The following is a 60,948-nucleotide window of genomic DNA, read 5'->3' as shown; positions in this document are numbered from 1 at the left end:
TTTATCTTGCATCGTTGTGCACATTATGCATGGTTTGAGAAAAAATTCTGTGGTATTTTATTTCCCATCACACTTTCACTCACTAGTTCCTGGTTTGTAATTACACCCAGTTCTTGCTTTGAGACTTACAAGACTGCAGTGCATGTACTTCACACGAAAAGCAGTCAAGATAAAGATAGAAAATGCTCTGAGCATATGATTGTGCTTTTCATATGATTAAAGAAAACTGCTCATGTGAACTTAAGTGATACCTAACACTGGACAAGATTTTTGCAGCAACATTACAAAGATGTTACATTAGTGGCAGTAAAGGCAGTGCCATGTGGAGTGCAGGGTCAGCGGGGTTAGAAACACACTGCCAATCTTGGCTGGGGACCCAAAAGGTGCGCTGGATCAGAGAGGAACAGAGTGCTGCATCAGCCCCCTTGCTGGATCAGGGAGGAACGGAGTGCTGCACCGGCCCCCATTGAGACACCGTTGGAATTAGCCATTTTCATTTAGGTAGAAAAACAGGAGTACAATTTATGGAGAGAAAAAAAAAATAAAGAACAACTTCCAGTAACTAAACATATCATAAAACAAAAACAAGCAAAGGAAATGCCGGTGATGCCCAGCGATTTTCCCATGACATGTTCTAACCTTCTTTCCATATTCTTTTGCTTATGAAAGATTCGCTTTTGCACACTAGATATCTATAGCAAATGTTATATGATGAGTTTCTAAGACCTGGCTCCCATATGATTGTGTGTATGTCAGTGTACTCGCACAGGTTGAGTAAGGGAATAAGGAATGGATAAAAGGAGAACCCATGGTGCTGGAACAAAGCATTCAGCATATCAATTGCTTGTCTAGTCCGCTTATGCTTTAACCAGTCTTCCTGGACTGCAGGGGAAAAAGGCAGCAAGAGCTTTTCTTTTTTTGAATATTTTTTTTTTTTTAACTGCAACCTCCACCGACTTTGCAATTTTGGGACATTATCACATTAATTTATTTCAGCATGTTTTGTTTTAAACAATTTCCACTGATCATATTTTCATCTACCTCATGCAAGTTCCCACAGTACCTAGCACTGGATGAGTACAGTAAACTGGGAGAAAAAAAATATATACATAGGAGCAATTATGTGTTGATCACTATGTAGAGTGGAAATGCATGGATAATGATACAAGAGAAAAGATACTGGCAATATTAAATCAGTTTGCTGAAAGTGACTTTGGCGCAAGTAGAGCTGCTAAGGTTCCTTAGGTTTAAAATCATTGGAGATAATGTATGTACAGAAATCTATGGGAAGATGGTAGACTAACTACAGTAACCATTTAAAAGAGAGTGGTTAGTTGCACTTGAATGGAGCAACAGCTGAACTGATCATTCGTAAGATAACAGAAACAGACCGTAGACACGTATGTCCTGAGCATACTATAGTATAAATACAAGGCATGGAGGCACACAGAAGCTTTTCAATACCTCCAGAGTCATCTTGGGCCATCAGTGAATCAGTCTGAGATCTCTCCAGGGGTTCAGGTAATCTGATCAATTGCCTATCTTTGTTAATACTAGTGGCACATATTGCATCTAAACAATGATATTCAATGTATAACATAGTGGGGTATTTGGAACTAATAAATGACAAACATTGTTAATGTGAAATATGGTCTGGTCCCATTCCTCCATATAGGAGTAACAGTTAACTCCACTGCCTCCTTGATTTTGTTATTTCAGCAAGTCATGCCACTCATTTGTTATCCCTGCTCGTGTTTTTCAAATCCTCATTCTTAGTTACACTCACTGCTGTTTATGGGCTAGCTTCTCCCTACAGCCAAAAAAGTTAAAATGTGTTCAAGGTCCTGCTTTTGTGAATATGAGGAGTTGAAAACTGAATGTACCCCTCAAGGCACCACTGCAAGTATAGCTCCACAATATAAATATGATTGTACAAGTAGCAGTAATCATTCGAAAGAAAGGAAGGGGGGAGAAATCAACAAAAAAACAGAAGGGAGACCGCATCAAAACAAGAACAACAACTCAGGTAAGACAACCATTAAATGTATTTATCTAAATGCTAGAAGTATCAGAAACAAAATTCTAGAACTTGAAGCTACTGCACTAACAGGTAACTATGATGTGATAGGTGTTACAGAAACGTGGTTATCTGAGAGTGATGGGGACGAATATAATATTTGTGGGTATACACTGTATAGGAAAGACAGACAGGACAGAAGAGGAGGAGGGGTAGCGCTATACATAAGAAACAGTCTTGAAGCCCAGGTGTTAAACCTGGACAAAGAAAATAAAACCGAATCAATATGGGTCAGAATAACAGACAAAAATTCAAAAGGCATAATAATAGGAGCATGCTATAGACCGCCAGATTCAGACGGTGAGCACAATAATCTGTTATACAATGACATTAGAAATGCATGTACCAAAGCAGAAGCCATGCTAATGGGGGATTTCAACTTCCCCCAAATAAAATGGGAAAACCCGGTGGGTAGCGCGAAGGATGAAATAGAAATGGTGGAAATGACAAATGACTGCTTCCTAACACAATTTGTGAAGGCACCCACTAGAGGGGAGGCATGCCTTGATTTAGTCTTTTCAAATAACGAAGATAGAATAACTAAAACAGAGGTGAGAGAACCACTGGCAAACTCAGACCACAACATGGTCTCATTTGAAGTGTTTTTTAAATCCCCAAAAGTAAAGACTAAAGCTAAGGTTTACAATTTTAGAAAAGCAAACTATGAAGGTATGAAACAGAGACTAACAGAAGTAGATTGGAGTAAAATAGAGAAAACACCCACAGAAGAAGGATGGTTGTTCTTCAAAAATGTAGTACTAGAGGCGCAAAACAATTATATCCCTAAAGTAGACAAATCTAAATGTAAAACTAAATTGCCAAAATGGTTTAATAGATCAATTAAAAAAAATATTCAGCGAAAAAAGGCACTTTACAGAGCATTAAAAAAGGACCAAAAAGAAAGTACGCAGAAAGAGTACACAGAACTGCAAACGCAAGTCAAAAAGGAAGTTAGAAAGGCCAAGAGAGAAATAGAAATAAACATTGCTAAGGGAGCTAAAACCAATTCCAAAATGTTTTTCCAATATTACAACAGCAAGAGAACATTCAAAGAGGAGATTAAATGTTTAAGAGATACAAATGGCAAAATCGTAGAGGAAGAAAAAAAAAATAGCAAATATGTTAAATGATTACTTTTCACAAGTTTTTACAAAGGAAGATACTGACAACATGCCCCACATGTCATCCAGTTCCTATCCAGTTTTAAATAACTTTAGCATAACTGAGGCAGAAGTGTTAAAGGGACTAGGAGCTCTTAAAATAAACAAATCCCCTGGGCCAGATGAGATCCTCCCAGTAGTACTCAAAGAAATGAAAGAAGTAATTTACAAACCGCTAACCAAGATCATGCAGCAGTCTCTTGACACAGGGGTGGTACCGACAGACTGGAAAATTGCAAACGTAATACCGATCCACAAAAAGGGAAACAAAACTGAACCAGGTAACTACAGACCAGTAAGCCTGACTTCTATTATATGCAAACTTATGGAAACTATAATAAGATCCAAAATGGAAAATTACCTATATGGTAACAGGGTACTGGGAGACAGTCAACATGGTTTTAGGAAAGGGAGATCGTGTCTAACTAACTTGCTTGATTTTTTTGAGGATGCAACATCGATAATGGATAATTGCAAAGCATATGACATGGTTTATTTAGATTTCCAGAAAGCTTTTGACAAAGTCCTGCACAAAAGATTAATTCTCAAACTGAACGCAGTTGGGATTCAAGGAAACACATGTACATGGATTAGGGAGTGGTTAACATGTAGAAAACAGAAAGTACTGATTAGAGGAAAAACCTCAGAATGGAGTGTGGTAACCAGTGGTGTACCACAGGGATCAGTATTAGGTCCTCTGCTATTCCTAATCTACATTAATGATTTAGATTCTGGTATAGTAAGCAAACTTGTTAAATTTGCAGACGACACAAAAGTAGGAGGAGTGGCAAACACTGTTGCAGCAGCAAAGGTCATTCAAAATGATCTAGACAAGATTCAGAACTGGGCAGACACATGGCAAATGACATTTAATAGAGAAAAGTGTAAGGTACTGCACGCAGGAAATAAAAATGTACATTATAAATATCATATGGGAGATATTGAAATTGGAGAAGGAATCTATGAAAAAGACCTAGGAGTTTTTGTTGACTCAGAAATGTCTTCATCTAGACAATGTGGGGAAGCTATAAAAAAGGCTAACAAGATGCTCAGATACATTGTGAAAAGTGTTGAATTTAAATCAAGGGAAGTAATGTTAAAACTGTACAATGCACTAGTAAGACCTCATCTTGAATATTGTGTTCAGTTCTGGTCACCTCGCTATAAAAAAGATATTGCTGCTCTAGAAAGAGTGCAAAGAAGAGCGACCAGAATTATTCCGGGCTTAAAAGGCATGTCATATGCAGACAGGCTAAAAGAATTGAATCTGTTCAGTCTTGAACAAAGAAGACTACGTGGCGACCTAATTCAAGCATTCAAAATTCTAAAAGGTATTGACAGTGTCGACCCAAGGGACTTTTTCAGCCTGAAAAAAGAAACAAGGACCAGGGGTCACAAATGGAGTTTAGAAAAAGGGGCATTCAGAACAGAAAATAGGAGACACTTTTTTACACAGAGAATTGTGAGGGTCTGGAATCAACTCCCCAGTAATGTTGTTGAAGCTGACACCCTGGGATCCTTCAAGAAGCTGCTTGATGAGATTTTGGGATCAATAAGCTACTAACAACCAAACGAGCAAGATGGGCCGAATGGCCTCCTCTCGTTTGTAAACTTTATGTTCTTATGTAATTCAAGCATGCATTTACATTAACTAGCATGAATACAACTGATTTAAATAACTAATTTTCAAATACAAAATAAACACATTTGACATGGATGAAAATTTTCTAAACAGAATTGTCAGAATATTTCATAGGTGTTTTGCTTTTGTTAAATGAAGTGTAAAATTTGCTTTTGTTTTTGAAGTGTAAATATAAAATATATATATATCTATATTATATATTATATATATATATATATATATAGATATATATTATATATATATATACACACACACACACACACACACACACACACACACACACATATATATATATATATATTATATATATATATATATATATATATATATATATACACACACACACACACATACACACACACATACATACATATACACACACAATTTCAGAATGTATTTGTATGTGGGTACAAAACAGGAAGACAGGTTTTCTTGTTTTGAACGGTTTATTTGCCCATTGGAACGCAGTAGTACTTTGACAGGCACTAACAAGCATCAAAGAGGAGAGGGTGGATTTACATTTAAACTGCAATTACAACACTACAGTGACACGCAAATGTCACAGGCACACTTTCTTTTAAAAAGGTACTGTGCAAGATTTAAAGCAATGTGGAGAGCTAAGCATTAAACTGCAAAAATTAGGTAATAAAACCTTCAAAACATTAAAAAGCCATAATACAAGAACAAAATGAAAAGCCATGCAAGTTTGGTTTAGGTCATAAAAGGGTGCCAACACACTATGCTTTGTAACATCTATTGCAAGACATACATATATAATTATATATATATGATCTATTAATCTTTAATTTTTTATTTTTTATTTTTTTAATATAAACACACTACCAACACAAAGCTTAAATTGCAACAATCCATGCCTTCATCCCAGACCTGGACTACACAATAAGACAGGATTGTAGACACATTCAACTGTGTCTGGAAAAAACAAAAATTAGACCTTGAAACTGAACCCATTTTTAACCCAAATGTTAAAATTACGTTCAGCTACATACACTTTGCAATGTGCAAAGAAGATGACCACCTGACTTAACTAAAAGATTAAAAAAAAAAAAAAAAAAAAAAAAAAAAAAAAAAAAACAAACTGAAGTAGTATTAGTGGTGTCTTCAAAAATTAAGTATTTTTCCTAAACATAAAAATTAAAACAGTTCTTCACCACTCATTTAGGTGGGTTCAACCACCACCAACAGCTCATGTTGCACTGGTGTGTTTATAGGGCTTATTTGTATCTCAATATTTTAAGTGGTAAAACTCAACTCTACACAATATAAAAGTTATTTGCAAACATGAGCCACCATCAAAAGGACATGGTGTGCAGACAATGGGAATGCAAAACACATTATTAGTGGGCTAGGGTGAAGAACCCAAACTAAATGTGTTCATCTGAACTGGGTGCAGGCCTGCAAAAGGGCTCGTTTTCATTCTGCAATACCCAGTTCTGTCTGTTTTAGTTGGGCGAGTCACATTCATGTATGCTGTGTTACTACAATAAAAGACAGCACAAAATTTAAAACAAAACAAAAAAACACGAACACTTAAAAGCAAAATAAATTCTCTGTAGACGCTGTAGTTTAAATGTGTTGGGTTCAGCGAGAAAGAAGACTCAATGCTACTCCTAATAGTTGTCGTAATCTTTTTTGTCTTTCTTTCCCTCCCCTTCAAATCCGTCCACGCCATCGCTGTTGTCCCGCCTCCTCTTCCGGGTGTTGCGGACGCTGAAACGCGGGTTCATCTGCGGCAAGGGGTCCATTCCCAGGACTTTGTGAATCTGCCGGAACGCAAGCAATCTCAGAGCAAACTGGAGGAGGGAGAGAAGGACAAGGCACATTTTACAGAAAATCCTGATCACACACTGTGCAGCTTTGATTACATCCATACTAAAACTGAAGGGGACTTTATACAGTGCTAGGATTTACTAGCCTCATTTACAATACTTGTGTAACTGGATTAAATCACAGGTCATACAAGAGCAGTATTTGCAAAGTTGTTGTAAATGACAGATGCGAGGCCCCTCAGCAGTTATCCACAGAATGTCTTTCCAAGGCCCTGATCATGTGTCTATGAAAGAATATAAAAGCCAAACCTGTGCACTGGAGGTAATGTCCTCCCGCTGCTGCTCGGACACTGATGTTAGTGTATCAGTGGGATTCTTCTCACAGGGGTCTACCAGGCCTGGACCACCTACACAGAAAGAATTAGCAAGATTAAGCAAATCAACAGCTTAACCCGTTGCAGACCAGGTCCGACATTACAATTTTCCCTTTTTCAGTCTGATGTCGGACAAGTGAACAGGAGAGGATTTATCAATATGCGAAAAATACAGCGAACAAGAGGTGGGGCTTGGCTGAAGATACAGTACTGATGTTGTTTTGCCATGCAGTGCCTTTTAAACCTGTTTTACTGCGAAAAAAAATTAACAGTGCGTGTAAAATAAACAGCGCGTGTGAAAATAAATTGGACCGGGTGTGCCTGATAAGTGCAGAATAAATGGACTGCAAAGGGTTAAATCAACTGCCACAGGAATACATGGTTAAACAGCTGTCACTGTTGAAGGTTACAAGGTGTCAGCACTGTAAAATCAATTCATTACATTAGGTACTACTCCACTCAATAAGCTATCTGTAGGCACTTGTTTCTCTGGTGCAACATTACCATAGCTGTATCAGTGCTATACACATGCACAGTCTGTCTCGACTAGCAGGGAACGCAACAACCATTGTACTGAAGCTAACGAGCAATGACAATGTATTCTGAAACGCTAGCAAGCAAGTGTAATGGTTTTCAAGAATAACAGCTACAAGACGGAAATCAGAGGTGGTTTTCAAATTGTGTATTCTATTTACTGACCATTTCAAACTGACATCTATTTTAGCCACACGGAAGTCAGACTTTCAAAAATAAAATTAACAGCAAAGACATTGACAGGACTGAATAGTCATCCAATTGATTTACCTTCCTCTGCAAAGAGAGCTCTTTAAATATGAAATTATAATGCATGATAAACTACAAGATCTTGTTCAGCAAAATACTTTCTATTACAAGGCAACATTTACAAACGGGCTAATAAAATCAAAGGCTTCTGATGAAAATGACTTTGTTTTTCAGACACTACATAACACATTCAATCTTCTGTAACTTGAGAGCTGTATATGATAATTGTACTACAATGACCTCCTTTGAAGAGAAGTCAATATGAAATATATTGCTAAACTGCAAAGCATCTTTAAGACCAGAGAATTGATCATCTTGTACAATCTTACCTGGAAGCAGTATCCCAGAAGAAATACATTCAAAAACTCTTCTCAACGCATCTCCTGGGCTCAGGGGTCCAGCAGCACTGCTTATAGCTTTCTCCACAAGCAGCTCCATAGCCTAGCAAAACACACAACAAAACAATGAAGCTCTTGGTTAAAAAAATGAAAATTAGAAAACTCTTGGGTGCACCCAAATTCCACTCAGATTAGTTTTGTTTGCAGGTTTACCAGGAGTACAACGCTGATCTTTATAGAAGTGGGACTAACCAACCAATTTAACAGCAGCAACATGTTTTACAACAATCAGATCTTTTATTTTTATTTTTTTTCTACTGATATTATCCACACTGCTCATTTTCACAAATGTCCTGCAGTTTGGTATTTAGTATCCTGCTTTTCTTGTTTACCCAGTTATGAGGATTTACTTGTGTTAAATATCTTTTACATTTTCTTTAAACAAACAAAGTTTCATTAAAATTACACATAGCTCCCAAATGATAGGCTGCAATGGCTCACCCTACAAGGTGGTGTTCATATTGGGAACAATGCTAACTCTGCTGCTATAGCCCCAAGCAAAAAGCAGCTCATCTTAGGATTCTGTAGTAATGCCAAAATAGAGCTAGAAATAACACAATGCTTATTTTTCACTTACCCAGCTTGGGAATGCAGCCCAGGTTGGGACACGCTGACAAAGGTCCCGTAGAATGCGAATAATAATCACGCACGACTGCAGTCCATTGGCTCTAGCCTTGAGTGCAATAAATTCACAAGCAGTTAGTAAAAGCAGCTTCAACTATTCTTAAGAGGCTTAACACTACTGTTCACAATGGAAGCTTGTAAACTATATGAAATCTCATGGTTCAACAAGAGCAGCTGCCATTCACAGCAGTATTTTACCTCGCAGTTAGTAACAGAGTTCAAAGTTTGCAAGATGCACAAGAAAACTCCCTGTCACCTTACAAACCTTGACCTCCAGTAGTGATTGCATACTTAACATACAGTATAATTTCTGTTAAATAGAAGAAAAGCACAGGGACTGAAAAGGTGAAGGAAATCTGCTTTACTTTCGCTGTGCATTCCCCGAGAGCACAATGTCACAGTAAACCAATCAGATTGTCCTCTCTTGTCATTCCCTATTCAAAGAATCAATACAGGATTACAAAAGCTCAAAAGAAAGCTTTTACAGGGGGTGTCATATACATTAAGCCAAGTTACTCTGCAGCCTTATGGAGCAAGGTTTTAAAACTACACAATACTGAGAGAATAAGAAATACCATGAAAAATGTTCTTGAAGCAATACAAGGATGCCTTATGTTACAGACTTAAATGACTTAAATCGATCAGTTATCAAAAGTACTACAAAATTAAATTAAAAAAAGTAAACTGAAGTAACATGTTTTCTTGTCATAAGAACTTACTTCAGGCATCCTTGGATGTGTGTTCATTAAAAATAAAAATGTAAAATATTTAAAATGTTTCATTTATGTATTGATTTTAAAACCACAAGGAAAAAAAAAATAAGATAATGTAGTTTGCATCTAAAACGTAGGATCTCATAAGGCTACAATAAGAAAGTAAAATGTTCCGAACCTGGAACCACTTAGCGTGGCGGAGAGCAGCCAGAGCGTCAAGGCATTTTTGCCTGTCCAAGACGTCCGCTGGGTCTTTCACCATACCCGAGGGTACATCTAAAAATGGATCGAATTGTCAAAGTGTGGTGAGGAACGGGTGTTTGACCAGGAGAGCAAGACACTTTGAAACACAAAACACAATGCCACACATACCAAATGGATAAATCCATAAACTACACTAGCAATTTCCAATTTCGACACCACAAAACAATGTGGAAACTTTCGATAGCCTGTTCAACTAATGCTAAAGTAATTGAGATTGAAAGGAAGACTGCTGGGTCACACCTCACTAGAGTAAGACGGCAGAAAAGGAAAAAAAATCCATGTTGAAAATGAACATTAACCCCTTGAAGATTAAGGTATGTAGCAGGGCAAGAGCTGCCTTCTACAGAAGCTCTAAAATGCATACTTAAATACAGATCTCCACACAAGAGGTTAATGAAGACATTCAGACATGTGCTGTGTTCACACTGAAAAGTTGAACATGTACTTTGTAATCAGAGACCTACCAGGCAGACTATTTACATTGAAACTCTAGCAGTTACCAGAAAAGAATTAGTTTTTGTTCCTCTCTCCTTTAGGTCATCATACAGCCCCTCAACATAAAGTAAAAGGACCATGCTGGGCAATCCAAAAAGATCAAGTGAGTCCAGCTAGAACTTGAACACTGAACAGCATGAAGGAGATCTAGATTTTGCCCGTGCTGATAAACTGAACGCTAGTGCAGTGTGACCTTCCGTGTTCCTAGTAGTGCATGTTAGGTGTGGCAATGTGCTCAGGGAAAAACCTTGGTCAAAAATCCTTCCGAAGTCATGGCAGCAGCAGCCCCTGATGGAATATAGTTCTTGCAGATGATTAAAGGCGGCTTTGGACTGGATTCGTAAGCTATGGATATATACAGCCGTCTTGCTGGAAAAAAAATAAATAAATATGCTCCCAGCAAGGGTTAGAACATTACTGCATGCATTCCACTTTTTTTGTTTTCAAACCCAGAACACATTTCAACAGTCTCCTCTACCCCAGATCCTGCTAAGGATTCCTCTCACAAAGCCTTCAATGTTTCAATTACTCCCCCAAGGCCATCCATTAGGCAGAAAAATCACATCAATTTGCACAGCTCCACTCTGTTCCAGTAACAATGTAAAATCACCAAGTCGGAGGTAATGGATCTTCATTAGAAAGGTTCGTCTAAGCATTAACAGTATTGTGTGTTTAACAAAGTGACCAATCTTAATTGTAAAAAAAGTTTCAAGAGCATATTGATTCTCAGGGGAGCACTAAGCCAGGGGGACCTCAGAATGGTGATGTTTTTTATACATATATACACTTATCCAGACAAAAGTAATATTTGTTTCCTGTGGGGGAAGGTGTTATTGATGAATGCATTTATACAACAGTTATGTCTTTCCACCCATTCCCTGGGAATATTCGGGCTATAATGTGATCATTTACCATCAAAACAGACAGAGGCTGTGATCTGACTAGATTTCATTAATCAATTGTCACATGAACAGAACACTGCTTCTAGAATGCATTACTTTAAACTAACTCAATGCAAATATTTCTAATTAAAAAGACATGCAAATCCCACTGGTACACAGGAAACAAAAGTTAATCTTACCTAGGAAATCTCAGTTCAATTTACCAGAATGCAAACACGGATCATGCTTGTCAGGAATTTTCAGAAACCTATATAAAAGCACCATTAGAGGACAGCCCAGAGCTTCGACTGTCACAAGAGAAGCAATAATGAATGTATTCAAATCAGCACATTGCTGAATGGGCTAAAACTAAGAGAGTAAAACAGGCTTAAGGTATGTCAGCACATCCGCCATGCAAGAGCGCCTACTGGGTCTGTGCATAAAATAAAGACATCAGTAAAAAATGAGGCTATGCACTTCAAATGGCACAGGAGAACTATGCTTTTAGTTTGGATGTATTGTGTAACTGGAATTCAGTAGCCTTCCTCTAAGGCCTTGTTCTTTACTTGGGGCACAGTAAGGTCTCAGGTGCCTCTATGCAGAATGGATCTCTTGATGTACACACAGTTTTTGCCTTCAAATTAAATTTATTAAAAAACGAAGATTTGCAATGAACAGCCCTCAAGGCACCCGAGACAAACTAGCGCTCCGTGGTAAACAAGGACACACACAGCAGGCTGGCTGGCGTCGCTGTGTAGGATAATGAGTATTCAGTCTGCTTAAAAAAAGTAGTGGCTGTACAGCTTGTACAAGCCAAGACCTTTTGAAGGCAGTATTAGACATATTATTCAAACTACTTTAAATGTTTTGGTGAAAAAAAAAAAAAAATTGAAGTCAGCTGGAGCGCAAAGATACTTGCAAATACAGAACCATTCCAAGCTACTGAAAGCCTATGAATTCCTAGAATTGTCATTACTGCTCCTGCTGTGCCAGCAACAGTGCTCAAAACAATCAAGACTGTATTTTCTGAGAAGTTCATGTCAGAGCACAACGTATAAAATAGGATTTCTTTCCAACCTCCGTCACGTGCGTTCTCCTCTCTGATGATTGGTGACGTCAGGGTGATGATCACCTGCATTCTAGGCTCGACACAGGAAGTCAGGATGATGGCTGCCTCTTCATTAGAACCCTTGACCTCATATTTCTCTGGTGTGACCAGCTGTTTAAAAAAAAAAAAAACACGTAATTGGTCAGTCTCAAATGACAACATGCTTATGGTCATCCCTGGATACCACATGTTGTTCACATGGAGCTCTATTAAAGGCTAGCTCCAATTCATCTTCCTGAACACCAATGTTTCAGAAGACTCCATACCGCAAGCTGTTTAGGGAGGTTCTCCACAATGCGGGTCAGAAGATTGCTGTTGGGTTTCTCCGAGCACAAGAGGACCAGGTTGACGTTCTTGTCTCCCTTTAGCAGCAGTCCTTTAGCCAGCACTCCCACACGCATCACGCCCTTCAGAGCCCTGTGTACAACAAACCGCTCTGGTAACCAAACAGAAGCCAGCGAAGAGCACTGCAAAACACTAATACAACAGGTTTGTGCTTCCGTTCTTCACAATCACGCTCCCAAAAACTACAGCACCTTTCATCACAAGGATCCCAAAGCACTTCATACACAAAGATTTAAAATGTTTTGATTGAAAACCAAGATAAAAAGCTAATTTATAAAAATAGAACAATTAAAGCTTTGGCCTGGAACAGAATCACTATGAATTGAATCGATGGTAGTTTGAAAGTAACTGTATTACTTCATATGTTACCGAGTTTTCATTAATTTGTACACAGCAGGTCAAGAATGACAGGCTTATACTTGTGCTGCGTGTAACAGGACATTGTATCTTTAGTACCTTAGAATACTCTAGTTCAGCGTATGACGCGTCTTTCAACATTAATAGCCCAGAAAACACTCTAGATATTACAATACCTTTGTCCTAAAATCCTTAGTTCAATTTGCACAATGCAGCCAAATTGTTCAAAAAATATATTTTTAGAAGCTTAAATTATGTATCAGATCAGGAAAATCAAATTGCTTCAAAAATATCCAATATCTGAATTCCTGAAAATATGGATAAAAAAAAAAAAAAAAAAAAAAAAAAAGTGTGTGGGTGTGTAGGGGTCATACAGAAGGTCAAAGCTCAGCATGCAGGATTGAGCAACTTCATTAGTCCGTTTGTTTACGACATCTTGCCATGCTAAGCATTTAAGGAGTTTTCCTATTCTGTGACACTTTGCAAGCTGCTATAGAAAATAAATAAAAACTATTGCTTTTGTTGAGTTATTTAACCACCCAGCTGCTTATCCTGAGATTTCCACATGGAGTGCAAACACGTCAAAATTTGTCACGCCCATTAGAATAGCATGCAGGCGCTTATATGTGCATCTGCAAAGTTAAAACACATCTTTAACATGCTTCAGTTAACAAGTAAGTTGACAGTAGAGTCAAGTTGTCTGCAGTTTTGATTTTCACTGGCAGATGGCAGTAGTCCCTAAGAAATGTGCTCGACAGACCGGGTCATCTGTATACACAGCTGTGAGTGAAAAACATATGCCTGTGTATCTACGGAGAATAAAACAAAGTTGTAAGGAAGCCTCGTCAGGATTGGTACTGGTCAAAACTACCTCTATTTATTGTACCCACACTTCCCAGATAACCATGCATACAAGAGCGCTATACACCCGTGTCAGAAACTTGGGAAGGCACTGTATGTGACGCGATTGAAAATTTGAGACAAGTTTTCTGATACATGTGCTAGATAAAGATGTCAGCATTGATGAGGGTTTGAAGAGTCTGCTTTGAAATCTACCACACAAATTATTTCTAAAAAGTGATATGCTTGCACAGGTATTATAATGCTAATATTGTAAAAAATGTTATTTATATAGTTATATAATGCTGTCATTGGGGGAAAAAAATTACATTGTAATCTATATAATGCTACAATTGTAAACATAGTTATTTAAGTTCTATTGAAATACTGTATTTGTTTTTCAAATAAAAAATAATAAACCTGGGTATTTAAAAACTACAGCAAAAGTTGTTTTGAAAACTGTCCAAATTGCATTTGAGGGCTAATAATGAAATCTGCAAAAAAAACAACACACATGACAATTAAAATGGAAATTGCCAAAATAAAAAAGGGGCAGCTGGGTGGTTAAGAATAAAAACATGCTGGGATATCAGCTGAGCACTTGTCAGCGGACAGTAGAAGACAAGAGAAAAGGAGATCTGGAGGAGGAGGAGGAGGAGGTAGTAAGTTTGGAGACACTGCACCAAACTTTTAAAAATAAATCTGGGCGACTCCAATACTTGGTACCAATAGGCAATGCAACATTTGTTCAAGTTTATCTTATGAAAAGCTATTTCATTGAGATAAAACTTTGGTACATTACACACAAACTTGTGAATAATTTTCACTTCAAGTATACTTAAAATCTTGACAAACAGTGCATATCATGAAAATTTTGTACATTAAATTAAGAAACTCCTTTGTTATTTATGTTTTCAAAGCGTTTTTACTGAAAATGAAAGCAGCAGTTGGTATTTGTGTTTGTTTCTTGCATGTTGGAGCTACAGATCTTAAATGCAGGTTTCACACGTCAGTTACATTAATAAAAAAACAAATTGTAATTTACTTAGAATGCAGTGGTTATTTAAATTATGTTACTGTATTGTTAATCTCTCATTAAATAGAAGTTAATTCTATCCAAAACATTATAATTAAGTACTCTGTGAATGTCAGACTGTTACGTCTGTACTGCAGTTTGTGTTAAACATTCTGTACTTTTCATTAATACTGCAATCCAGTATTTAACAATTAAAGTTTTGTCCAACACTGTTACATTGCCTTGGATAAAGGCAGCAGCTAAATAATAAGAAGGTACCCATTAAAGTATGCAACATGTAATAATATGCAACTAAACTGCAGAATACCAACTTATGAATAGCTTTAGTATCAAATAAATGAAATAGAAAGGATAATCTCTGAAAGACAGTATTTAAAACTATTGTTGATTACATATGGATGTTTACTGCATTCTTCCATAGTACAGCTATCTGTACTCAACTGCTGTAGAATGCAGACTTTGCTTACATTCCAGTTTGTATATAGGTTCCAAAAGGTAATTTTTAGTGGGATGGTCCCACAGTTTAACGTGTGCGATTTTAAGCAGTAGGGGTATATTTAAGTTGAATTAACGAGAATATTTTGTATCCGAGTATTCATTGACTCTAAGCAAATACCAGTTATTTTTCCAGCCAGTCTTGTATTGCAGGGGCTTTTTATCCTAAAGTAAATGTTTATTTTTGTTGATCTTGTCTTGCTGTGAGCAGTGCTGAAGTAAAGCTCCTTTACTGCACAAAGAGTACTCTGTCAACAATTACAAGCAGACCACTACTAGTCTATGCTTAAACCCTGCAAAAACATATCAATGCGCCTTGATGGCACTGGTGCTCCCTACTACCTTGCAAATGCCACATTCAGAACTAATTGAAAACCCTGCTGAACTGTGAGGATTTTAGGACAAATGTACTGCAATACCCAGAAAGCTCATTAACTAATATAGCTATTAACCTCACACACTGAACCTGGCTCAAGTATAAGTGGGTACCCAAGGGCACTAAATATACAATGGCCTATTGTTACAGCACCCCCCACTGGTGAAAGGTATATGCTTGTCAGTCTTAGCCAACTGTGTACTAATTAACAAACCTATGAATTAACACATTTAGTTTCAAACTAGCATCAATGCAGAGATTCCTTTTGGGTGTCAATCTCCACAGCTTAATGACAGTCTTCATTTAACCTTTGCAGTTATTTTAAATACAAAATCATATCCATACACTTAAAGTGGAAACCTCAGGAGCTGCCCTAGCAGTATCTTGTAGATGTTATCTGGTGGATTAAAATCAGTTTGCATCTCCTTTCTACCACCTCATTAGGTGCAAATATTTCAACAGAAACAGAGTTTGACAACAAATCAATTAGAGGCACAATTAGTGCGGAATACTGTACTTCTGCAGTATTTCCAAGACTTCCCTTTAAAATTAACCCTTTGCAGTCCTATGTCGGTCGGACCAGGTCCGACATTACAATTTTCCCTTTCCAGTCCAATGTCGGACCCCGTGCGATATCTTCAAAAAGACGTAAAAGCACAGGTCTAGTCATTTTTTCTCCAGAAAAAGCTGAGAAAACCTTTCAATGGCCGAACAAAACCAAATAAATAAATAAATAAATAAATAAATAAAAAACAGGGTGCATCTCATAGCCCCATTCACTACAGAGATAACACGGACATAAAAGGCTCCAGTGCTCAAAGAATCTGGCATTTGCAGAGCTTTTTGGAGATGTTACAGTAACAAAATAATGACTGATCACATTATTGATGAGTTTGGTGATAAAACGAGTGATCAGGAGAGGATTGATCAGTATGCATGTCTAAAGAGGTATCTGAAATACACAAAACAAGGAATGGGGCTTGGCTGTAGTTACAGTACCGAGTGTCCTTTTGAGACTCAATGCCTTCTAAACAGGTTTTACTCTGAAAAAAAGAATTTTAAAAACAGCATGTGTAAAATAAACAACGCGTGTGAAAACAGATTGGACCCGACACACCAGACCAGTGCTGAATAAGGACTGCAAAGAGTTAAAGGTTGTAAAAACAACATCGTTCTCCTTTCAACACTAACAAGTGATATATACTGAAAGATTAAATGAGATTATATATCTGTGAAAAAAATTGCACAACTGTTATACATAATGCTGGTAAAAAATCTGAACAGTGGTAATTATAATTGAAAAGGCATTGTTCTTAAATAAACTAATGAACCGTTGGGCTGAAGATGAACAGCATACAATAAAGCTTTTACTGTGGGCTGTACAATTAATCATACTTTACCAAAATGTAATTATAGGTACCAGTATAACTACATAGTTATATACAGACAAAATTAAAACTGATTAACACAAAGACTTTTGTTTTACCGGTGGTAAACGGGCAAGATACTCCTTAACAATGAAGTTACACTCACACACACTGATATTACAGGTATAGAAACTGAACACATACTTTGCTCCTGTGTACCTGTCTCTCTGAGCATCCTTCTTTTCATCTTCCTTGGTCTTATTATCCTGGTCTGTAATAATATCCGACACCAGTTTGAGAGCACGCTCAGTGATGGACACTATTTTCTGGATAGCCTGCAGTTCCTCTTCCACTGGGTAAATAGCGGCATGTTTGGTCATTACATAACGGTCATCCGAAGAGTCTGGGCGCCGAGGGGGCTGAAAACAATACAAAGTTTAATCTGGGGCTCTTTTATATATACAGTGGCTCTCAAGTATTTACTCCCCTTGGATTTTTCCACATTGTGTTACAACATGGAACCAAAATGGATTTAACTAGGAGTTTTTGCAACTGAACAACACAAGAAGTCCATAATGTCAAAATGAAACAAGCAAAATCTACAAATTGTTATAAATTACAAATATAAAACAGAAAATAACTGATTGCATAAGTATTCACCCCCTTTGCTATGACACACCTAAATAAGCTCAGGTGCAACCAATTGTCTTTAGACGTCACATAATTAGTTGAATGGAGTCCACCTGTGTGCAATAAAGGTGTTTCACATTATTTCAGGTTAAATACACCTGTCTCTGGGAGGTCCCACAGTTGGTTAGTACATTTCCTAAAAAAAACTACATCATGAAGACTAAGGAACATTCAAAGGAAATCAGAAATAAGGTTCTTCAAAAGCACCAATCAGGGGTAGGATGTAAGAACATTTCCAAAGAATTGAATATCCCCAGGAGCACAGTAAAGTCCATAATTAAGAAATGGAGAGAATATGGCACAACTGTGAATCTATCTAGAACAGGCCGCCTCAAAAACCGAGTATCCGGGCTAGAAGTGGCCTATGGAAACTTTAAAGGAGTTAGTCTTCCACAGCTGAGCTGGGAGACACTGCACATACCGCAACAATAGCCAGGGTGCTTCACAAAACTGGCCTTTATGGAAGAGCGGCAAAAAGAAAGCCATTGTTGAAATGGCTAGAGTTTGTCAGAAGGCATGTGGGAAACCCCAAGACCAAGTGGAAGAAGATTCTATGGTCTGATGAGACCAAAATAGAGCTTTTCGGACTCAACGCTAAGCTGTTTGGCGCAAGCCTAACACCGCACATCATTCTGAGAACACCATCCCTACTGTGAGGCATGGTGGTGGCAGCACCATGTTATGGGGATGCTTCTCTGCATCAGGGCCTAGAAAGTTTGTGAAGATAGAGGGCAAAATGGATGCAGTAAAGTACAGAGAAATCCTGGAGGAAAACCTTCTGAAGTCTGCAAGAGACCTGGGACTTGGGAGAAGATTCATCTTGCAGCAGGACAATGACCCCAAACAGTCAAAGCCACACTGGAGTGGCTTAAAAACAAAAAAGGTCAATGTCCTGGAGTGGCCCAGTCAAAGCCATGACCTCAACCCAACTGAGAATATGTGGGGAGAGTTTAACATTGCTGTTCAAAAAGGTCCCCATCCAACTTGATGGAGCTTGAGCAATTTTGCAAAGAAGAATGTGCAAAGCTGGTAGAGACTTCTCCAAATAGACTCATGGCTGTAATTGCTGCCAAAGGTGCCTCTACCAAATATTGACTCAAGGGGGTGAATACTTATGCAATCAATTATTTTCTGTTTTGTATTTGTAATTAATTTAGAACAATTTGTAGATTTTATTTTTCACTTTGACATTATGGACTTTTTTTGTGCTGATCAGTGGCAAAAACTCCTAATTAAACCAATTTTGATTCCATGTTGTAACACAATAACATGTGGAAAAGTCCAAGGGGGCTGAATACTTTTGAGAGCCACTGTAGTGTTCCCTCTATTAATGTAAATGGAAAAGACTTAAAGTACAAAAATAGTGAGTCTGCAAAGGGCTCTTCTACAGTGAAGTACAGTAAATGTACTCCAGTGTCCAGGAGTACCTGGGAACGAACTGAACTACTGAGGTAGCACTACATAGCTGAAACACTCGTATGGACTGGATTAGTGTTAGATGAGGGTAGCACTACATATTTGAAACCCTTATATGGCTTGAGTTACTGTTAAATGAGGGTAATGTGCTGAACCTACCACTGGTCCCTGTGGCTGAGGAATGGGCATGCCTGGTCGGACTCCCAGCAGGCCTGGGGGAGCTGGGGGTCCCTGTGGATATCCCCCATCTGGCATCCTGCGACGTTCATCCCAGTGGTGCTGCTCCTCTTCCATCCGGCGCCAGTACATGTCCTCCTCGTATCGCCTGTAACCAACACAGCATTCCCCGAAGCAATCCTCTTTTATAAACACCTTTCACATTTAAAAACACTCCCACCTCAAAACACCATCTATCAAACTTGAATACAGACTACTGATTTGTGTGCACTAATAAAAAACAGGATATCCTGCTTGCAAACTCTAAATTGGCCATCAACTGTGTGACTATTGAGCAAAAAAAGACACTACAGCTACCTATTGGTATCTCAATGTTACACACTTTCTCGCCCCAGCTTAAGTAATATTATCTCTACACAATACGGCAAGCCATTTGTTAATTAGGCAGAAGCTCAAGTTTCCCAATCCCCTAGCTTGGTGTTACAAGGGGACGTGACTGCATAACGTGTTCCTGTTTAAAAGTGCTCTTTGTCCTTCATTGTACCTCATTTCCATTCTCCAGCGCTCCTCTTCCTCACGTCTCCTCCAATATTCCTCCTTCTGCATTTGCTTCCTCATCTTCTCCTCCTGGATCTTCCTGGCTCGGATGCTGGGCTTCACTTCTACTTGCAATTCTGGATTTACTTTTTTCTGTTTTGTATAAAGAGAGAGTGACAAACATGCTGATCTTTAAGACATCATCATTCAAACAATACAATCATAAAGATTTGTTTTTAAATCACCGGTATCCTGAAGCTCATGATACATGAGCAATAAGCCCCCGCCCCCCCCCCACCCCCCACACACACTGACCTTGTACTGTAGTCTGTGCCTTCTTCCCTTCAGATGCATCTCCTTTGCATTTGGATCATTGAAGCTACATTCACACAGCTTACAATGGAATCTGATCACTTTGCCCTCATCATTTCGAACCTAACATTAAACAAAATTGAGGTTACACAGAACAGCTTTTAAATTCACCATCATGTCGGTCAACCAACACTTCAGTCATATACAGCCTTCCAAGATCAATAACTCATACCTCTTCCAGTCACATACAATCATCCTTCCAACATCAAAAACTTGTACCTCTTCCACATAGTCATGTCCAACAGGCTGCACATCACTTTGTAAAGCAGCAAGTGTAGACTGTGTTGAAACTGGCTCAGGTACAACATCAACCTTCATCTCCTGCGTTTGGGTGGCATGCATCACAGGCTGCACTGACTTTGCACCATCATTTTTCATCTCTTCCATTTTAGCACCAGTAGTCTGTAATCTGTTACCTCCTTTATGAAAGGAATGAATGAAATCATTAGTTCTTAAACATTACATTTGTTACAGATTCATTGATGTAGCAACTGAATGACACTACATTATAAAATGGTGCCCCTTTCTAATTGACAAAACACATTATTCCAACAGACTTTTCACAAGCACACAAACGAACACATTAGCCAGAATACATTATCCCTTGCCCCCCACCTCCAATAAATGTATAACGCGGTATAATTGGCAGACAAGAGCATAACACCATGAATACTGTAAAAAAACTCACTAAATAGAATTCTCCTTATACAGCTACCTCTAGTAGAGACACCAGTTACTGCTAAAATATTTATTAATGTAAATGGACAGCAAAATGAACAATTAATAAAAGTCTCACACACCATGGGATCTCAGGTTCTGGTACAAGTGTACCAGATTTGACCTAGAAATTCAATATTTTCTCTGGACACAAAGGAACTGGCATAAGGCCCAACATGCCGACAGAAAAGAATCATTTATTCAGACTTGCCACCCTCAGACACAGCAGATTTACTTGAGCACCCTTCAGCGAGTAGTGACTGGATCTCTGGCAACAACTAACTGGCTTACAGAACACTTACTCTGGGTAAAAATCGGGTTATCACTGGCAAGTCTGAATCTAACATTCACGTTCATTTGTGTAGAGAGAAAAGAAGCTAAGCCATGCATGATTCTCCAGCACAACATCACGGGGGTAAAAAAAAAAAAAAAAAAAAATTAAATCCAAAAAGACGTCAATTGTTTAGGCAGTCATTTGACTACCTTATGCAATGCTTTATTGAAACAGTCTTAAAAACGCCACTGCATGACCTTCCATAACATGGCCAACTGTTGTACTGCACGATGTATCCATCAGATCTATTTTCTATCTAAGGTAAAACAAATTGGCACATTGAGAACCTACCCACAAAATTGATCTTCGGGGCAGCTATTTTCTTCACAGTGGCAGCACTGACTGTGGAAGCAGCAGCAGCGGCAGCAGCAGCAGTGGTTTTGTTCGGTACACTACTGCTCACTATATTGACAGGTTTCAAGTATGACGAGGTGCTAGAGGAGGCAGCAGAAGCAGTGCTGATGGTTCCGCTGGCCGTGGCTGGACCTGCTGGCTTACTGGAAGCTGCAGTGGTGGAAGTCTGGGTTACCATACTGGGTTCAGTCGAAGGAATGGGCTTGCCAAGCTTGGTGTGTAACTTAACCACCTATTTAAAAAAATAAAGAAGTCAGAACAGAAAGAAGTATTAATTATGTACAACATGTGGCGCTCCTTTTTGGTACTACAAGATGAACACATTTCTAAAAATTAATGCTACTAGCTTTGTAATCCAAATGCTGCTTGAGTATAATCCCCAGACACGGCACATTAATGAAATATTAGAAAGCCTTTCATTTTATTTACCGTGCACTGAAATGGTCTAACAGCATTGGAAGATGCAACAGTAATTAGAGATGAGCCAACTCACAACTGCAGTGCAGCACATGATGTCAGCCCTAGAGCAAGGAAAGCTAGGGCGGAGACCAGAACATACAATTAGCCGACTGGGCACGCTTACCTTCTGGTGTTTTGCTCCCCGGATGTGAGCTGCATACGCATCGGCCCCAGTGCAGGAGACATCACAGAGCTCACAGCGTAGCTGGTTCTGGGTTCCACGCGCAGAGCTGCTACTGGTAGTGCTGGTGCTGGTGCTGCTGCTGCTGCTCTGGGACGCTTTTAAAGCGGCTTCTTTCTTCTTGTGCTTCTGCCCCTCTAGGTGTTCTTTATAAGTCTAGGGAGAAATTTAAGTTAAGCAAAAATTATTTAACTAAATAAACAAATACAATTAGAATAAAATGCAGGGGGATAAAGTTTTTTTTTTATGCAGTTTTAAAAGGGTTGTAAAAAAACACAATTATTCTTGTATTAGTGAAAAAGTAAAAATTGTGGCTTCATCTTGGTCGCACTAACTTCCTTAATGCAAGTCATGTCCCAAGTGTAAAACTACCAATAGTGACAGTATACATTAAATAACATTTTGACATGCCAAGCAACGTACATGTTGGTGCCCACAAACAAACCTGTACAACAAGTGTTTAAAATAAAAAGGAGAGGCACCTTCATAATATTACCACAAGAGTTAATTTCTTACAATAGCCACGATCAAACGTCACCCACATAGCAACAAGTGCTTTAAGTGGATGCTTTATTATACCAGACTTCCAATCAAAACATTGAAGGTTTTTTTATACTGCCTTTAAAGTTCACAGAACACACCTGCGGCCCTGCACAGCTGATCTTGCAGACATCACAGTAATGTATCTGGGGTGGTTTCGGGGGTTGTTTTGGTTTGAGTTGTTTGTTCTGGAACGGAGTCTTCTTGGTGAATGTGCTTCCTGTCCAGGCTGCTGAAGCTGCTACAGCTGCTGCCACTTGTTTTTGTTGCTGCTGCTGTTGCTGTTGTTGCTGCTGCTGGTAGTAAGAGGATGCAGCCGAGTATACCGCAGCTTCATACCCAGAGTAAGATGTGCCTGGGTAGAAGGAAAAAAAAGAATCAACTTAGTTTGATACAAGATCCAGTTATTTGGATTGCAAGATAAAACTGATCTCCATAATACTGAGCAAAATATCACCCAATGTCATCGATTCTTTGGCACTCGGACGTTACACCCAGCCATGGTTAATTAGTTAAAACGGATATGATAAAAATCAATACAATTCTGTAGAAACCTCCAGCTTACCAGAGTAAGTAACAGCTGTTGTGCTGTAGGTTGGGCTCTGGGAGTAGGAGGGCACTGCTGCAGCTGCCACTTGCTGCACAGTTGAAGATACAGGGTATATTGAAAAGGTGGTGGTCGCAGGACTTGGAGTGGCTGGTTTTATTGCGGTCACTTGTCGCGTTTGCTGGGCTTGGGTGTACTGTGTTGCACCTTGGCTGTATCCTGTTTTGGGTGCTAAGAAGAACACGCAGCATAAACAAACAATCATCAATTTAAAATACAAAGTGAAATAAATCCAGTCACCTAAATTGATCAGGTTAGTAATTTGTTGTTTAGCAATATTACTAGAATGAAAACACAATTGAACTAAACTATGAACATTTTAATTGCTGGAGAGAAAAAAAGTCATTCAATGAGAACTGTTGTTCGCATGCATTACGGATTAATCTACATTTCACATAGCAAATAAATAATTTAACAATTCAACATGTATTCATACACATCTATAAACCTTGCCAAAGATTTTAACTGAATGTATTTCAGCAGCTTCAAAATAGAAAAGGTTCTGTAATTCCATTGACTTGGTATGCAAGTTTGTTTCTAGCTTTAAGACATGTCAACACTTAATTTTAAATACAGTAGGAGTATTTACTGTCTAACAGAACAGCAATCATCCTATGTATTCCAAGAAAATGATACCACTATGGGTCTGAACTAGTCTTAACAGGACATGGGCCCATCTGTCATGTACACTACCGGTCAAAAGTTTTAGATCACCTCCATTTTTCCAGTTTTTAATGAAATTTACGCAGTCTCAATGTACTCCGAAATTAAAGCATAGAACAAATAAACAATTGGAGTTAAAAAAAAGAAATCATGGAATCGTTTTGTTTAACAAAATTTAATCTAAATTTGACTCAAAGTAGCCACTTTTTGCAGATGTAACAGCCGAACACAATCGTGGCATTCTTTCTACAATGGAAATCAAATATTGTTCGGAACGTTCTTCCCAACACTGTTGCAAAAGTTCCCACAAATGTGTTGCACTTGTAGGTTGCTTTGCTTTCACCCTTCTGTCCAGTTCATCCCAAACCAGCTCGATGGGGTTTAAGTCTGGAGACTGTGCTGGCCATTCCATGATTTGAAGCCTACCGTCTTGTTCTTTTCTTCTACAGTAGTTCTGACATAACCTGGAGGTATGTTTTGGGTCATTATCTTGCTGTAGGATGGACCCCTGACCAACTAGGTGTATACCACAGGGTACTGCATGGCGCTGCAAAATGCTGTGGTAACCGTTTTGGTTCAGGGTGGCACTCATTCTGTGCAAGTCGCCAACTCTGGATCCAGCAAAAGAGCCCCAGACCATCACGCTTCCTCCTCCATGTTTGACAGTTGGTGTCACACACCGAGGTATCATCCTTTCTCCTACTCGACGGCGTATCAAACCCTGCGTGATGAACCAATTTTGATTGATCGGTCCATAAGACCTCCTTCCAGTCTTCAGTAGTCCACTGGTGGTGCTTTTTGGCTCAGGCAAGCCGCTTTTTCTTATTTTGCCATCTTAGCAATGGCTTTCTTACTCCCACTCGGCCTGTCAAACCTGCAGCTCAAAGTCTTCTCTTCACAGTTGAAACTGGGACTTGCTTACTTCGACCAGTGTTAAGCTGTGCTTGAAGCGGTTGTCCTGTGAGCTGCCTATCACGCAACTGGAAAAATAGGGGGTGTTCTAAAACTTTTGACCGGTAGTGTACATACAAGCAATGAATGGAAACTATAACCTGTACATAATGTGTCTGGGTTGGTAAATTACAAAGTAATTTGGGATATGTGTCACACAAAACAGGCAGAATCATTTAAATGTTTAATATAAAATAAAAAAAAATAAAAAAACGAAGCTCTTTACCAAACTTCGAAACTAAAACAGTACTCTGAAGGAAAAAATAAACAAACAATCTAATAGGCATGGCATTACTGTTTCTATTGAAGTGCCACATGCTGCAATAAACACAAGATTAAATTAAAATAACACAATCAAATTAGCACAGTCATTCTAGCCAGGACTTATGGGATACATCTATACAGATTTAAAAAGGAAAAGAAAGTTGTATTGACCTTGGAGACTTTTCTTCCATGACGAATCCCAGGCTGTGTTAAGCGTACCTGTCTGATAGTAGGAATCTGATACAGTAGGCTGTGGCTGGGCAGCTGCTGCAGCCACAGCCGCTGTGGCAGCAGGCTGCTGGTAGTACTGCTTACTGTCATAGGCTACAGCCGGAGCTGTAGACCTCACATAGGAATAGGAATCCTGAAATCACACATGCAAGCAGAGCGGATTAGGATGAATGAAGTGAAGCTGAGGAAGTGCTGCAGAGCGAGCCAAGGTTAGGGTTACACATGACCACCAACAATACATGTCTTAGAGGGTGGATTTTTTTTTTTTTTTCCCCAAATCAGTGATCCTACCCTGATTTACTACTACTGGTTTAAAAAATAGACAACCCCCCCCCCCCCCCCCCCCCCCCCCACCCCCCCCCCCCCCCCCCCCCCCCCCCCCGCCCCCCCCCCCCCCAAAAAAAAAAAGTATACTTTGTTCAAACAGTCATAAATTAAGGCCTCAAACATTTGAAAAGCAGCAAGAATACACTTAAAGGGTCATTCAAATAAAAAATGCCTTTTATGAGAGAGGTCAGCACTAAAATGTTTACTCAGCATCACAGCGTCTCAGCGTCACCTGATAATTTTGCGATGTGGCCGGAGGTGGTGGTGGTGGCATTTCCTGCTGTCTCTGTGCATAGCCATAGTCCGCAGCAGCGTGTGCTGGCTGGTACCCTCCGTAGGCTGCAGCAGTGGCAGCCACGGCTGGTCTGGCCACAGCAACAGTGGCGGCAGCTGGGGCGTAGGCTGCCGTCACAGTGTGTGCGGCAACCGGCGCCGGATGCACAGTATAGCTGGCCACTGTTGTTGGGTGGGAATAGGCTACCCCAGCTGCTGGCTGCTGGCTGGAAAGAAAAGTAGTGAACTCAGAAAACAACAACTGCAGATTGAACTAGCCGGATTAGTGCAAGTGTTATGGCCAAACTTGAGAATTCTACTTTCATACCAAGCTGGTGTAATCAGGACAAGAGCTTGTGTGTGTGTTTTATTTTAAATAAGATAATACTGTCGAGTGTGCTCAGTCAATACCCACGATCGAACTTGCTTAGAGAATCCTAAAATACCGTTGTGCAACAAACAATATTATTTGTTCATTTAACTAAGGAGACTTAGAGACTTAGGTGTCTGAACTATGCATCAGCTACAAACGTCTCACTGAAAAAGTGCATAAGGAGGTTAAGGGACTTCCTCAGGGTCACACAATGAGTCTGTGACTGGGCTGGGGACCTCCTAGTTCAAGCCCTTTTCTTTAACCACTAGACTACGAGATTTGGCAGATCTCATATTAGTCTGACAGATAAAAATGATGGGTACCATTACATTGTACCTGTAGAGTTGTTATAACCCTAAGCAAATGAAATTCAGAACACAAGCAAATCATTTCAGATTTTCTGTAAAGATGCCAACTTAAAAGCACCAGAGCACTTGAATTCCAAATCATGTATTATTGATAAATATATGGGGTACAACACATTATACTTGCGTGAAGGCTTAAAACAGTGGTGCAGTTGGAATACATTTCTATTGTAGCACATGTTGGCATTGGCCGCACTAACAAGCCACAGAACTGTATTCTTACAGTCTGAGTAATTCTGCAGCCACTCATTTCACCCATTCAGTTACAATTCTATTTACTCCGTGCAGTTCTGATAGGAGGGAGATTTCACTAAAAGTATGCCTATGACACACACACACGTAATGGTTTCCTAAAGCAACAGTAATGACAACAATGTATGAATTGCTTCCCTGGGGCATTTAAGGACGCATTGGCACCTTGCTGAAGCAAGAAATCTCTTATCTGGATGCAACCACACTTATTTTAGGAAGCTGGTTGTTTAACAAGAGCGACTTCAATCTTGTTTAGTGAGCACCGGCTAGCCATTCCTAGATAATGGCTCAGAATTTATGCAACACATAGAAGCTCCCCATTTCCAACCCTGGGGTATTGATCAAGCATGGTAATGCTTTATCAATATACCTGCCTCCCTCTCATTATCTTTCCTAATGAGAAGCACAAGTTTTCTTACAGGTTTTACACAAAACAAGCTCCGATTCTTTATTCATTGCTGCAGAGTAATGAGGTGTGACATGCAGTACTCTCACTTGCCTTTTAAAACGTAAATAAAACAATTTTAACTGGGACAAGGGAGGACACTAAAATGATTAACCCAAGAACTGTGGCCATGCTTGAGAAACAATGACCAGACATACCATTAAATCACTTAAGAGCTACTGTTTTTTTTTTTAACTTGTACTCCAGATTTGAATTGGTTTCCTAAAATCTGGATTCAATTCAGGTTATGAAAGTCCACATTCTGTACACGTCAACTTGCCCTTCAAATAGTGCATATAAATCAATTTTCTAAAAGCTCCTTGAGGTTCATGTTGCTTGACACCATGTTTACATCCTTAGAATTGTAGCCCCAGTTGTTTTGTACTGCATTATATTTATCAGATTTCATTTCCCCAGGATGAACAAGGATCTACTGGTACATTTTATTAACAAAACAAAAACAGTGTTATCTAGACATGGGAGACAATAAGAGATGATCACAAAAACATACAAGCAGGCTTAACTGCAATGCATTTATTAAAAAAATAAATAAATAAATAAACACGCACGCATGTAAAAACATGATTGCACAGTAAACGCTTCACTCCCTGGGACTAAAAAAACTGCAGTACAGTTAAACCGGGTGCTTTCTTCATCAACAAAAAAAGACGTGCAAGACCTTATGGCTTTTTTTTGTTTGTTTGTTTGTTTGTTTTTTTAAACACTAGGCCCATCCTTTTTAGACGTCTGTTTTCAGTCCCTTTGTTGTGGCATATCTGACCTTTCTCACTGTACTTGAATGTACTTATCAGATAATGCAAAACAGCAACAGCATCAAAACCATACAAATAACTAAAAATCAGCGAGTTATAAAAATAAAAAATAAAAAAAATATATCGTCATGGAAGTCCTTGCTAAAATCGGCGTATTGGTGTTTTAAAATATAACGATTCAATTTAACAGTTAATAAAATAATAAATAACATAAGCGCCGGACCACCACCGTAAATACACATTTATGTTTACTGCACAATAAGGGATAGACCAAATGTCTTTTTTAAATCTACATAATAAAAGTGACATTATAACAATTATCTGCGATTATAACCCCAGTTTGACCGTTACATACTGTATAAATAACACATTCGTGCTTGCGATTGTACTGTATGTACAATGCATCTTACTGCATACTCATTCCCCCGCCCCCATCCATCATACTCCTCAATCGGACAATGCTAAACAACCCGCAGCAGTCACGGTTGACTCCGGTGCTGTTTGAACAGGCTCCCTGGACTCAAATCCACACAGAAGCCATAATGGCGCAGTGAATGTAAATATTCTCACCTGTATTGCGCAGCAGCACCATGGGTGAAGCCAAAGTAGTTGCCGGTAGCCATTTTGGCATCTTCACCTAGCCGGCTGGGCACTGCGGAGAGACAGAGAGACATGGAGACTGAGTGTTTGTCTGTAACCGTGAAAACCCCCCACATAAAACGGAGAGCAAAATAAACACACAAATACGCAAGCAATGTCCCGTCAACCGCCACATCCTTCCAGATGATTGCACTAACTCTTATATTTCGCGTTTTTCTGCATTTATTGTGTTTTACCCACCATAGGTGAAGGAGACAACTGGGCATATGGGTATCATTGGGTTCCTTTTCTGTGACGAACTCTGACTCTTCACCCTTTCTCATTTATACGCGAAGGTCGAACCAGGAAATGGCGAACACCGAATACGCGCAGCGACGAAAAGCGGTCTGGGAAATGTAGTTTTATTTTAAAAAGATAACCCTGCATCAGATTATGTTTCAAGGTCGCAGTTACACAGTACGGTGTAGTTATCTAATGATATTATCTATCCATCCATATATGCATCTATCTATATGGATGAACGTGAATATAATAAAAAAAAAAAACTGGCAGAAAAAAGACTATAATAATAATAATAATAATAATAATAATAATAATAACAATATCTTAATTTATACTAGAGCTTTCATAGGGTGGACCACTCTCACTGGTGCTGTGTTCGCGAAATGTGTCATCCAACACTTGACACGTAAAATACGTCTTAGTGAATGTTATCCTTTTAACTAAATTATCCGAGTAGGCGTGAAAATATATTATTATTATTATTATTATATTATTTATTATTATTATTATTATTATTATTATTAACAACAACAACACCAGAAATAAGACAGTTTTAGCCATCCCTGGTTAATTAACCACTCCTGAACATGTTGCTTGTACTTGGTGGTTAATGAAGTTAATTAAACTCAGAGTAAAATCTGGAATGGACCAGATTGCTATGCAATGGTAGCCTTTTTCCATCCCTGAATAATAATAATAATAATAATAATAATAATAATAATAATAATAATAATAATAATAATAATAATAACAACAAACTAAAACATACATCCCCCTTCATGGCTGTAAATTCTAAATTAGAGCAATCAGTATGATGTAACAATTGATGAGCATGTCATATACAGCATGATTTTCAAAAGGAGCAAATTATGAACTACAAAGTGATTTCTAAAAGCTGATTTTGGTCACTAAGTATATGGCTTTCAAAGGGTTTAGATGAAATGAGTCGTTTATTCATTTGTTGACGCTTAAAAATATATAAATCAAGTGATGCGGTTACATTAATTAGGCTTTAAAAATAATTTTGCGACCTAGTGCTTATTTTGCCCCTTTTGAAAATCATGCTGATAGTGTAACAACGATAATATAATAGGGGATGCAAAATGTTGGTCCATAGCAATAGAATACAGACCAGCAACAGCCTCCATGTGCCCAGTAATGTGTGCTAAAGAATACACTTTGCAAACTTCATGAGAATAGGAAAAGCAGTTCTCTAAACTCAAAGGGTTTTATGTGTGTGTGTGCGTCTGTGTGTGTGTGTGTGTGTGTGTGTGTTGTGAGTGTGTGTGTGTGTGTGTGTGTGTGTGTGTGTGTGTGTGTGTGTTGTGTGTGTGTGTGTGTGTGTGTGTGTGTGTGTGTTATTTGAACTGTTCAGTTTAAGGAGTACTGGTGTCTGCCTAACTATCGTATGGTCCTTACAGAAATGTCCCTGTAAAAAGCACAGCAGAGTGTAATAAAGCACAGTGAAAGAATGGTAAAGCAAAAGCATTGTAAAGTACTGAGAGGTATGGTAAAACCCGGCGAACTAGGGGAAGCTATGGTAAATGCATAGTATAACCATTGGATAAACGTGTGGTAAAAGTACCATGCAGAATACTGCGGCACAGTTTTACTCGCAATTAGCCCACTGTGGTAACATTGGGTCTGTCTATGGAGATCTACTTCACACATGTGTGCTGTGGTCTAAGTGCTGTTAAACTACTTGGTTTCTGCAATACACTCTCCTGGGTACTTGCTCTGCCAGGCTAATCTGTTCTCTTGCAGTAAAAGAACCTGGGTGACTGGAACCAAACATATTACCCCTGCTGCCTCAGAGGGTGTTACACATACTGTATGGCATTGGCTGCAAAGCATGTCAGTCTTTAGGGGAAGCAGCTGGTTGGTTTAGGACAGGAAAGGTGTTGAAGGGGTGGGGACAATTTCACTTCCACTTGGGTTGAGTCTAGTTCTCATAAGAGGAAAGGAGTTAGGAGAGTTACAAGGGTGTGGTTTCCATTGAGGGACTGCTGTGCTGCTACCAGCAGTATCTGTTCTGTGAACATATAACCCACTCTGAGACAACAGTGACTGTCTCTGCTCGACCTCGGGCTTTTAATGATAAGCTGAGGAATTTAAAAAGATTCCAACATCTGAGAAAATGTAACCAATCACAGCGGTCCCTTAGTTGAAACCACACCCTCGTCACTCGTCTAGGTCCTTTCCTGTGATTGGAACTAGCCTCGACCCTTACACCAGGTGACATGACCCAGGGAGTGCACACACATCTTTAACTGAGTATGGTACCACATATCATGCATTCAAATGAAAATAGTAAGCAGGGAAGAGTTTGGGAACAATGGTCCCCAGCAGGAGATTCATAACCCATGGTGACAGGTTATAGTGTAGGCAGGTGTAGGCAATGAATGGAGCCTGCACATATACCTCGTGTCATGCCTTAGAGCTCTGCATATAGCTGAAGAACCGCTTGTCCAAATAGGATAAAACTTGGCAGGTCATTCCTTAGCACAAGCTATTACGTGTGTGATACTCTTGGGGTTTATAATCTCGCTGTCTGACTGTCTGTCTACCAGTATGGAAAACTGTATAGCCAATTGTGATGGAACTATCTTAGGACATTCTTTAGAACACAGTATTTAGAGTCTCACAACAGGTGCAATAGCACTCTCAGGATGAGTTCTCCCCCATCACCCCCCCCTCCCCCCCCACTTGGATGTACGTTTATAACAGTGGTGCACAACTCAGGTCATGGAGGGCCGGTGTCCCGTCTGCTTTTTGAATAACCATACCCTATATTAGTTAATTGGACCAATTAAACTTCTAATAAGGTCCAATAAAGTACTTTAGGGTGCAGTTGGAATAAAAACCTGCAGGGACACCGACCCTCCAGGACCGAGTTGTGCACCACTGGTTTATAATGAGAGCCGTCAGCAACATGAACATGTTTAGCACTATGGCCTTTGTTTATGTAGAAATATAAGTTTATGGATATACATAAACTGCTGTTACATGTGCAATAGCTAAATCATTTCCTTTTCAAATGTAATAGTAACTGGAGAAACGGTTCTATAGTTAAGGTATATTTAAACATGTAGAGTGATTAACACAGTACGATGGACAGACTGAGCCTCCATATAAACCCCGATTGTGATATATTTATTAATTTGTGATATCATTAGCAAGTTTCCTGAAACCAGTTCCAAGACTTAAAGTGGCTTCGCTGGTCCCTCAGTTTAACAGCCCTATTTGAACAGAACTCCAATTCCCACAAGCCAATACGATGACCGCATGACGGTGCAGTCCAATAGCTGCAAAGTAGGTTAGCAACTGCGGATTGACTACATATAGCTGCAACTTCCCGCCTGACATTAAGATTTGTACCAGCAATATTCAAACTAGCTAGTACTGCTGTAGGTAAGTAGTCCGTTTTGTTCTGTGCGATACCAACCCAACAGTATTCACTTCAGTACACCGGCTAGATAAATAAACGGGGCTTCCCCTCGGTTAGGAGTACAGGAGTCATACAATGAAAGACAAGCACAGGCCCGAAGTCGTAAAGAAAGGATGCGCTTGCTTGAACACTGACTGTAGGGTTTTAGTACTGTACCAATACTGCATGGTTCGTTACGCATCCAGACGTAAATATGATCGATTACTAATACTGCAGAAGTAATTAAACGAAAAACTGACGTGCAGGGTGTTGATGATTTTATCTTGGCGTTTTATTCGTTAGCTTTCTTTAATGATATTAAGATTCCGTGCAAAACAAAGGATGTAGGGGCTTGCAAAAAACTAAGCGAGATAAAAAGTGAAATGCTCCATTTAAAAGACCAGCGTGTTGTCATTGGATTAATTCATAAACTCTGTTTAATTAAAGGATAATTCAACTTAATGCAAAAATCAATTGGAAGGTTTACTATTCTTTGAAAAAAGGCCGTGAGAAAAAAAAAAACAATTCTAATTCTGTAATAAAGAATACAAATTGGCAAATAAAAATATAATTAAAAAAAATAACAATTATAATAATTTCAGATAAACATTACCCTTGAAAAAAATATTTATTGTCTCAAGTGTGACTCCTTTGAGTTAGCAGTTATAAAAAAAAAAAAAAATATTGATGATGCCTTGTGTAACTCTTGTGATTTAGCAGTTATTATAACCACAGCAAATCTAAACAGTTTAAATACAGCATCCAAGACACAAGGTGGCCGTTAGTACATCATTTGATTTTCATATGGCTATGTTCTTATTGTTGGGGTATTATGAAATATCCATGACTTGCATTAACCAGGCCTGCACATCACTGTCTGAAAGTCATGTGTTAGTGTTCCACATTGCAGAATTCATTCCTTATCAGGTACCTTATACAATGACTACATCACTGGGTTCAGTGAAAACAAATGTACAAGCCATGATTATAATCTCATCACCTCCTGAGAGAGTGACCATGGAAGCACCTGCTGATTTAATTTCAATGGGGTCCTTTACAAAGCTTTAAAGCCGTGGGAACACAAAGCCACTCGGGAGCAGTGGCCTGAAACCTCATAGCGGGAGACTGGAAGACCTAGTTTGAGGCAACTGCGCTGTGTCAAACCCCAGTTCTCTACTGGTGTGCCATGTAGTGGCTTGCAATGTAGTCCCCTGAAACCAAATTCCAAGCCACAAAGTGGCATAGTGTTCCCTCACCTCAAGTAAATCCATTCAGTAGACAGTCGCTTCCGACGACAGTTCTCTTCCGGTGGCCATTTTCTGTGTTGACGACCAGGGGTGGGGAGAAGTGCTGTGGTTGTGCTATTGACTGTCTTAATAACCTAGGCCAGTGCTTTTAATTGTTTCCTTTTACATACAGAATGCCAAAATCAAAGGAAGTTCTGTCCAGTTCCTCTTCTGACTCTGATTCAGACAGTGAAGTGGATAAGAAGGTATGGTCCTTTACACAGAAAACTTTCTTTATTTTTCATGCTTTCCTTTTATTCTGGTGTTTTGAATCATTCTAAGTGGATTGTGTTATACAATGTCTAATACCGTATTCATACTATTACTGTTGCGCTTTGGATCCATATGATGAAAGGTGTTGAGTTGAAAAGGTCATAGCCGTATGACATTTCCTAAGAAACAGGAAGTCCTAAAAAGCAGTCAGCAGCTAGGATTCCACAGGCACAGGTAATGCTAGGTGGATTCTGATACAGAGAAAAAGCATTTTAATCAATTACTGGAGCAACAGAACTCAGAACCTCTCCATAATTGTAAGCACTATGACAAGAAAAAGGCAAACACAGTCAAATGACATTTTAAGCTATTTACACTTCAGTTGTTTATTTTTAATTAAAAAAAAAAAAAAGTGATTGTCAGGAAATGTTCTTATTGGTCAAGGCATTCATCTTTTAGTTAAGCAATAACAAACACTTGGGTGTACATTATTGAAGATTTGAGGATTTCAATATATATTGTATGACAAAGCCATAGACATTTTTACTGTCCTCAGATCACAGGTCATTTCAGACCCAAATTTTTGTTCTTGGTTTTTTTGTCATTTGTAATTTACCTGTACATAAAAGTAAAGGTAAAATATATTGCATTGGTGTTAGCTGAAGACACAGCAGAGCACAGAGTTCTATTACCACAGCTATACTCAATTTACTACACAGCTATGGTTGCATGTTTTGCATCACCTTGAATTTTAGGATTGAGCCACAATTAAGCGCTTGAGTTGCTACAGTGTACATCCTCCCATATTTCACGCAGTTTTAACCATATTTCACACTTCAAAAGTTGGGTTTAATCTGTCGAAATATGTGAATGGTGTATCGGTTACGTCATTTAAACAGTGGATGAGTGACGTCTAAACTAGCCTGTACGATTTCTCTGTGTTTGTCAGTCTGGAATCCAGCAAATCAAATCATCAAATGAAAGTCTGTATTATATTTTGGATCCTGGTCGTGATGGATACAACATTTAGGGGATCCAAGGAGCTGTTTTGTTAAACTCTGTTATAATCTCGGACCAGGGACAAATATAGTTGTATTTGATATTTTATTTGTAAACGCTAACTATTTCAAATAGTTGAAATATTTAAATATATATATGCTTGAATAAATCAATTTTGTTTTTAAATATTCACGTGCTAATTGCAAAGTCAAATACTGTTTGAAATATTTAAATATTTTTGCAGAATACAAGTACTATTTGAAAATATTAATATAGGTAAGTTTTTTTGAAAAAAAAAAAATCTTCAGCTGTTCCCAAGTAGTTAATGAATAATCAATAGGTAAAACCTAATTATTGCCCTAAATGTATAATTATGTACCAAGTCTTGCAATTACCACATGGTGGGTGAGGAGGATAATTAACGAGGAAAATGCTAAACATGTTCAATTCAGTAACTTCAAAACAGGCCATTAAACTAGTGTTTAAAGATGTGTAATTTGTTTTCAAATATTTACCCACTGAAATAAAATATTCAAATATTTCAATTAATTGATCAAATTAAATTTAATTGAAGTAGCGCAGTTTCCAAAATATAACTGAGTGGTTAACAAGGACAAGGCTTAACCTGCTTAGAATGCAGGATAATTAGATAATTAGGCTGCTGTATGCTGCAGTTACGTATTGATGAAGAGTTTAAAGTATATCAACTACTTTATTTACATATTTTCAAATAAGAATTGCTTTCTGTAATCTGTATTTAATTTTTTTCAATTATTTACAATTTGTATTTACTTATTTTTAAATAAGTTACTTTTCACAAACCATATTTATAACTATATTTATCCCAGTTACGTGTGTGTGTGTGTGTGTGTGTGTGTATATATATGTGTGTGTGTGTGTGTGTGTGTGTGTGTGTGTGTGTGTGTGTGTGTATATATATATATATGTATGTGTATGTCTCATAATTTAAATGTGTTGTTTAACATAATGTAATCAAGGAAACTACAAAATATGTTTCAAAATTCTACTGGAAGCCATAATAGTAGTACAGTATTTTGTGTTAGAATTACTGGCTAATTGGCAGTTTTTCATTAAGTATATGGAAAACTACAAAGCAGTACGTAATTCGATAGGTTAAAGTAACATTATTTAGCAGGTTTCGTTTTGACTATAAATCAAAATGTGTTAATTCTATAGGGTGATGCGAAACATTTAGCCAGAGCTGTACTTGGTTCATGATTTACACAAACCGTCTCAGTCAGTGCCAAGATTTCTCCCTATTGTGATTGAATACAGTATCTTGGATTTTCTTATAAACCTTTTTTCACTCTGATTGTTTTTCAGCTATACGTAATTCATGTGTTTTCAGTGCGTAAAACCCCCTGTGCGCAGCTTATCTGGAGTGCTGACTGTATCTGTGTGTATTATTTCCATAGGCAAAGAGGAAGAAGCCGTCTGCCCCTGAGAAGCCATCAAAGAAGCAGAAGAGTGGTGAGAGTTCCAGAGCTGGGGGAGGAGCTTCCTCCAAGAGCAGCAATGATAAGGATGACAACATGTTTCAGGTACCACTTCAACCCCCTACCAGCGTCCCATTCTCTGGTATTGTCCAGGGAGTAGAACCTGTGTGAACAGTCTCCTGCTCTTGCCAGTCCGTAAACCCCTGGACACATTGCCTTTTTGTTGTTAACCCCAACAGTATTGGTGGTTTCTGCTGTTGTGGCTCTCATTGCAGTCCTGCAACTGCTGATATAGCAACTCCATGACCATTGCACCCAGAGAAAACATCAGTGGCAAATTCCACAGCCAGTGTTGCATGATTCAGGAGCCACTCTGCAGCCTGCAGAAGTCAGAAGCTTTGCAGTGCAAGAGCAAGAATGTGCAAGAGAAGTATTCTGAATATTAATTAGTACTGACCCACAATTTGCAGCAAAGGAAAACAGGAGTGATTGTTTAATAGTTTCAGTAACCTTCTACATTGACATTTGCATGTGTATATTTGTTCAATAAAGCAGTTTCACAGTAGTAGTCAATTGCTCCCTGCATAATAAATGCCATAAAACTATGTCAACATTTTTTTTTGTGAACACATGAAAATTAATATTTAGTATTGCTTTTTTCTTCTTCTTTTTTTAAGAAGCTACAAGGAGTATCCTATGATTTGCTGTGTTAGTTATATGGTGGTGGTGGTGGTGGGGGGGGGGCTTTATGGCCTGTTATAATATCAGTGTTAAAACATTGATTGTAACTGTTAATCCATTGTTTTTTTTTTCTTTTTAATAAAGACAATGATCATAATCCATTGTATTCTGCAGTACACCAGTTTGATTGATTTCTGAAAACATTTGTGTAACCTTGTGTGCTCCTTCACATCATGTTTAAACAGTGCAGCTATTTGTACTTGTGGGTTGTGCACAGTGTGTAATACAGTGTCATTTTCTGCACAGTATCTTGCAGGGAGAGGGAGAGGGAGATGCCAGAATGTTATTAATCAATGTCCTTCACACAGATTGGGAAGATGAGGTATGTCAGTGTCCGGGAATTTAAAGGCAAAGTCCTGATAGACATCAGAGAATACTGGATGGACCAAGAAGGCGAGATGAAACCTGGAAGAAAAGGTAAGAACCTGAAGTTTTAAGTATTGTTTACATGTTATTTTCTGGGGAAGTTTCTAATTGACACAGTTGCTTTCATCGCAGTGTATAGCTTTCTTTTGCTTAGTCAGCAGTAAGCATCCTGTATAACATGCTGTTGTGCTTTACTGAACAAAATATTGAAGCTGTATTGAGAAACATTATTTTGTGTTAAGGCGTTCTCTATGAAGAAAGCAGTTGCAGATCAGAGGTGTTCTCTATGAAGAAAGCAGTTGCAAGTCAGTCAGAGGTGCTCTCTGTGAAGAAAGCAGTTGCAGGTCAGAGGTGTTTTCTATGAAGAAAGCAGTTGCAGATCAGAGGTGTTCTCTATGAAGAAAGCAGATGCAGGTCAGAGATGTTCTCTATGAAGAAAGCAGTTGCAGATCAGAGGTGTTCTCTATGAAGAAAGCAGTTGCAAGTCAGTCAGAGGTGCTCTCTGTGAAGAAAGCAGTTGCAGGTCAGAGATGTTCTCTATGAAGAAAGCAGTTGCAGATCAGAGGTGTTCTCTATGAAGAAAGCCGTTGCAGGTCAGTCAGAGGTGCTGTCTGAAGAAAGCAGTTGCAGGTCAGTCAGAGGCGTTCTCTATGAAGAAAGCAGTTGCAGGTCAGTCAGAGGTGCTCTCTGTGAAGAAAGCAGTTGCAGATCAGAGGTGTTCTCTATGAAGAAAGCAGTTGCAGGTCAGTCAGAGGTGCTCTCTACGAAGAAAGCAGTTGCAGATCAGAGGTGTTCTCTATGAAGAAAGCAGTTGCAGGTCAGTCAGAGGTGTTCTCTATGAAGAAAGCAGATGCAGGTCAGAGGTGTTCTCTATGAAGAAAGCAGTTGCAGATCAGAGGTGTTCTCTATGAAGAAAGCAGTTGCAAGTCAGTCAGAGGTGTTCTCTGAAGAAAGCAGTTGCAGGTCAGTCACGTTCTCTACTTGCTACAGGCTGACTGAGTAGAAGTCTTCATGCCTAACTAATCCCAAAACTACTTATCTTTTACATGTATAAACATATCACATCCAGATTCCACCCTGCTCAAAACCCAGCAAAACACTGAAAAATTGAGCACTCTAAACATTAATTTGCATAAATGGTTTTGGCCTCTTCTTCCCTTTTCATGAGAAAATGTGTTATTGTTATTTCAGGAATTTCTTTAAACCCAGAGCAGTGGAACCAGCTCAAAGATCAGATCTCTGAAATCGATGATGCAGTGAAGAAAATCTAGTGGATGCTGTTGAAGTTGAGCTTGCTTTTCTTTTTGTAGTTATTACTAACCAGAAACTTTTACACTGGCATATGTTTTCTAAATGACAATTTAAAAAAAATTAGACTTTTTTTAAAACTAAATTGTGTATAATTGCAGTTTAGTATTCTTTGAATCTTCCCATGCATGTGCATCCAAACGTGTGAAAAGCAAGACAGGTGGTAGTTTTGACTTTTTTTTTTTTTTTTTTTTTACTGCTTGTATTTAGGGGGTGGGCACAGTGATTCTTAATGTACAATAAAAGCTGTTTAAAGCTTGAATTCATGTCTCATTTTTTTATTGGAAGGCTTCCATGTCAAACTTAGCCAAAGGCATGGTTGGGACATTCTTAAAGAATAACCCACATTTTGCTACAACAGTTTAATTAACATACCTGTAATTTTTCTTTTCATTGTTAACATACTTACAACTTTTTACACTTATAACTTAAAAGTCTGTTTCAAAGATCTGTTGAAAGTGTCTGCTCTAGTGCACTGGGGTTTGAGATCTGTCCTTTAATCAGTGGTTCTCAATCCTGGTCCTGTGGACCCCCTGTGTCTGCTGGTTTCCATTCCAGCTGAGCTCTGTTAGTTAACTAGACCCTAAATTGAACTGGTAATTTGCTTAATTAGACCTTTTTCAGTTCTTAAACGGTGACAGTTCAAGTTACTTTTAAAATGTTATAGGAAAGTACTTTGAGGATAAGTAGGGGCTCCGTTCGTCCATCCATGTGTGCTTGAGTGTGTCACACACTAATGGATGGTAATTAAAGGTGTTAGATTCAGTTTCATTTAATACACATTTAAACCTTTACAAATATATAGTTTAAATGTTAAAATAAAAACATTTTGAAAAGACGCTGTTAAGGGGTGGGTGGGGGGGAGGGGGGAGGGAGTATGTGTCCCCCTTAATGTGTGGTCTCGACAGCAGGAGAAAACATTAAGTCAGCCATCTTGGGGGAAGTGTGTTACCTGCAAGGGCTCTGAACATTTAAAAATAAATAGCTTTCTATAAATTACCCCATATACAGTGGCTGTCAAAAGTATTCACCCCCCCTTGGACTTAATTAGGAGTTTTTGCCACTGATCAACACAAAAAAAGTCCATAATGTCAAAGTGAAAAATAAAATCTACAAATTGTTCTAAATTAATTACAAATACAAAACAGAAAATATTTGCTTGCATAAGTATTCACCCCCTTTGCTATGACACACCTAAATAAGCTCTGGTGCAACCAGTTGTCTTTAGAAGTCACATAATTAGTTGAATGGAGTCCATCTGTGTGCTATTAAGGTGTTTGACATGATTTCAGGTTAGTTAGTACGTTTCCTAACAAAAACTACATCATGAAGACGAAGGAACGTTAAAAGCAAATCCGGAATAAGATTCTTCAAAAGCACCAACCGGGTAGGATGTAAGAACATTTCCAAGGCATTGAATATCCCCAGAGCGCAGTAAAGTCCATTATTAAGAGATGAAGAGAATATAGCACAACTGTGAATCTGTTTAGAACAGGCCGTCCTCAAGAACCGAGTATCCGGGCGAGAAGGGCACTAGTCAGGGAGGCCACCAAGAGGCCGATGGCAACTAAAGGAGTTACAGTCTTCATCGTCTGAGCTGGGAGACACTGCATACGGCAACAATAGCTCGGGTGCTTCACAAAACTGGCCTTTATGGGAGAGTAGCAAAAAGAAAGACATTGTTTAAAAAAACTCACATCAAATCTTGGCTAGAGTTTGCCAGAAGGCATGTGGGAGACTCTGAGACCAAGTGGAAGAAGATTCTATGGTCAGTTGAGACCAAAATAGAGCTTTTTGGCCTCAATGCTAAGCGCTATGTTTGGCGCAAGCCTAACACCGCACATCATCCTGAGAACACCATCCCTATCGTGAAGCATGGTGGTGGCAACATCATGCTATGGGGATGCTTCTCTGCGTCAGGGCCTGGAAAGCTTGTGAAGATAAAGAGCAAAATGGATGCAGCAAAATACAAAGAAATCCTGGAGGAAAACCTGCTGAAGTCTGCAAGAGACCTGGGACTTGGGAGAAAATTCATCTTCCAGCAGGACAATGGCCCTAAACGTACAGCCAAAGCCACACTGGAGTGGCTTAAAAACAAAAAGGTCAATATCCTGGAGTGGCCCAGTCAAACCCCGTTCCTCAATCCAATTGAGAATATGTGGAAAGAGTTGAAAATTGCTGTCCACCAAAGGTCCCCATCCAACTTGACAGAGCTTGAGGAATTTTGCAAAGAAGAATGGGCAAAAATTGCAGTGTCCACATGTGCAAAGCTGGTAGAGACTTATCCAAATATACTCATGGCTGTAATTGCTGCCAAAGGTGCCTCTACCAAATATTGACTCAAGGGTGTGAATACTTATGCAATCAATTATTTTCTGTTTTGTATTTATAATTAATTTAGAACAATTTGTAGATTTTATTTTTCACTTTGACATTATGGTCTTTTTTGTGTTGATCAGTGGCAAAAACTCCTAATTAAATCCATTTTGATTCCATGTTGTAACACAATAAAACATGGAAAAGTCCAAGGGGGGTGAATACTTTTGAGAGCCACTGTATGTCTATAAACAGGTATTTTACATTGGCTGTTCTACTGTCCTTAAATGCAATTGATACCAGTTGATCCATTTGTCTATCTCAATCACAACCAAGAAAAAAGTTAATAGTAAAATTGGTTTTAGTTAAGTTTTTTTCCCTGTGAAACCACCAAATAGGCTTTTAAATCGTAAATCTTACTTTTTCATTTAAATGCCGAACCGACTCATCTTTATTAATGTAAATACAGTTACTCGTCATAACGACTGTAATAGTGAGTCCAGCAAAATGCTTTATTTTTCATTATAGTGTTAATAAAGATTAGTCGCTCATTAACATGTTGCAGTACTGTTTCAGTACTTGTTTATAACCATGCTGTGATAGTCTTTCACATTGTTTATAACCACATGCTGTGATAGTCTTTCACATTGTTTATAATCAGATGCTGTGATACAGTATTTTTCACATTGTTTATAATCAGATGCTGTGATACAGTATTTTTCACATTGTGTATAACCATATTCTGTGATAGTCTTTCACATTGTGTATAACCATACTGTGATAGTCTTTCACATTGTTTATAACCATACTGTAATAGTCTTTCACATTGTTTATAACCACATGCTGTGATAGTCTTTCACATTGTTTATAACCACATGCTGTGATAGTCTTTCACATTGTTTATAACCACATGCTGTGATAGGCTTTCACATTGTTTATAACCACATGCTGTGATAGTCTTTCACATTGTTTATAACCATACTGTAATAGTCTTTCACATTGTTTATAACCACATGCTGTGATAGTCTTTCACATTGTTTATAACCACATGCTGTGATAGTCTTTCACATTGTTTATAACCACATGCTGTGATAGGCTTTCACATTGTTTATAACCACATGCTGTGATAAACAGTCTTTTTCATGTCTGCATTTTACTTTGTTTACAAACCATATGCCTCTCATGATGTGCTGCAGGGGATGCTTTGTTTTTTGTTCACACCTCACATTTCTGGTCTGTATTATTACAGTAGTAAGCTCTACTGTTCAGACACAAATGTCATTATCCTTCCGGATTGAATCATAACCATGGTGCCTGTCCTTTTAATTCCCAGGAAAGCTTTAAGATAAGCTTATAATGGTTTTAAAAACCAGGCACAGTATCAGTTGGTTTCTAATTGTTCATTACCCACAGAGAAATACACTGGTAAATGTAATGAATGTATTTGGAAGGGTGGGAATACAGTAAGCAAAACTACAGTAAAACCTACTTTTTCAATCACCTGGACTGAAGGTTTCTGTTTTTTAAACAAAGCCTCCCATTTTAACCATCTACAATGTTCAGCCCCTTCGGCATCTGATCAATTTAGGTAGTTGATTAAATAATATTGAAATATGTTAACAATAATGCCCTCCTTCTTGCCACCAGATGGCTCTAGCTGTACAGTGTATGCTGCTCTCGCTGTGTGTTCAGGGCTGTAAAATTGGCTGGACCTTATTTGAACTGCACAAGACTAGGTAAACAGTTTCATTAAAAAGAAAAAAAAAAACTGAAGCATTCTATAGATATTTTTTCATTATATATATATATATATATATATATATATATATATATATATATATATATATATATATATATATATATATATATTTTATTGTTTTATAGTTTGTATTGTTACCTTTCAGTTTACGTAATGGTAAGTCAAATGCATGTATGCATGTACATAGACATGGGTTGGGGCAGAACAGTGGAAAATGTATATATAATGTGTGTTTATATATATATTAAAAACACATATATATATAAGCAACGTGCTTATAGAAAGTTTACACCCCCTTTCAAAGTTTTCACCTTTTCTATAAGCACGTTGCTATAAGCAACGAATATTTTCAAATGTACACCCCCTTTCAAAGTTTTCACTTTTGGAAAACCTTATAGACGGGAATCTGAAAAAAATTTTTTTAAAGTTTAAAAAGTTTTTTTTTTTTTTTTTTTCATTTGTCTACACATCCTACCCCACAACTTCCAAGTGGAAATAACGTTCTAGAAATTTGTAGAAAATTAATTAAAAATAAAAACTGAAATAGTGTGGTTGCATAAGTGTCCACCCCCTTGTAATAGCAATCCTAAATTAGCTCAGGTGTAACTAATCATGTTCAAAATCACACACCAAGTTAAGTGGCCTCCATCTGTGTTAAATTATAGTGATTCACATGATTTCAGGATAAATTCAGCAGTTCCTGTAGGTTCCCTCTGCTGGGTAGTGCATTTCAAAGCAAAGACTCAACCATGAGCACCAAGGTGCTTTCAAAAGAACTCTGGGACAAAGTTGTTGAAAGGCACAGATCAGAGGATGGGTATAAAAAAATGTCAAAGGACTTGAATATCCCTTGGAGCATGGTGAAGATGATTATTAAGAAGTGGAAGGTGTATGGCACCAGCAAGACTCTGCCTAGATCAGGCCGTCCCTCCAAACTGGATGGCCGTGCAAGAAGGAAACTGATCAGAGAGGCTACCAAAAGGCCATTGTCAACTTTGCAAGAGCTACGTAGGCTTTTACGGCCAAGACTGGTCAAAGTGCATGTGACAACAATATCCCAAGCACTCCACAAATCTGGCCTGTATGGTAGGGTGGCAAGAAGGAAGCCATTACTCAAGAAAGGCCACCTTGAATCCAGTTTGAAGTATGCAAAAACACACTCAGGAGATTATGTAGCCATGTGGCAAAAAGTTTTGTGGTCTGACAAAACTAAAATGGAACTTTTTGGCCTAAATGCAAAGCTTTATGTTTGGCGCAAACCCAACAGCACATCGCCCAAAGAACACCTTCCCTACTGTGAAGCATGGTGGTGGCAGCATCATGTTATGGGGGTGTTTCTCATCACCAGGGACTGGGGCACTTGTCAGGATAGAATGGAAAATTAATGTAAAGTACAGAGAAGTCCTTGAGGAAAACTGGCTGCCCTCTGCAAGAAAGCCGAAACTGGGACAGAAGTTCACCATTCAACATGATAATGAACCAAGGCACACAGCCAAAACTACACTGCAGTGACGAAGGAAGAACAAGGAAAATGTCCTTGAGTGGCCCAGTCAGAGCCCTGACCTAAATCCAATTGATAATTTGTGGCATGACTTGAAGATTGCTGTCCATCAACACTCCCCAAGGAACTTGACAGAGCTTGAACACAAATATTGCCAAATCTAGATGTGGAAAGTTGGTAGAGACCTATCCCAACAGACGCACAGCTGTAATTGCTGCCAAACGTGCTTCCACCAAGTATTAACTCAGGGGGGTGGAGACTTATCCAGTTATGATCTTTCAGTTTTATATTTTTAATATATACATTTTTTCTCAGTACAAACTTTTTTTCCCCTTAACAGTGTGGAGTATGGTGTGTAGATAAGTGGAAAAAAAATCCTCATTCAAATGCATGAAACTGAGGCACTGACACAACAAAGTGTGAAAAAAGTTCAAGAGGGTGTAGTCTTTCTATAGGCACTGTATAAAATACCATATTTCTTCTAACTTAATGCCCACGCAGTCCAAAATTCACTGAGCACATTGCCGTATTTAAACCTGATGTTATATTTGTAATATCCTTGCCCTATCCAAAGACATACTCCAGCTGTCCATGCCCATCTGTGCTAGTAATAGAGAATTTGTATAATATCCCTATCTTCTCTGTGAATGCTGAATCCATACACAATCATACAGTCTTTTGTCCTGTTTACAAGGTAGGATTCACACGTAGCATCCTTAGTTTGTGTTACTAATTTCTTCCAACACATAGCTGATTTATCTGTAGTCATGGGTGCACTGAAGCAGTTCAGTGGTGGTGTCTGCACAACATTCTGTTGCATCATGTCCCATACTTTCTAAACATATATTATTGTAATATGGCATTTGAAACCAGCTTTTTAAATGAGTGTTTATATATCTATCTATCTATCTATCTATCTATATATATATATAGATAGATATAGATATAGTACCGGTACCCTGGCTGACTAAAAAAAATCTATAAAGCAAGAAAGAGGAGAAAATCCTACAATGAATGCAAGTATATGTAGTGTTGTGCCACCACCGCTGTGTAAGTGGTGAGCGGTGTGCAGCTATTCAGCAACCAGCAAGGGAAAGCAGATGTGGTATGTGTCTGTTAATCTGCTTCCCTCAGCCCAGTGGATGCATTATCTAGCGTTTCAACCTGCACAATCACCTGGTTTGCAGAAGCGTTGCACTCTCATTCAGGTCTTGGTGGTTTAATCCCAAAGACAGTTTATTATGACAAGCAACAGTGGTCTAAATCAGAGAAACTTTCAACACTGGACCATGCATCAGATCTTCATGAACCCTAGTAGAAAGTCAGTGGGTTTGGAACATGTATTGTGCAGTGTTCAGTACTGCAATGCTTTAGCAGATTATATTGGTCTGTGCCACACTGGAATGTGAACATTTGAACATTGGACAAATCTTAAAATGACCATTAGAGGTCAGTGTAAGGAAAGAATCCTTGAGAGGATTACAAATCATCACACTCCGAGATCATACAAGGGACTTAGAGCAGTGCTAGCAAATTCATTAAAACCTATTTCCTTACGCCTTATTTCTTTAAACCCATTATTAATTATCCACTTTTTTAATACAAGGAGAATCTTTTAGTTCTTCAATAGTTTTTTTTTTTTTCGGTTACAATAATTCAGGATATGCAACTACTTTGTAATGCAACGCTATGGTACCTTTACTGCAGATCACATGGTCTGATTGCAGATCGATGACTGGAGAGAGTTTAAACACAACCCTTGATTAACAATTAGGTGCCAGGAAGCATCAACAACTTCTCTGCATATTCCTAATAGAAGTATAAAACACAAGCAAAAAGCCAACAGAAAAAGGGGGATCAGTGATAATGCTGCAAATGCTGAAGTGTTGTGTTTAGCACTCCTAGAAGCATAAACTGGAAGATTGGGGTAGAAATTCACTGAGGAAGAACATTGTAGCACTGCAGCACATATCGGGAGGTTGAATGTGATCTACTGATTCAGCGAGTGTGGGCTTTTTGGGCTCAGCAGTGGAGCTGCTGACTTTGAATTCGTAACTGTGGACTATTCCTGGCCCCAGGTGGTACAATCTCCAGGTCACCTGAACCAACTCCATGTGTTTTTGTGTACTGTTGCAGGATATGCTGCCACTTTGTCACTCTGTAATAATTTCATAACCGTTCTAAAAGAGCAGCATTGGCAATTACAGAGGGTCCTTCATGTATCCACCCCTATCATTAACAGAACCCCAATGTCTGCCTTTTTAATTGTGAGGTGCTACTCTGTGAAGGAGTCTGCCTGCTTGTTCAAATAATGGTTATCATAGAGTAATTATGGACAGCCAATGTGTGCAAATTGAAATGTGAAATGTACAGTGTCAGGCTTGAATGATGTGGAAGGGCTCATCACTCTTTAATGTCTGGGTATTAAAGCGATGAATTTACTGAATAATACTGAACAGATATGGAAAGCAAGAGGTTAATGCATTTTACTGCTGAAAAGCTGTTTCAAACATTTTTATTAGTGGGGAAATGATATTGGGCTTGACTTCCGCATACATTGCCATAGCAACACACCGGACCTGCGTTTGCAGCGATTTGTTTTTAACATCAGTTGTCAGTGATGGGTATTATACTTTGTTACACATTTGATTTTAACTTGGTAAGTAAGTACTTGTAGGTTGGGAAGTCCAGATATCTCCTCTACACAGAGCTGGGAATCGGCACAATGCAGGCACAGTCTTTACAATGTACTGATGTTTAGAAAACAGAAACTTTCCCTGGCCGCTGTACTGGAAAACTCTACCTTTATTTATCTTTTATAAATGCCTGTGGTTACTCCCACCACATTCACACTGTTATGGTAAGTGCTTGTTTTATCTAATAAAATGGTCAGTGCATTCACAGACCAGTACTGATGGTTAAACTAGATTAAAGTGATTGGTGCAAGGTCTAGTAGTTTAACAGTCTAGTAGTAAAAAAAAAATGACAAAGGCTGAATAGCATAGCTTAGCTGTGAGCGGTTTTTAAATGCCGTGCTGTCTATTCTTTCACCGCTTGTTACCCTCATAAACATGAGAAAAAACCACATTAGCAATTTATTTGTTAAGGATATTTCAAATAAGAACATGATTTGCAGGCAGATGTTTTTTTGGTAAAACCAAATTTTCAAAGTTTGAATCTGTTGTTTCTGTCATTGGTTCCCCTTTCACTTTTATAAAAGATGAGATTCGATCTTCAAATGAGGTGGTATTCTAGGGTAAATGGAACCTTCAATAATTAGAGTGGAAGAGATTAATGGAGGAGAAGGTTATTGAAAAGCAGTCTAAGCATAATTAACATAAACAGTTCATTTTCTTAATATTTGTTTCTTCTAATTTACAGTAGCTTGTGTTTTTGATACAAGTTAGAAGAAACACTTGTGACAACCTTGGCCTCCATTGGTTTTACAGTTGTGCCTATTTGCCCCAATGGTTTCTTGAAATGTGGCTTATGTTTTTTGATATCTTCACTTTAAATGGCTGGACACTTTTGATAACTTGGTGTTTTTTCACATTTCCAATGTGTTTTTGTTTCAGATTTCCGTCTACTCCTTCACAGTGTCGTCCTTGCGTGTCCGAGAGTGTATTAAATGGAATGTCCAGACAGTAATTTATGTGTACAGAAATAAAATAATTTATTTTTATTTTCTATACACAACAAAAGGATTAAATAACAAACGAAAAACAAAATGGTGTGAGGGAAGGAGTGCAGGGGTGGAATCCAAAACAAACTGTGATGACTCGTCTTTAATTTGTCTTCGTGGTGACCATACATAAACAAAAAAAAGACAAAAGAAATGTTAGTGTTTCAAAAATCCCGCTGCACAAAACCAGACTCTCCCTCCACCCGTTACTCCTCCTACTTTACTTTCGGACCAACCCCGAACACAGTAGTACGTTCCCTTTAGTATGTAATGTCCCGCCTCTGTAGTCAGTGGAACACCAATCCCCAACCGACACGTGTCCTTCTCCTTCACTTGACTCCAGTGGCTGGAAGTTACATACTCGTACTTCCGCCCCTCACCAAGGTGCCGCCCCTCAAAAGATGACTTTTGCCATGGTCACGAGATCTTGGTAAGGGAAGTCCCGAGTTGGTTTGATGCCATCTACTGTCGGGAGGCTGAATCACAGACCGAAACCCCTTTGACTCATCACATATCCCACCCCTCAGAGTGGAGCCGAAGGAACACTCGGAAACCTCTAACCCTTCCCTTTTACCTCCCTCCCGGGAAAAAAAATCAGCATTTTGATGTAACTTACCCGCACGATACCTTATTTGAAAGGCGAAGGGTTGGAGCGCCAGGTACCACCGCGTAATCCTAGCGTTTGAATCCTTCATCGTGTCTAACCACTTTAAAGAAGCGTGATCTGTGATGAGTACAAAGGGTCGTCCCAGAAGATAGTATTTTAAAGATTCCACTGCCCATTTCACTGCCAGGCATTCTTTCTCCACTACCGAATACCTCTGTTCTCTGGGCAGTAACTTCCGACTGATGTATAGTATCGGGTGTTCTATACCATCTCTCTCCTGGGACAGAACCGCCCCCAGACCAGTCTGCGATGCATCTGTCTGCAGGACGAACTCTCGGCTGAAATCCGGGCTTATTAATGCTGGGGCCTGACTCAAATTAGTTTTAATAGATTCAAAGGCTGTCTGACACTCTGCACTCCACTTAATTTTATTTGGAGCGTTCTTTTTAGTGAGATCAGTGAGAGGGGCGGCTATAGTGGAAAAGTGTGGAATAAAGCGGCGGTAATAACCAGCCAACCCTAACAGTGATCTCACCTGGGTTTTCGTGGTAGGTACCGGTGAATCCAACAAAGCCTGGACTTTTGAAACCAACGGTTTCACTCTACCCTTACCCATTATGAAACCTAAATATTTAGTTTCTTCTTTTCCAATAGCGCACTTTGCCATGTTCGCTGTGAGCCCCGCCCTCCTCAGAGACTGTAAGACGGCTTCTAATCTAGTCAAATGTTCTCTCCAGGAAGAACTATAAATGACTACATCATCGATATACGCAGCTGCATACTCTCGATGAGGTTGTAAAACCCTGTCCATTAGTCTCTGAAAAGTAGCAGGCGCTCCATGAAGTCCGAACGGCATAGTACAAAATTGAAAAAGACCCTCTGGGGTTGAAAATGCCGTTTTCTCACGAGAGGCTTTCGTTAATGGAATTTGCCAATATCCTTTCGTCAGATCCAGAGTTGAAATAAACCGAGCTTGCCCCAGTTTGTCTAAGAGTTCATCTACTCGAGGCATGGGATATGCATCAAACTTGGAGATAGCATTCACCCTCCTAAAATCGATACATAATCGTAGTGACCCATCTGGCTTGTCTATTGGTACTATTGGGCTACACCACTCACTTCGGGAAGGTTCAATTACCCCAAGTTTCAACATACACTCCACCTCCCTTCGGACAGAATCTCTCCGACTCTCTGGAATGCGATACGGTCTCTGTCTAACTCTTAGACCTGGCGGAGTGATAATAGCATGTTCGATCAAATGCGTTCTTCCAGGCACGTTAGAAAACACATCACTGAACATTTTAATTAGATTGCTTACCTCTTCACGCTGATCAGGAGTTAATTGTTCCCCCATCGGGACCTCAATTGCTGACTCTGACTCAATTGAGGGTCCAAAATCCTCTCCCTCCTGTACAGGAGATATAAAATGGACTTCCCGTTCTTTCCACGGTTTCAGGAGATTAACATGATAAATTTGACTTTCTTTCCGACGCCCAGGCTGTCGGATCTCATAATTGACTTTACCAATTGCTCGAATAACCTGAAAGGGACCCTGCCATTTAGCAAACAACTTAGATTCCGATGAGGGCAACAATAACAACACTTTGTCTCCAGGTCGAAAGTTCCGAATTCTTGCATTTTTATTGTAGCTTTGTTGCTGCTTCTGCTGTGCCGCTTTGAGATTGTCATGTGCCAATCGACCGACTAATTCTAAGCGATCGCGTAACTGCAACACGTATTTTACTACATTTTTAGACTCCTTTGACTGTTCTTCCCAGCCTTCTCTTATGAGATCCAAGATACCCCGCGGCTGCCGACCGTACAAGAGCTCAAACGGGGAAAACCCCGTTGAGGATTGTGGTACCTCGCGAACTGCAAAGAGCAAGTAGGGAAGCAGTTTAGCCCAATTGCGTTTTTCTTGATCTACAAAGCGGCGCAACATATTTTTCAAAGTCTGATTAAATCGTTCAACAAGCCCATCCGTTTGTGGATGAAAAACTGAGGTTCTAATTGAACGAATTTTCAATAATTTATATAGTTGCTGAATACAGTCTGACATAAAATTAGTGCCCTGATCAGTGAGAATTTCTTTCGGGATTCCCACCCTAGAGAATATTTTTACCAATTCATTCGCTACAGCTATTGCATTCATAGAGCGTAAGGGAACAGCTTCTGGATATCTCGTTGCGTAGTCCACTACTACTAAAATATACCGATATCCTGACTCTGTTCCCTCCAGAGGGCCTACTAAATCTACACCAATCCTTTCAAACGGTACCCCAATAATTGGAAGTGGAACCAGAGGTGCGGGGCGAACTGACTTAGGGGCAGCTAATTGACATTCAGGACACTCCGATACATACTTCCGCACCAGACCATAAACCCCAGGCCAAAAAAACCGGGCCAGAATTCGTTCCTGAGTCTTTTCAGTTCCCAAATGACCTGAAAATGGAATGTCATGCGCCAATCTCATGACTTCTGACTGAAAAGGCCTAGGAACCAATAACTGTTTTACGAGCTGTCCCGTCCCGGGAGCCCGGGTTATTCTATATAATAAGTGCCCAGATACAGAAAAATGCGGAAATACCACCGGTTGTCCTTCCTGCATATCCTTCCCCTCGATATATCTAACCCGTTTCCAAGCATACTGTAACGTGGGATCATTTTGTTGTTCATATCCCAAGTCAATATCTCGGTCCCAATGGTTAGGTACACAGAGAGGAGTGTCTTTTATTACATGACCTTCCACCTCAGTAACCTCGCAGCCCCGGTTACACTGAATACCTACTCCCTTTCCTTGCCGTTTCAGCGATTGGTTTACTTTTGTGTCAGACCCCTCCCCTTGTCGTCTCAGAGTTCCCTCATATTTTTCCACCCGACGCTCTCTTTTTGTTTTTCTTGGGCGGATTTTAGGGTTAAACAGGTCGGATTGCAACGGAAAAATCTCGCCAATTGTTTTCTCCTGTTGCTTTAATTGTCCCCTGGTAGAAACTAAGACCATTTCCCGACCTAAAATACGATCAAAAAACGGCCAGTCTCTTCCCAGGAGAACAGGGTATGGTAAACATTGCGCTACAGCCACTTTAACGCAAGCTGAATAATCACCTACAATAAGTCTAACTTTAGTGGTGGGATAAACCCGAGTTTCTCCATGAATACAGGAGATAGCCACTTTACCCTGTGGCTCCCAGGCTACCCCATCCAAGAGAGCTTGCCGAATCAATGTTTGTGCACACCCAGAGTCCGCAAATGCGTAAGTACTCTTTCCCCCGACCTGTACTCTTAACTGATAAGGGCCCTCCCGACATTCCCCAGTGTTCCTACCTGTTACTGCTGACCAGGATCTTGTCGCCAGGTCCACCTTTATTACTGGACAATTCCTGGCAATGTGTCCAGGCTCATTACATTGGTAGCACACTTGGTTAGGAGGCATCAACGGAGTTAATCTGTCCTGCGAGTCCGCGACCGGCAGGTTAGGGGGATTCTCTCTCGCCCAGGATGGGGCTAACCTCGACCTCCATGGTCTGAAGGTCCGGTTACCCCCTCTGGGCTTCATTGGTTGGTTGGTCCGAGTTAGTTTAGGGGCAGGAGTGGGGTCTGACCCGGCACCTTCGTTTGCGTCTTCGTAGGCCTCCGCCAGGAGGAGGGCATCCTCGAGAGTGGTAGGTCTATTCCTCTTAATCCACTCTCGATTCCCTGGCGGTAGTATAGACGCAAACTGTTCTATAACTATTTTCTGCACCAGTTCTTGGGGTGTATGTTCTTCTGGCCGCAGCCACCGGGTGCACTGATCTAAAAGATATTGTCCCGCAACCCGGGGCCGCATCCCCTTGGACAGCTGGTATTCCCGAAAACGGCGCCGGTATGTTTCCTCCGTGATCCCGAGGCGTGAGAGAATGGCTTCTTTAACTTTAACATAGTCCCCTGCATTCGTGGCCGTCAGGGCTCGATATGCTGCCTGAGCTTCCCCTGTCAGGCAGGGTGCCAATTTCATGGCCCAGTGTTCCCTAGGCCACTCTGCAGCCTCTGCCACTCTCTCAAACGTAATCAAGAAAGCCTCGGGATCATCTTCCGAGGTCATCTTCTGAAGATTAGGCTGAGCTGCAAACATCCGGGCAACCGCTCTCTCTGATGTTGATATTGATAGTTTTTCTACCAGCTGTCCCAAGAACTGGGCGAGCTGTTCCAGGTGCCGTGTCTCTCTCTCCTCTCGCTTCTCCTCCTGCTCCCTAAACATTGTCAAAACTGTAGCTGGATCCATTTTCACTTCTGACACCACGTGTGAGGCGAGAGTGTATTAAATGGAATGTCCAGACAGTAATTTATGTGTACAGAAATAAAATAATTTATTTTTATTTTCTATACACAACAAAAGGATTAAATAACAAACGAAAAACAAAATGGTGTGAGGGAAGGAGTGCAGGGGTGGAATCCAAAACAAACTGTGATGACTCGTCTTTAATTTGTCTTCGTGGTGACCATACATAAACAAAAAAAAGACAAAAGAAATGTTAGTGTTTCAAAAAATCCCGCTGCACAAAACCAGACTCTCCCTCCACCCGTTACTCCTCCTACTTTACTTTCGGACCAACCCCGAACACAGTAGTACGTTCCCTTTAGTATGTAATGTCCCGCCTCTGTAGTCAGTGGAACACCAATCCCCAACCGACACGTGTCCTTATCCTTCACTTGACTCCAGTGGCTGGAATTTACATACTCGTACTTCCGCCCCTCACCAAGGTGCCGCCCCTCAAAAAGATGACTTTTGCCATGGTCACGAGATCTTGGTAAGGGAAGTCCCGAGTTGGTTTGATGCCATCTACTGTCGGGAGGCTGAATCACAGACCGAAAACCCCTTTGACTCATCACAGACGGAAAAATTAGACCTTAAACTTGGGATAGATAAACATTTGGGATTATTTTGTTTTGTATTGTATTTTGTTACCTTAAAGAACTTTCATTTATTGACATTTGCAGTTCTACATTTAAATGACAATTCTTCTTAAATCTCCAAAAGTAATACCATCTGCACCTGCATTATGACCGTGGAGGAGTAGGGGAGGAAATGATCGCTTTGTTTTCAATCTGTCAACAAAAACTCTATTTAATTAATGATAACCCTTACTCAAATAAGCAAATACATGGATTGTTTTTATATAGGCTCATTTGTTTATAGCCCCATAGTCCACATAGCAGTGCAACCCAGTTTATTTTATATCATGCAAAATCTGCCATTCCATTAACTCCCTAAGAGTTGTAGACCTGACTGCACATAGAACACCATTCATTTTATTTAATAAATAATATGTAGAATCTGTCATTTTTGGCTCGGGACCGGAAAGTGTATGCTGGCTGTACAGTTTCTAAGGAAAACGCATAATGCGTAATGAAAGATAAAGAAGTTTGGAAAAAAAGACGTTTATTGTAACTAGCCTATTTACCCTGAACATGTCATCTGGCCCTTCTTAAATGTTTGCCAAATTAAAACGTATAGCAAAAGCAATCATTCAGACAGGAAAATCTAATCAACAAACATAAATAAAACAAAGAGGCACCCATGAAGGAGGGTAGAAGAAAAGACTACCTCATTTCCAAGGATCACTCAACCTGGGTTGAAAACCCTGCTGCCCCTGATACTGCGTTTTCATGTTTATTCAGCCAACCTGCATTGGCTGCCAGGCTGAGCTGCCCTTTGCCAAAGCCGGATTGGTGGAAGTGCACAGCACTGACCAATCAAGTGAGGAGTGGGTGTAAACATGTACTCCACCTCCGTGGTGAGCAGGTTTCTCCGTGCTTTAATACTCTAGTAACAGAAAGCTCCAAAGAGTTGTTAGGATTGTTGGAAACAAAGCAATAATGGTTATTTTCTTGGTTTTGTAAACAAATGAATAAGACCTTATCCGCAAGGCTTGCTGGGAAAGAACCACCAACATTTCTTTTCACTGAACTCAGGTAGTCTATCAGGAGCAATGCGAGAGAAGCCTGATCAGCTCAGTCAGTCCGTGCTTATGGAAATGAGGTAGAAGCCAGGCAGGTATCTGCTCAGTACAATCCCCAAGAATTCAGCAACAACTAGTCACAATGAAGTCCAGCCTGTGCCGTGCGGCTGACTTCACCTCTTCAACCTCAGACTCACCTTCCGTCTGGTTCAAGACAGTGAACCGGTGTGTTCCCAGAGAGCTCCAAGTGCCTCAGAAAGCCAGGCCAAATGTGAAATAATGTTGGGAAGACCAGTAAGAAATAGTGAAAGATTTGCACAAACAATATAGAAACAATTCAATGTGAGATTTATTGCTATTTACCAGGAACTGAAATGATGTGTGTATAAATAAATGTTGAGTTATGAACTAGGTATATTTATCAACAACAGTGATTTTTTTTATTTTTTATTGTGGAATGTTCTTTTTGTGTAAAACAAAGAGAATGTTCCAAACTTGTATTTATCCTGATAAAGTTAAGCAAATTAAATTCCGAAATGTTGATCTGAATGAAAACAAAAAAAAGTGTTGTGGTCGATGGAGATGAAAACCTCTAATACCAGCCACGTATGATAAGATTCTTCTGTATGTGCACTTTTTAAATCTAAATGAAGTCAGATTGTCCTGAGGAGAACTACCGTCCATTTTGTAACCACATTTGTCATCACCATGGTTAAAGAGAAATGCAGGATAAACACATCTTAATGGGGATTAATAACTCAGGAATTCACTCCAATCAATTACAATAACAGGATGAGAGACCAGTGTTTCAATCACACCAGCTGATGACAGGTATTAAATGAGTAGCGACTTGAAAACAAACTCTTTCCAAAAAAATAATCAAGATTGTTCGGCGGCAGTTCAGGATTTGTTAGGAAAGTCAATCAAGGATAAAAACATGAGCAGAACATGGCATGTAAGAGTCTCTGGAGACCTCATATGGCATTCTCTTGGAGCAGTGATCCTTAAGGGACACAGTGTAGTCAGCTATTAAACATGCAAGACTTGGATTGTATAAAACTATACTCATAAAAGCTGAAGGAGGCTTTTCAAATCACATCACAATGCATTTGGATACGTTTTACCTGTCTCTTTCACTGCTACACTTCCCAGAACACATCGGGGTATATGTTGAAAAGCCTGCACTGTCCCAAACTGTTCTGTATATTTGGAGTCATATGGTAACACTAAACTGGAGGAGGGAAGGGGGGCTGGGCACAGCTTAATTCCTTTATCCCACCAAGATACTAAAAACACACAATTGCCTGCTTTGAAGCCATTGCAATTGCCACGTTTGAAGTATTTGTAGGTTCTCTTAACAACACTGTAACACTCACTTCCGTTGTACCAATTCCCTGTAGTTTGCCTCGGGTTGTAGGGACAGGTCCTTTTTTGGATGATGATAATAATAATAATAATAATAATAGTAATAACCAGGCACACCTTGTACTAGGTCATCTGAAGGTTGTTGAAAACATTTCAATAATGTATTATTCAGTCTGATAACACTTGTTTGAGGAAACCCAGAGAGCTGTTACTCTGCATTCAAAGAAGGTATCAATAATAACTGCATGCTGTGTAGAGAAGCAGACAAGAGCAATGAAAACAGTGACATGTCCAAGCAGACATCCCCTTGTGGACTTGACAACAGCATGGCTTGTACATGTGTAAGTGCACTGTGAGCAGGAAGCAGCAAGCCAGCATATCAGTGAACCTCAAAAGGGTTAATGAACCAAGGTCTTAACAAATACATCCAAAGTGATCAGTTTAATGGAAGTAAAGTCAGTTCTTGTTCATTCAAAGCTCATGGGTCCAGCAAAAAATTCAGCTTATCAACAACTTGTAAGTCATGCAGCGTCACCCTTAATCTGAAGGTACCGGAACACCGCTAAAATACTGATTTTTTTAAATAATTTACAAATTCACATTTTAATTATTGGACTTCTAGTAACACATTCATCTCATTACTACAAGTGTTTCCACTGTGTCTTTCTCCTCCATCTTGTCTGAACACTTCATGTGCGTGTCTGTTGTGTCAGTGGCTCAGTTTGTGTTTGTGTCCACAGTCGAAGTCGATGAGCTGTATTTGTTGTCTTAGTCAGCATTTTGAACCTTCTTAAGCAGATTGTAATAGAAGAGGTTCCTAATGTGAGTCATGTGTCTTAGCTTGCCTGTTGTGTGGGTGGTTCTGGCTCGACTAAATCACTGATGTCATGTATTGTAAGTGTTTAAAAGCAAAGTCCCATGTTTACAATGGTAAACAAGGCTCCCTCTTGAATGACATTCCTCAAGCATTCTATTTCAGGTACTTTGGACTCAGGGTCCTGTTATCTTGCCCTTGATGGTTTTTATTTTTACATGCAGTGCTGACACAATACCATTGCTTCATTTCAGTCATCTCCAAGAATGGCCCCAAGTTAGCTGAACCGCACTGGTTGAGGAAGAAGAGGAAAGAAACAACGAGAGCTGTCTACATTTCAACAGGAAAAACAGCAAACTCTGTCAGGGGCAGCCCCAAATATGTGCTGTGCAAGCGTTCAATATTTATAAAACACGATGCCCTATCCTTTAAAACATTGCGTTTACTGTTTCTTTGGTCCTCCTTGCTGGAGAGGTGCATTTCATACACAACAGGACGCTGCTCTGAATCATGTCGTGATATACGGTGGCTCATCGTTGGGACAGATAGCTGGGCACTTATTTCGGTCTTAGCCTCAATATTTACAGCCCAGTATAATTGTAAAGGAATTCTTTAGCACCCGGCAGGAAACCACCCCTTTATGAACTGAGGCATAGATTTGAGAACTGAGGCTTGCCAATAAAAAGGACCTTTGGAGTGTCTGAAATAGAAAAATGTTGTGCAAAGCAACTCAGCTGGGCTCCTAGAATATTTTTTTATTTCAGTCATGCTTTTAACTGGTAACTAACAAGTCACATCATGGGAGAGTAGCATTTATCCCATTGGTGAATTGAAGGGCTTTCACTAGAATGAAAAGCATGTATTGCAGGTATACGATGTTTCCTCAGCAGATTCTTGCTAATACAGTTCTGACAAGGTGCTTGTCCGAGTGGGTGCTGTTAACAACACGGTGACGTGCACTTGCAATACTCTGCCTGGAAGACACGCCTGTCACAAGCTGATAGAAAATGACTCAGTAGAAACAGGGCTGGCAGCGTGTCGGATTCAGTGCCTGGCTGATGTAAATTACAAAAACCATGTGGAGGCAAAAAAAGATATATATTTTTTTTAGTTCTAATATTTGAGAATTATTCACAATGTTGTCTTTGGGAATATGTGATGGTAGCACTGAACATACAAAATGCTATTTGTTATAATAATACACTGCAAAATATTTATTCTCTGGACTAATTGATATTTAATTTATGCAATACGGCTTGTCAATGTATCTAATAAAACAAAATAATTTAGTGTGGAGCATTTTATAAAAAATGTATAAAACAAAAAAGTTAACATTTTTAACGATAACTGTCTATTGGTCAATAAAACTACAAACAACAAAAAAAAAAAAACTAAAACCATGTCTTAAACCATGAACCATGTTGTGATGAGTCAAAGGGATTTCGGTCTATGATTCAGTCTCCCGACAGTAGATGGCATCAAATCAACTCGGGACTTCCCTTAACAAGATCTCGTGACCATGGTAAAAGTTATCTTTTTGAGGGGCGGCACCTTGGTGAGGGGTGGAAGTACGAGTATGTAAATTCCAGCCACTGGAGTCAAGTGAAGGATAAGGACACTTGTCAGTTGGGGATTGGTGTTCCACTGACTACAGAGGCGGGACATTACATACTAAAGGGAACATACTACTGTGTTCGGGGTTGGTCCGAAAATAAAATAGGAGGAGTAACGGGTGGAGGGAGAAACTAGTTTGGTGCAGCGGGATTTAAAAAAAAAAACACTAACATTTCTTTTGTCTTTTTTTGTTTATGTATGATTCACCACGAAGACGATTAAAGATGAGTTCTCATGGTCTGTTTTGGATTTCACCCCTGCATGCCTTCCCTCACACCATTTTGTCTTCTTTTATTTATTTAATTATTTTGTTGTGTATAGATAATAAAAATAAATTATTTTATTTCTGTACACATAAATTATTGTCTGGACATTCCATTTAATACACTCTCGCCTCACACTTGTCTAAAACCATGAACCAAGTCTAAAACCATAAACCATGTCTAAAACCATGAACCGTGTCTTAAAACTATGAACCAAGTCTAAAACCATAAACCATGTCTAAAACCATGAACCATGTCTTAAAACTATGAACCAAGTCTAAAACCATGAACCATGTCTAAAACCATGAACCATGTCTTAAACCACAAACCATGTCTTAAAACCATGAACCATGTCTAAAACCACAAACCATGTCTTAAAACCATGAACCATGTCTTAAAACTATGAACCAAGTCTAAAACCATGAACCATGTCTAAAACCATGAACCATGCAGAAAACCATAAACCATGTCTTAAAACTATGAACCAAGTCTAAAACCATGAACCATATCTAAAACCATGAACCATGAATAAATGTCAGCTCACATTTTTGATGTTTGCTATAATAAGTTATATTTTTGTTTCAGTTATTTATTTCAGTTTGTGGATTTTTTTTTGTCTATTAACAATATAAATTATGTGTATTGGATGGGATGAAGTGTTTTAAATTATCAGGCTATTATCAGGTTTTGTAAAGCCTTTTCTAAATTTACATATTATACACCTGTGATATTACCAGATTTCCAGAGTGAAAAATACTCTTTTGACAGCTTTGAGATTTGAACTATATAGTGAAAAAGTAAATGCTATCATCATTTCAGTACTGTACAGTAACTCTTAGCAATTTGGTATTAAAAGGGCTCAGACAGTTTGTGAGTGTGGGTAACGCAAAGGAAATGGCTCTTCTCAGTGTGAAGAAGACAGGAGACTTTTCACAATTTAACTTAAATGCAATATTATAACATACAAAAACTACACATGGTCCAACTCAGTTGTTTCATTATGTTGAAAATACCAGATTAAGCCATTCTGCTTTATACTTTTCTGGTGGCTAGCTGAACTATTTTCTCTTTGAAGCTATAACTTACTATACTTTTAAAAAATACTTTTTAGATGCTTTACTAGATATAATTTGATATTTTAAATAGGACTGACTCTCAGTGGCAAACAAACTAATCAGGAAAAGGTAGCCCATATTTGTGTATGTCTTATATCTTTATTATAAAACACGGGGAAGCGTAGTACTGTAAATGTCTACATTTCATAGCAGATGCAACTAAGTGGTGGATGTTTATTTGCATCCAGGGGTTCTTGTCTGGTTCTAAACTCATTGCAGGATCCACCTGCTTTGTTGTGTGGGAATGACAAGGATATACTGCTGCAGCGAGTCAGAATGAGAAGGGATGCTTTTGAATTGGTAAAGCTACACACACACAGATGAGGGGATCCTTTTGAATTGGTAAAGCTACACACACACAGATGAGGGGATACTAAGAGAGAGGCTGATGGTTATACTAAAAGAGGCTGCCGGGTATACTGAGAGACTGTCGAGTATACTATAGAGAGACTGCCAGGTATACTAAGAAAGAGTCTGTCGGGTATACTAAGAGACACTGCCGGGTAAACTAAGAGAGACACTGCCTGGTAAACTAAGAGAGACACTGCCGGGTATACTAAGGGAGAGACTGCTGGGTATACTAAGAGAGAGACTGCCAGGTATACTAAGATAGAGGCTGCTGGGTATATTAAGATAGAGACTGTCGGGTATACTAAGAGAGAGACTGCCGGGTAAACTAAGGGAGAAACTGCTGGGTATACTAAGAGAGAGACTGCCAGGTAAACTAAGACAGAGGCTGTTGGGTATACTAAGAGAGAGACTGCCGGGTATACTAAGAGAGAGACTGCCGGGTATGCTAAGAGAGAGACTGTCGGGTATAGTAAAAAAGAGGCTGTCGGGTATACTAAGACAGAGACTGCTGGGTATA

At 39.2% G+C, this 60,948-nt stretch overlaps 2 protein-coding genes across 8 annotated transcripts; one reads left to right on the top strand and one right to left on the bottom strand.

Moving 5' to 3' along the window:
- Nucleotides 1-5,311: 5,311 nt before the first annotated feature.
- Nucleotides 5,312-29,370, bottom strand: LOC121299732 (zinc finger RNA-binding protein-like). Of its 7 annotated transcripts, none has more exons than XM_041227720.1 (20): nt 29,267-29,370; nt 28,997-29,078; nt 26,178-26,445; nt 25,559-25,751; nt 23,468-23,680; nt 23,004-23,257; nt 22,306-22,518; nt 21,660-21,954; nt 20,537-20,736; nt 20,261-20,380; nt 19,953-20,098; nt 19,391-19,556; nt 17,330-17,544; nt 12,576-12,726; nt 12,279-12,420; nt 9,740-9,837; nt 8,802-8,897; nt 8,156-8,267; nt 6,979-7,076; nt 5,312-6,693 (listed from the first exon to the last, which is right to left on the bottom strand). In XM_041227720.1, exons 1-20 carry the CDS (start codon nt 29,301-29,303, stop codon nt 6,511-6,513), a joined length of 3,282 nt encoding a protein of 1,093 aa, XP_041083654.1. In that variant the 5' UTR covers nt 29,304-29,370; the 3' UTR covers nt 5,312-6,510. The 7 variants fall into 7 exon arrangements, with proteins under 7 accessions (XP_041083654.1, XP_041083671.1, XP_041083664.1 ...); XM_041227737.1 differs by having other exon boundaries at nt 17,345-17,544; XM_041227730.1 differs by having other exon boundaries at nt 23,468-23,668.
- A 3,239-nt stretch (nt 29,371-32,609) lies between these two features.
- Nucleotides 32,610-39,367, top strand: LOC121299726 (activated RNA polymerase II transcriptional coactivator p15). Its single transcript, XM_041227707.1, has 5 exons — nt 32,610-32,719; nt 34,155-34,227; nt 36,670-36,795; nt 37,740-37,848; nt 38,989-39,367. The coding sequence occupies exons 2-5, from the start codon at nt 34,156-34,158 to the stop codon at nt 39,066-39,068; spliced, it is 387 nt and encodes a 128-aa protein (XP_041083641.1). The 5' UTR covers nt 32,610-32,719; nt 34,155; the 3' UTR covers nt 39,069-39,367.
- The last annotated feature ends 21,581 nt before the right edge of the window (nt 39,368-60,948 follow it).

Source organism: Polyodon spathula, chromosome 2, assembly GCF_017654505.1.
Source record: "Polyodon spathula isolate WHYD16114869_AA chromosome 2, ASM1765450v1, whole genome shotgun sequence".
Taxonomy (NCBI): Eukaryota; Metazoa; Chordata; class Actinopteri; order Acipenseriformes; family Polyodontidae; genus Polyodon; species Polyodon spathula.
The sequence above is the reverse complement of the archived record's forward strand: the minus strand, read 5'-3'. Positions and strand labels throughout refer to the sequence as shown.

Bases quoted from the DNA above. Each gene is read 5' to 3' on its own strand.
- LOC121299732 (XM_041227720.1), bottom strand. From the start codon at position 29,303: ATGATACCCATATGCCCAGTTGTCTCCTTCACCTATG. The intron at 20,737-21,659 runs GTAGGTTCTCAA...CCTTTCATAAAG, and splicing joins CCCGAAGATCAATTTTGTGG to GAGGTAACAGATTACAGACT. The intron at 17,545-19,390 runs GTAGGTTCAGCA...TATTGTTTTCAG, and splicing joins CTCAGCCACAGGGACCAGTG to CCCCCTCGGCGCCCAGACTC.
- LOC121299726 (XM_041227707.1), top strand. From the start codon at position 34,156: ATGCCAAAATCAAAGGAAGTTCTGTCCAGTTCCTCTTCTGACTCTGAT. The intron at 34,228-36,669 runs GTATGGTCCTTT...TTATTTCCATAG, and splicing joins ACAGTGAAGTGGATAAGAAG to GCAAAGAGGAAGAAGCCGTC. The intron at 37,849-38,988 runs GTAAGAACCTGA...TTGTTATTTCAG, and splicing joins GATGAAACCTGGAAGAAAAG to GAATTTCTTTAAACCCAGAG.